The 51027-nt window shown below is 45.3% G+C and overlaps 2 protein-coding genes across 4 annotated transcripts; both read right to left on the reverse strand.

Annotated features, from left to right (window-relative positions):
• Window positions 1-2040: 2040 nt before the first annotated feature.
• Window positions 2041-11009, reverse strand: SPATA24 (spermatogenesis associated 24). 2 transcript variants are annotated; one of them, XM_039486720.1, is made up of 6 exons: window positions 10879-11009; window positions 10154-10219; window positions 7104-7234; window positions 5935-6005; window positions 4422-4524; window positions 2041-3040 (listed from the first exon to the last, which is right to left on the reverse strand). In XM_039486720.1, exons 1-6 carry the CDS (start codon window positions 10996-10998, stop codon window positions 2950-2952), a joined length of 582 nt encoding a protein of 193 aa, XP_039342654.1. In that variant the 5' UTR covers window positions 10999-11009; the 3' UTR covers window positions 2041-2949. The 2 variants fall into 2 exon arrangements, with proteins under 2 accessions (XP_039342654.1, XP_039342655.1); XM_039486721.1 differs by lacking the exon at window positions 10879-11009 and adding an exon at window positions 10624-10820.
• Window positions 11010-14868: 3859 nt separating this feature from the next.
• DNAJC18 (DnaJ heat shock protein family (Hsp40) member C18) lies at window positions 14869-48786 on the reverse strand. Of its 2 annotated transcripts, XM_039483453.1 has the most exons (8): window positions 48634-48786; window positions 47074-47257; window positions 44968-45113; window positions 41889-42074; window positions 33441-33553; window positions 31618-31727; window positions 27213-27385; window positions 14897-19928 (listed from the first exon to the last, which is right to left on the reverse strand). In XM_039483453.1, the coding sequence occupies exons 1-8, from the start codon at window positions 48668-48670 to the stop codon at window positions 19804-19806; spliced, it is 1074 nt and encodes a 357-aa protein (XP_039339387.1). In that variant the 5' UTR covers window positions 48671-48786; the 3' UTR covers window positions 14897-19803. The 2 variants fall into 2 exon arrangements, with proteins under 2 accessions (XP_039339388.1, XP_039339387.1); XM_039483454.1 differs by lacking the exon at window positions 41889-42074 and having other exon boundaries at window positions 14869-19928.
• Between the last annotated feature and the right edge of the window lie 2241 nt (window positions 48787-51027).

The raw sequence follows: 51027 nt of genomic DNA on the forward strand, positions 1-51027 counted from the left end.
CAGAACTACAGAGCTGTAGATGTGCCCCAGTAGCACCATAGCATAGACGCATTCTACATGGACAGATGGGGTTTTTCTGTCAATATAATCTACTTCTCGGAGCGATGGCAGCTCGGTTGCTGGAAGAATTCTCTCAACCTCCTACATCAACAGTGGGGGTTAGCTCGTCCTAACTATGTCACACAAGGTATAACATTTTTCACAGCCTGAGCAATGTAGCTAGGTTGATCTAATTTTCAGCTGTAGACCATTCCTTAAGGCTTATGCTATAGTCCTGTTTGAGATGGGATCAGCAAGGCAAGGCCATGGTATAATAACAAGCCTCCCTGTGTGGTTAGTCATGTGCTTATCCTAATCGGGCTAGAGTAGGAGGCAGGATGAGGGGGCATTGCCTTTCGAAAGTGCTTTGTCCCATGAGAACTCTGCCCTCCGATACGTGTGTAACCCTCATGGGGCTGGACCTTGCTCTCAGTGAGCCTAGCGCACAGCAAAGGAGTCATTCCGGATTTACACAGGGGATGTGCTCAGATGCTGCTTCCTCAGTGGGATATTCACACTTGCCACTGATGGTCAAACTGTGTCTCCGCCAGGGAAATGAGACTGCTTTGGACCTATCACCCATGGGGAAAACGGAAGTAAAATGTCTACTTCCCTCCACATTACTTCCCTCAACCATGATCAACCGATCATGTTGCCAACTACCTGCTGCACATGACACATCCCTCAGGGGCTCTTCAGCCATCACCTATGGAGCACCCTGGATTTCATCTTACTTGTGCTATCAGGACTCCAGCCCCATCTGGTATGTCAGCAGCAGTGCAGAGGTACTGTCCCTTCACCTCCAGAGTGTCCCACTATAGCTCAAGAGCAGGCTGGGGCGGGGCGGCGGGAAGGCAGAGGGGAGAGTTTACAAGCTCCCTGACCATGACTAAGGCAGTAGAGGGAAGAGGAAGGGAGGCATTTCTCCATGCGTGGAGCCTCTCAGTTTCCTGGGTGTTCACCATTCCCCTCCCCACCCCATCTGCACACTCCAGATGGGTGTCACTGCTCGGAGGCGGCGCCCCCTGGCTGTGCCTAGCAGGAGAGCAGGTACCTGCAGGGTGGATTTTGTCTTTTCCTTGTTCTGCTCTTCTCTCACTTCACCCATCTCATCACTCCCATGGCTGCTCCCTCTCTAGCTCACCCCTCCCAGCTCTTCTCAGTTCTTCTCCCCACCTTTCCACCCCCAGCCACCCCAAAAATTAAGCAATGCAGGGGCCCCTCTGGCTTGATCACACTGCTATCCCATGCAGCCTGCCACTCCCTCTCTCGGCTGCTCCTCATGTAGCCCCCCCCAATCCCACGGGCTTCCACAGGGACTGAGGGGCCTAGGGGAGCCAAAAACACAAGGCTCAGGAAAGGGATGAGGGGGAGGGGAGTTTGGTTTACAGGGGGGTGAGAAGGAAAAGGAGAGCGTTCCAGGCTGCAGTGCAGCACCATGGAAAGCATGAGGGTGGCAGGGGACAAAGGCACAGCCAGGGGAGCCAGGAGCTTAGGGAATGGAGGGTGCAGGGCCCTGAGTGTCATCAAGCTTGAGTGTGATGCAGAAGCAACTGGAAGGCTGGGGCGATGGGGGCAGGAGGCTGCTGGGAACTGTGCTTCAGGAGCAGTGCGGGGAAAGGCTCACCCAGAGTGTTACACACCCCTGGCCAAGCCTTTGGGGCTGAATGGATGCAGAATGCAGCCCAGCTTCTCCTGCCTTCCCACCACAGACTGTTTTAAAGCAACAGGCACCCCCCCCCCAGATCTGTCCATCTTAGAGGGGAACTTTGAGGTGTCCCCCTGCTTGGGGGCAGAGTCACATCCTGCCCTCCCTCCACTGCATCCTGGGTATCTGCATCTGCATGTCTGGGAACAGGAATGCAGTGCGGAGAGTCCTCATTGAGTCCAAGAAGGAAATTTACTGGCTGTTCTTGAACCATTGTCCCATCTTCCCCTTGAGAAGGGGCGTGGTGCAGAGATGCCAGGTTCAAGACTTCAGCCAGCAAGGGACACACAGGACTGAGCTCAAATGATGACAGAGCAGTAAAGGGGAAGCTGATCTTGAGGTATTTAGTTTAAAATCTTTTATTTGAAGTCACTTGGTCTGTACAGGCATCCCGTCACCCTTCTGGGGTCTAACGGTATTTACCAAGCTTCGTGAAATTGTCCCTGCCACTATCGTGGTGGGTACAGGGGGAGGGGCCAGACAGGGGAAGCTGCGAGACACAAACAGTACTGGTGAGGAAGGGGCAGAACATGGCTAGGCAATGGGAGCATTTCTCTATAAGCTCTCAGCCCACATCAGCAGTGACCAAGGAACAGCCGCTGTTGCAACCCGGGGTCTGCTCTGAGCAGAGCCCCAGCTGAGGTGGTGGCTTTGTGAAGCACACAAGTGCTTAGAGAACAAGGGGAAGCCCATTTAATTAATTTCACTTGCACCAGGCTCCAGCGGTGAAAGGGCACCGCACTAAACCAAACTGCAGTGGCCCGAGTCTGTATCTGCACTCAGGTTCGGCCTGGGCACTCACCTGTCATAACAGAGGCGTAGCTGGGCCAAATTTGAGTGAGTGGTGGCAACACAAACCCCCTGTCAGGTCGCACTGCCTGGAATGGGGAGTTGGGCCTAATCCCCCAGGACAGGAGCCACCAATGAAGGATGAGTGCACGGTGGGCTCGCTTTCCAACCCCCTTCCTGACCTCTCCCCTGCCCCAGGGGCCTCCCCACTGCACCAGGCCAGGAAAAGTATGTTTGTGTAGGCCAGGGCCCACTGCTGGGTTAATGTGGTGACCCATCTACAACCTTCCTGAGATAGTGATAGGGTATTGCTATTGGCCTTGCTGGCCACTGCAGTAACCATGAGCACTAGAATCTTTACAGCGGTTGTGTATCGAGGGGATACATGGATTGTAGAGTAATGTTTAATACAGTCACTTTAAACCCTTCTTCTGTTTCTTTCTCAGCACTTGTGCTATGTAACTTTCCTGTTGTTTCTGTATTTTTAAGTCTGACACTTGAGTCCTGCAAAAAACAAACAAACAAACAAACCAACCACCATCAGAAAGTGGTACTGGCAAACGTCACGCTGCTAATTTATTACCAATTCTCCTGGTCGCTTCCTGGGCAGGTTAATCAGGGATCTTCTAAGCAATTACTAAGGAAGTGGCCACATTAACAAGGATCCTCTATTAACCCAGAGCTAAAGGCTGCCCCGGTGGTAGCACTCAGGAGTTTTTTGCCACTCTATAGCCAGGTGTGTTAGCAAACCAGGGTTACACTGATTTCACTCTTTGGCATTAGCAACATAATTCTCCTGTTCCTGGCAATCAGTGTCAGGATGGTAAATCAGACTCCAGGCGTGAAAGGTGCAGGGAAGACCCACTGCTCAGTCAAGAGGCAGCTCAGGCCTGGTACACACTTAAAAGTTATGTCTGCATTGCTACATTGTCCAGGGGTGTGAAAACCCCACCCCCCGAGCAACACACCTATGCTGACAAAACCCCCAGTGTGGAAACAGCCGCACTGATAGAAAAGGGCTTCTGTTGATGTAGCCAACATCATTCGGGAAGGTGGTGTTCCTACACCAACAGAAACCGTGTGTGCAGATATAGGCTGTGTCTAGGCTAAGGGGGTGACACCAGCATGGGCCCCACGCTGTAGATACACCCGAAGAAGAATGCAGTGCTTTTTAATTAGAGAGAATTTCATGCAGATGAAAGGTGCAAGGCTGGCAGCCGCAGAGAGGGTTCATTCTCCATTTATCCACAGAACAGGTACAACACGAGCACAGAATGCAAACATCCCCTGATTAATATGCCTACCCCCTGATCTGGAGGTACAGTCCAGAGGGGAAGTCTCCATGGACAACTCAGTCCTTGGCTGCTCTACTGAGACGGCTAGCAATGGGGCTGATGAATGGGTTTCATAATACAAATGCCCATTCCCAGCCACTGGGATCCACCTGCGTGACAGATGCCTTGGCCCTGTGCCATGCTGCCCTGGTTGCAATCAGCGGAGGCATGTGAGCTAGATCTCTCTTGCTTTACATGTTGGGGGTTGGCAGGATGTTCTCTGAGGGGCCCTCAGCTTTGGAACCTACTCCCCTCCCACCTGCTCTGAAACAGCACCGGCCTGCTGACCTTCCACACATGCTGCAAGGGCTCAGAGCCGGAAGGGGACTGACAGGGGCAAAGGGTCAGTGTGGAGGCAGGTGGCTTCTAGTTGGAGTGAATTTAATGGGATTACTTTTGAAGTGACATCAAAGGCAGCTAGAGAGAGAGATGGGTAGATTGTTAAAACACTGAAACAGACAAAATAGACACCGTATTCCCACTGAGGTCAGCATCAAACTCCCACTGGCTTCAGCGCAAGGCCGATAACCATCTAAGGAGGTGGTACTCACTTGAGTGTTTGCTTCTGCTTGGTGATGAACTGCTGCAGCTCCTTAATTTCATTCTCTTTGTCATTCAGAAGATCCTCCTGTTTCATAATATGGCTCTCTATTTCTACCAAAAAACGTGGAGGGGGAGTTGAGGCTTAAAACTCACTTGAGATGCAGCTAATCTTTGGTGCATTTCTATTCCCTCTGGTATCAACGTGGCAGCTGGATTTTTTTGGGCCTCTGTTTGAAGGATTTCTTATAGTATCAGCTACAAACATTGATACCGAAAACATGGGGAAAATGTTCCAACAGCTCCCAAAATGGAGATTAGCTCTGCGCTGAAATGCGGACAGTGACACTGGGCTACAGTCAGTTCTGGATTGGTTTCACATTATTGTGCATCTGATCATAAACACAAACGGTCTGCAATGCCAGCATGAAACCTAACCGGGGCAGCTGAGGTGAGAGGACAGCTTGTTAAACAGAACTACACCAAAAATAAAGGTTCTTGAGTCTAGCTCCTTCCATCTGAAGGCTTCAGGACGCTGCATGGATGTCTGTAGGCTTCACAACACCCCTGCGAGGAAGGTATGTAACACTAGCAGTAAAGTACAGCTAGAGATATTGAGGTACAGAGAGGTTAAAGGCTAATCCTGTGAAATGCTGAGTACCCCCTGAATGCCCTCAGCTCCCATTGACTTCAGCTGAAGGCACCGGGCACCTCCCAGGAGACGTCTGGCACATCCCAGGATCAGGCCCCAAGTGACCTGCCTGATCACATGCTATATCTGTGGCAGGGATAGGCCCAGATCCCCCTATGCCTTCATCTCCAGGTCATGTTTCCTGAAGCCAACCATAAGGTGCTTTCATTACAGATGAGGGGAAAGAGACTGAGTGGAACAAAGCGTTGCCCTATTAAATGTTTTACTGCTCAAGCCCTGGATTGGGCCACACACGATTCTGATTGCCTGGCCTGGGATTTCAGCCTAATGCCTCGGGAGCACCTTAACCTGATTTGGGAGGAAAACCTGACAAAAAAGTGGGTAGATATTTAAAATGTGCTGTCTGCTTGTGGAGAAAGCCGGCTCTCCTTAGCAGTCAAGCACGGACACTCCGAGCCTTTGCTCAGTGACTCAGAGAAGCATGATTCCCTCCCCGCTGCTCCCTTTCTCCAGGAGGGGCCCGTATCTGCACCAGGCCTTTCCCAGCTGCAGATTCCTTCCCTCCTTCACCAGCTCAGTTGATATACTAATGGGCGAGTGGAACCACAGCCCCACCAACTCCCTGCACTGCTTCATGTCCACGTAGGTGCCCAGGAATAGTGACTGCATGGAATGTGCTCCCCAATCCCCTGCACCTGGATCTCTGGTCCAGAGAGACCCCCGTGGCGGGTGGCACATGTGTGTCTGTCTTGGCGGGAGTATGATATTAAGTCATATCACACTTCCAAATGAAAGTAAATCCTGGTTACTGGCTTTTTGTTTCTAAGCTGGTAGAGCAATGCGTAACAGACTTTAGCCTCTCGTAAACTTACCATTGCATTTGCTTATTAGCTTGTCTTTTTTGGTGGATTCTCTTAGCGCTTTGCTCTTAACGTTGGAAAGTCTATAACAGAAGCAACAAAAATGACGGCAAGTGACATGAGCGTCAGTGTAATTTTAAATGCTGAAGAACAGCCCTTGCAAATGGGAAGGTTCTTCCTTCTGCACCCCCATGGCCATGCAACCCCCTTAGGCAGCTCTGAACTTCTCAGCCACCGCGGCATTTGGTGACCTGCTGTCCACTCGCATGGTAGCTACTCTGCTTAGCCTCTGTTTGCCAGAAGCTGGGAATGGGCAATGGGATGGATCACTTGATGATTACCTGTTCTGTTCATTCCCTCTGGGGCACGTGGCATTGGCCACTGCTGGAAGACAGGATACTGAGCTAGATGGACCTTTGGTCTGACCCAGTATGGCCGTTCTTATGTACTCAGGCATCCAAATGTCACCGATTGGGACTACATATTTAAGCCCTGATCCTGCAAAAGTGATCCACTTGGGCAGGCCTGTAAGACCGGCAAAGGCCCAGAGGCTTCAAAATGACCACACAAATCACTTTACAGGGCTGGGGCCTTAGGCAGAAATGCCCTTTAAAAAACGCTGCTGAACCTCTCCCACCACAAAGCAATACATTTTAGAGGCAACCTAAAGAGCCTTATTGTCCAAACCCTAAATTCCAGGCCTCACACTGCTGAACTTGGGTCCAGATTCAGCAAAGCATTTAATCATGAGCTTAAAATTAAGCACATGCTTAAGTCCCATTTAAGTCAACTGAATTTAAATACATAGTTAAATATAGCCTGCAAGGGAGTTTGTTGTGATGAAGCTGATTTTATTACTTGTATTACTGTAATGGCCAGTCGCCCCAGTCACTGACCAGGGAGGGCCCCATTGTGCTAGGGGCTGTACAATCAGAACAAAAAATGATTGCTATGGTTGCTAATAGCTTTTGGCTCCAATTCAGCAAAGCACTTTAGTACGTGCTTAACTTTTTTCCGATCTCTAATTCTATTAAATTCGGGTAAACACACTTTGCTCCCACATGAGAACGGAGTCCCTAATTAAGTACGATGCTGTCATACCCAGCTTGGTTACTAACGAGACAAAATACTTGCTGCTTGTTTTCAAATATTAAAACACAAATTCCCTCTCCCCAACTTACGCTTTTTCAAAGACTTGTTTCTCTCTTTCAAGCTGCTTGGACAAAACCTCAATCTCCCCGAGCGCAAACTGCAGCTTCTCAGCTTCCTTGGCAAGCAGGGTTTTGGTCTTTGAGTGCTCTTCCTCTTCTTTCTGTAATGCACACAGCATCCCTATTTTCTCTGCCAGCCCCAGACCAATCCAGAGTGTAAATCACAGACTTATAGAAATGTGGGGCTTGAGAGGTCAAGTCAAGCCCCCTGCACTGAGGCAGGACTGAGTAAACCAGTGGTCCCTGACCTTTTTCGTCGAGCCATGGAGGACCGTGGCGGCGGACAAGCATCCACCGAAATTCTGCCGACAAGCGGCAACATCAATAGGCTTTGCCGCCAAATTGCCACCGACAAGCAGTGTCATCCAGAGGTGTCGCCGCCGAAATACCGCCGAAAATCAGTAGCATTTCGGCAGCGACGCCTCTGGATGATGCAGCTTGTTGGTGGCATTTTGGCGGATGCTTGTCCACCGGACAGTACGCGGGCGCACTTAGACGCCCCGGTGGGTGCCATGGCACCCATGGGCACCGCGTTGGGGACCCCTGGAATAAACCTATGCCAGCCCTGACAGGTGTCTATCCAACCTGTTCTTAAAAGCTTCCAATGAGGGGGATCCCTTGGAAGCCTGTTCCAGAGCTTAACTATCCTTGAGTTAACCCTTAACTACCCTTAAAGTTTTTCCTAATAACTAACCTAAATCTCCCTTGCGACAGAGTCAGCCCATTACTTCTTGTCCTAACTTCAGTGGACATGGAGAACCATTGATCACTGTCCTATTTCTAACATCCCTTAGCATATTTGAAGACTATTATCAGGTCCCCCCTCAAAAATCTAATCTGTGTTGATCATTTACAGTTCCAGAGGACATTTCACTTCAAAAGCTGCCAAAGCACCTTACAACCAGTCTTAACCATTGTGCCCACTAATGAAAGGCAGCCATGGCTAGGATGGAAGCAGGGCTGGTTCTAGGCACCAGCTTATCAAGCAGGTACTTGGGGCGGCAATTCCAGAGCGGGGTGGCACTTTCAGTTATTCAGCTGCGGAGGGTACCTTACTCCCGCTCGGAGCAAAGGACCTCCCGCTGAATTGCCGCAGATCACGATCACGGCTTTTTTTTTTTTGGGCTGCTTGGGGCGGCAAAACCCCGGGAGCCGGCCCTGGATGGAAGGTGGCAGCTGATTAACAGTGCACAGCAAAATTACAAAGCAAGTTAGGACAGGACGTGTTAAAAAAATGACTATAGACAGTTGAAACTGCAAGGGAGTTGAAGGAGGCAGAATGCAAATCCCTACAACGGCCAGACCACCGGCGCTAACACGCAAACTCTAAGGAAATGTGTCAATGGATCTTTAATGATCACAAGTGGACAAGTCCACCATTTTGTCTTCTCCAAAAGACAAAACCTTTGGTAGGACAGTGCCCCTAGCATCAGTAAGGAATATTAATTCAATATCTACTCAGAGAGATGAGTGCCACTTACTGAATTATCCAGCCACACAATTCTTTAAAAGTTAATATTGAAAAATCTTGACTGACCAATTTCATCCTTTTGCTTACAAGCTCTTAAGTAATCAGGGCGTTTATTAGTTACATCTTTCCTGGTGAACGTCAATCAAAGGATGGAAAATCCATTAATTACACAATATATGTGGGCTACCTCACCAGCTAGGGACCCAGGTGTCCCACTCCATTTGCTCCTACCATACACAACTAACCATTCAGGCTAAGAGGCTCTCAAACAAACACCTTTTTTCTATTGTTAGCTCAGTGATGGAGGGGATCTATCTGGCTCCCACTCATCCATGACATCTGAGCACGCACTCTGATCTCCCAGTTACCATCGAGTGGCATGGAAGAGGCCAACATGTCGCAGATTTTTTGGTATATTTGATACTTTGGAAAAGTGCATTTAAAATTGACTATTATTTTATACCTATTGGAACCAAAATTATTTTTTAAAATGAAGTAAATGGAGGTCATTTTAATCACCTTTAAGCAACATCCTAAGCTTCATCTTCAATCAGGCATCACATAACAGATCAACTGCTCACAGCTCCAAAGTAAACAGAGCTATTTTCTGTTCTGTTTTTCACAGGTTTTTATATGGCACTCCTCGTGGTAGCATCTGAGCACCATCCAGTAGTAGTAGTAATGTACAGCTCACATGTGTTGTTTGCTCTCTCATCCTTGCCCACTAGGAGAGTTTTTTCTTTTTTTAAACTATACCTATTGCTATGTATTTATATTAAAGAAGGCAAGATCAAAGAAATGAGCCTTGCACTTGGAATGGAAGGTGGCGAAGTTTGTGATAGTTCTTAGTTCCTGAGGGGAAGAAGGGGGGGTCACTGACCAGCTCCCAAGCACTTCCACTGGCTGAACAGGTGTGTCCCCCTCCCTCCGATCCATGCTCCACGGGTCTCCTCGTACTTTTACCCTGTATAACTTCAGGAGCCCCAACAAGTTAAAATGTCAAACATCTAAGCAAGCTCCAGGGCACTGACCTGGTTCTTTAGACAGCTCACCACATACAGCTCAAGCATGAGCCGCTAGTACAGCACCACTGAAAACAAAATAGCTGGACACAAAGATTCAAAAAGAGAGGAAAAGGGGTGGAGGTGGTAGAGAGAATACACACCCAGAGAAGACTCGTTAGTGGTACTAAAACAGTCTTTTTATTCTGTTTGTGCCACATGTAGCCCCATGGAATCTTAGTCCACTGACAATTAATACTCCCTTTCCATGAGTTTCACTCTCTTTGGTGTCTAATTAATGCAGTACTCAGTGATTTTTTTTTAGAACTGCTAAGCTGCATCAAGACTACCCTTGAGTCCAAATGCAGCTCTCCTACCTTTGAATAAACACTGCAAGACTAATTTCAATCTGTTTGGCCTAGTTTCCAATAGAAATGGAAATCATTACATTATTCATTGAGGCCTCCACCAGGATCAGAGCCCCATGGTACCAGATGCTGTTCAAAATGTATGAAGATGTAAGTCCCTACTCCCAAGAGGTTACTTACCTCCAATTTCTTCACAACAGTCTCATAATCCTCCTTACTTACAAAATTCTCCTCTTGTATTGTGATCTGCAAAAGGAATTTGAAGTTCAATAAATCAGTTACATGCAGAGATGGAGCTTCAACACATGTAGGGCAGACCTCCAAGACGGACTAGTGATTTTGAGTGCCCAACTTCACACCCTTCAAAAGCAGCTGACTTTCCAAGGACAAATGCTCAGCATTTTCTGATCATCAGCCCTTTCTTAGGTGTCTCAACTTGGACACCCAAGGACAAACACACCCAAATCGCTCATGTTTTTTTAAAGGCCTGGCCATAAAATCCAAGTATGGTACAATGACCCTGCCGCCAGCAGCAAGCCAGTCACTGGGGCAGAGGTGTCTCAAGAGGAATTTACTATATTGAACACAAACAAAGCTAGGGGAAAGAGGGCACCGTGAAAACAGCACTGGCACATGCAACACAAACTCACGTGCAAATGCCAGAGAGGGGGGACCAGTGAGCACATGCACCCAATCCCCTCCATCCGGGGCAGCCCACAGCATAGCCCAGGGGGCGCCCTAGGTCACGGTGAGGGGCCTCAGGAACCCTGGGGCACAAAGAGCAACAGGCACTAGCTGAGGTGGCGGGGCCTCCAAATGGCCCCACCCACCAGCGCTCCAAGCCCCGCCCACCGCGTCGCCGCTCCGCCCATAGCCCCCGCCGGAGCGCTGCGCTGAGGCCGCACCCGGAGCCGCAGCTGCTCTATTAGCGCCTCCTGGGTCGCGACGAGGTCGCGCAGCTGCCGGAAGGCCAGAGCCTCGGTGCCCGGCCGCCCCCACTCCGGCTCCCCCGGCCCCGCTGCCATCTCCGCGCTCCCCCCGCCGTTGGAAATGGCCGCCGCTTCCCCCCCGGCCAATCACAACCCAGCTCCCTCACCGCCCCCAGCAACGGGGACAGCGAGGCACCGCCCGCTGGCAACCGGGCGGGGGACACGCCCACGCCTTAAAGGCCACTCAGGGGCGCGTCTACACAGGCAAGAAAAACCCGTGGCTGGCTCTGGCCGCTGATTCCGCTTCAGAGGCTGTTTAATTGCACTGTAGCCATTCAGCCTGGGACTCTGTGAGGGGACAGGTCCCAGAGCTGGGACTGCAGGCTGAGCCAGAACATCTACCCTGCAATTAAACAGCCCCTTGGCCAGAGTCAAGCCAAGTCTTAGGGATAGCTCAGTGGTTTGAGCATTGGCCTGCTAAACCCAGGTCTGTGGCATTTTGGGATTAGTCCTGCTTTGAGCAGGGGGTTGGATTTAGATGATCTCCTGAGGTTCCTTCCAACCCTAATAATCTATGATTCTAGGTGGCATGGGCCAGCCCTGGGTGTCTAACTGCAGTGTAGACATACAGAGTGAAACACAAAGGGGGTGGGGAGAGGCCAAAGAGAGGGAGAAGAGGAGTTGGAAAGGAGGAGAGTGAGAAGCCGAGTGGCCTGACCCATAAGCCCAGATGCTGGGTGACCCCAGCCTTGGTGTAGGACCTGGGCACTGGTGACTAATACAGATGGGGAAGGGAAGAGTCTCTCTCCAGCAGAACAGCATCACTGGGCCTTTGGGAACTGCCTGCTGGGGGAGAGGGCAGGGGCACAGCATGGGCAAGGTGGCAAAAGGTCTGCAGGACAGGCTGCGTGAGAAGTGCCCAGGGCCGTAGGGAAGGGAGGCCATGATGAGCCAGAGAGGCCAGCACAGTGTCAACTGCAGGGGCCTGCAAGCCAGAGGAGCAAGCATTCCTGCTAGGCAGCCAGCTCCTGGGATCACTGACACTGTAAGTAGGGGAAGCCTGGGCAGGAAGAGAGCTAGTCAACCCTAGACATGTTGGGCCTAAAACCCATTTACACCTGTCAGTAAATTCAGGGTGGATACACCTTCCTTACACCTGTGTAAAGCAACAGGCACATCAGACTCATGGAGCTGACACTGGAGACATCAGACAAGTTCAGATGTGGAATTAAGTGGAAGATAAAAGGTTATCTACCTAGATTATAAACTCTTTGCGGCAGGGATCATCATTGCTGGGTCTGGGTTTGTACAGCACCTAGCACAATAGGGTTCTGGTCTGTGACTAGGGCTCAGAGGTGCTACAGCAACACAAATAATAATTAATGCCAATACCTAAAGGTAGTGGGAAAGATGCTTCTCTCCTGGCTGTCACACAAAATTACATCTAACAAAAGCACAGTGATAGCTCTGGCTTTGTTAATGGAAGTGTTGGGTTTGGTTTCTGGTGATGGTTGAAGGCACTGTTGCCATAGGAAAGCACCTTCAAAAAGGTAGATCTTACCTTTCACCTAAACAGTCAGTTTTGGGCTTAGTAAACCGTGGGAAAATTGCTAAAATGTCATAGACAAGGCCCCTTCCTGTGGTTTCTTCTTACAATAGGCAGGGCTCTGCTGCTAATAATAATCTGCTCTGACACCTGGTCAAATAGTAGCCATTGCTGTATAGATGAGAGCTGAAACCATAGCAAGAGATGAGATCACATGCAGGGGCTTTATCTACACAAGACTTCAGCAATTCTCCCACTGCTGGTGCAGGATCAGCACTAGTACTGATTGGTGTCAGGTGTTCTAACTACTGGTTTGAGCAGGAAATATAGAGCAGGAGCTAGGGAACACTGGTGTAACTCTGGAAAGATATGTTAAAGGAGCAGTTAGAAATCAATGAGAATCTTATAGCAATAAGGTGACGCTAAAGAATATAGGTCTCATCTTCTAAATAATTGTCACTCTGCTTAAAGCATGTTTCCCTCCCAGGTTTCTTCAACACTCCAGCCCCTCCCACCCAGCTGCATTAATAGCACTGATTCTGTAAAAGAAATGAAGTTGTATGGTGTCTGTTTATACTGAGAATCATTCTCCTTGTTTTTTCAGTAGTGACCCATTGGGAATGAGTCCAAGTTCTATGCAAAATGGAGTTGCACTGGCATTAATTTACTGATGTTAAATATATTTTTGATCTGTAGCTGGGCTGTACACAATGGATAACGTGTGTCAGCTGCTGATTAACAGGACTATTAAAAGCAAATGGTTTATATTTATGACCTTTGATGCCAAAGCATTATACTACGAAATATTGGGGGTACAGATCAGAAGCCAGCCAGGGCACTTCTCATGACAGGGAGTAGGCAGTTTTGCTAAGGAGCCTGGTAAAGTCAGCTACTTTGATCATGTGTGATTAGGAGAGAGAGCAAGTAGGAATTCAGTTAGGTACCTTCTGAAAGCTTCCCCCACATAGTAAACTAAGGTACTCACTTTATCAATATTGGAAGGCTTAAGGGACAAGTCAGTCCTTTGGGATTTAAGCATCTGGCTGTATTGGGGTTTAGGAACTTCCTCATGTGAGGCTTGTTTCCAGTTGATGTGCTTGAGTCTGCTAATGTTAACAGTTACTGTGTGAGTGTGACAGTTAACTGTGAAATATTTCTCGAAGAGAGAACAGATCAAATATCTTTATAGAAAGGCTAGATTATTACTTGGGAATATTTTTCTAGCTGCAATGGGCTAACTCATCATTAGAGCTGGTCAGAAAATTTCCAACAAACCAAAGGCTAATTTGTTGCAGTGAAATGTTTTGCTGAATCTATTAAATAGTCACAAAAACTTTTGCCTCTATGCAGGCAGGTTTTTACTGGACACCTGCCAGCATTGTAGGGTTCACAGCTCTGGCAGGGAGCCCACCAGTCCCCAGAATCCTGGCAGGCATCCTATGCCCCACAAGGGAATGTGCCAGCGCCTAGGATCCCGGGCTGGAGGCAGGGCTCTGGGAGATAGCACCCTGGGAGCCCTGGCTGGAGATGTGTCTCTGGGATGCTAGGATCCATGTCAGGGAGCTTGCTAATCCTTTCAGAGCCCCAGCCAAAACTGGGAGCCTAACAGCCTCAAGAGGCCGAGCTCCAGCTAGGGTTCCCAGCAGTGCTGCAGAGCTGTCAAGTGACAGTGACAAGAATGTTACTTTTACATTTCATTTATGAAATAACCTTTTCAGGGATGTGATTCATCATGAAATTTAAGTACATTTGCTTTAATTCTAAGTTAGAACTAAAGCAAATTCATAAATACTGGAATCTGTGTTTTGCCCCTCTCCACTCATTAAATAAAATTACCTCATCATGATCACCAAGATTTCCATGGCTTCAGAGGAGTAACTGTTAACTTGGCCTCTTGTGTGCTCTGCTAGTTGGTGGTTCTAAAGCAGCACACAGACAGTTACAAGTCACTCTGATTTGCCACGGCATGCTGGATTTGTTTTTTAGTTTGACTACAGAAGTTGGGAGGGCATTTTCCACCCTAGTATCATATTAAGGTGACTTTGGCTTTTAACTTCATGTTGGTGAACTTTTCTCAGAAAACATACACTAATGCATTTAGATATGAAACCAGCTTCTCTGATTCCACTGGATCAACTTACTAAGGGTCATGGTGGATTTGCCATCGCTGGCACTTTTTAAATCAACAAGCGTGGACTGGATATTTTTCTAAAGATTTGCTCTAGGAATTATTTTGGGGAAGTTCTATGGTTTGTGTTACTTAGGAGGTCAGATTAGATGATCACAATGGTCCTTCTGGCCTTGGAATATATGAATCTATCAAAGTACAGATAGCCGTGGCTGCAGCTAAGCAGTACAATGGGTTTGGCCGTTGCTGCACTTCACAAACTCCTGTGAGGGATAGGGGACAGAGACACATTAAGCACTTATTTAGTTGTTTGCTACCCAGATCTGGTTTTAGGCTTGGCCTTAGCACCTCTTTTTCAGGCATGACTCTGGCACAGACATAACCACAAAACCGATGGCATGGTAGCGTCACCTGCTACTTCCTATTGATAACTTTTGATGGCACTAGCTTTAGATGTAGCCTTGTTAAATCTTATATCCCAAAAGAGTGCTTCAGGGAGCACAGTAATAGCTCAGATCAACATTCCAAGATGAACAGCGTGGCTCCATTACATTTAATACAAAAACTTTATCTTCTGCTTAAGAGTACACAAGTCAAAACAAACTAAGGTCTCAAGAACTGAGCTGATTATTTAGACCCACCAATCAAGACAGAACTGATTTTTTCCAGAATTCTTACTGTAGTAAGGACAGAACAGTGTATTTTCTAATCATCTAGTGTAACAATACAGAGAGGAAATATACACAAATATACAATTTATGTAAATTAGAACTGTACAGTCAAGGTTCAATGGACTGATACACTATTACAGTACGGCCAATATGGATTTACTTAAGGTAAATGGAATATACATTCAGAAAATAAATATTTTAACATCTCCTACTGAAATAAGTTAAATAAATACGAATACTAAGGTTGCATTTTCCATTAAACAAAAGTTTGAAACCAACAAAATAAATGCTGCACCTTTTGATGTGTCATGCATGCTTAGATAAGAAATAATTTATAATATCATCAGGAAATGCAAATCTTTAGTTTACACTACCAGCTATATTTACCCACAAAGTGAGCATCTCTTTAGTTGGACAAATATTGAAGAAAATACATAGTTAACCCTGACTATAAATCTAACATTACTGTACTTTGCAACAAAGTGCAGAACTGTTTCTAGTATCAATTAACTGGTTACCGTGGGCTGCTCCTATCAAAATCCAGTGCATCAGAGAAGATCATACAATAGATCCATGTTTCCAAAGCATAGGGCCAAATTCTTCCTTTGGATACAGGTATACATCTGTCATTGGGTTAAACGATATTTGTGTGAGTACATCTAAGGATAGAGTTTGTACCTTATGTTGTCTCGGGGGTTGGCAAGAGGAAGAGAGATTGGGAATTTCAAGTGAACCACAGATAGGAAGACAGCGTTAATGGCTTGGCTTGGTCTGAAAAGGTAATCTAGTATCTCCAAGGATAGCCTTCAAAAACTGCTTTGTAACTGATGAACCACTGCTTCAGGGTTATGGCCACCAGTGGGACAGTAATTCATTTTACATTAGAAGTCTTCGTGGAAACTGCTGTACATTGTCAATTTCACATGATAAAGCCCAAAACTCCACAACCATGTCTTTTTTCATATTCGGTATCTTTTTACCCACAGTATGTACATAAATTAGAATGTGAAATCCTTCATTTCTAAAAATATAATCATATTCACAAACCTTTTGGAATTCTCATAGAAACAGCCCGGAGGGCTTACAAAGCTTCTTAGAAATAATAAAATATCCTTACACAGCTCATATTTATATCATGGCAGGAAATATTAGAAGCCTAAATCAAAATGAATACGCCCTACTTGCTGCTCAGAAAAACACTCTAATATAGAGACCAGGAAATAGAAGTTGATCACAATTTGGTAAATGCCTTCTGGTTAAAGAAAGTAGTTCATTTAATGAGTTACTGTTACCTTGAGAAATATTTGACTAGATTTGATCGATTTGATCTATTTTCTAGCAAAAACAGAAGTAGTGACAAACATTAGCACAAGACATTTTATGTTGCTAATTGTTTTTACTCACATACCCTAGAATACTGGCATTGCAGTAGTCTCTGCGAAGGATTTTAATATCCGATATAACACCATGATTCTGAATACAGAACATCTTACTGTTTTTTAAAACATCTCTTTACTTTTCAGTCTTGTTTTCCACTTAATCATGGTCTCTTTTTTAGTCCCACAGAAATCTCCTAAAATGATGGTGCTTCTTGTAGATCATGTCCTGCCTCTATAAAACACTAAGATTGTTGGATGAAAGGTGCAATATACTGTAAATACAAAATATCATGTAGGTATTCAAATTATATACAGTACATGTTGTGTCTAACCAGATCATAGCATTCAGTTTTCCTATCACATTTTTGATAGCACTGGGAGCATAAATTAGAAGTAACTGGAGGATACTAAACTCGATGTAAACACTGACCTGCTATTCACATAAAATCTATTGTAGTGTATATCAAATTACATATACAATGCTATATTAAAAAAACTTTATAAACAAAGTCAAGTACAGCACTCAGATTAGGAAACAGCAGAATTAAGGTCATCCCAGAAATGTTAATTTGGGACCCTTGTGAGCGTGCATGATGATACAATCTTTAATTATATGATGAGATGCTATTTTTCCCCCTGCAGGATCCCTGCCTCATTCAGAGCACAGGATGCATGTTGCTCGCTGAATAAGCAGCTACTCAATATTTTGTTTTATCCTCACTGAGCAGTCTGTGATGTCCATCCTTATTTATAGTGCACGCCATCCAAGCCCTGCACCAAATACAGATTTAATTTCTTTGTGGGTTTTCTATCACTACAGTATTTGAGTGCTTCACAACCATTTATCTATCGATCTTCACAACACCCTTAGAGAAAAGGGGGTATATTCCCATTTCACATATTGGGGGCTGAGGCAGAGAGATTCCTGTCAAAAGTATCCAAGGTGCCTGTGGTCTGATTTTTCAGAAACCTTCGTAATTTATATCACTTTATATGTTCAAAACACAGACTTCACCTACAGTTGTGAGTGCTGAGCACTTCTGCAAATCAGTCCCCAGGTGTCTCAAATCAGGCACTCACAAGATGACAAACTAATGGCCACCTGTGAAAAAAGTTTGGCTTAAGTGACTTGCCCAGCACCACACAGAAACTCTATGGCAGAGGTAGGAACAGAATCCAACTTTTCAAGTGCGGAATTCAGTTGCCTTAACCATCAAACTATCCTTTCTCTTACTGCAATCCCATTTCATTCCCTACACACCTTTCAATTCCTACAGTAAACGGTCCTACAGACAACTGGTCTCTATGCAACCCTGATTCATTTTTCCTCAGCACTGTGCATCCTGTACATTGAATGAGGCAGGGGTTCTGTGAAAAAAAATAGTTGTGATCATGTAATTATAGACTGCATCATAATGCATATACACAGGGGCTGCATTGAAGCTGCATGGACAACCTTAATTCTGCCATTTCTTAACTTTGGAGCCCATGTCTTTGCAACCTTAACATTATTCTAAGGTAGCATTTTGTATGTGATCTCCTAGATTTAAAAAAAAAAAAAAAGAAGCAAACGGTGGCTACCTGCACTACCTATAGTGAGGTTTAAAAGTGGGTGGAGTATTGGATTAGTTCTAGTGGAGACGTGTCAACACATTACAAGAGTCACTATTGTCACTAGATCTAGGCTGAACATGGAGAAGCCTGCACTACCACATGTAATGTGCGTGGTCTGTGGAAAAGGACAATTTCATCCTCTAGAAGAGTCCATTCAACAAATTTGTAGACAGAAAAAGAAAAGGGAAGTATGATGAGTGCCTACCTCTTCTGCTGCTAAATCAAGTCAAAGATTAAATACAACAGTCCAGAACCTGGGGTGCAGCTAAGCTGCAGATTCCCGTTAAGAGGGTAGGCATAAGTGGTTTAAAACCCACCTTTGGACAGTCTTGATCCTTCTGCAGCTGCATGCAGGCTGGTCTCTTTGTACTGTTCGAGCAGCTCAAAGGATGCTCTAATTTACACCAGGCTGAAATAGTTACAAGGGGCCAAAATGCAACTGAAGATTGACATGTTGCAGAAGCCATGCCCTCTTTTCCATGCTACACTGGCAGCAGGGTGATCGTGTGGCATAAGAGCCTCTACATCAGATCTAGTCCACTGGAGGATCAGCCTTACAGTTCCTAGGCCAGTTAAACTAGATTATAATACTAATAGCTGTGGGAAAGCTTCTCCCACTCATTGCAAAAGAGATGGGATACACCTTTGCTTAATTAGATCCACTGACATCCTTCAAATTTAGCTAAATAGCAGCTGTAATTTTCACAATGAATGTTATCATCGCAAGTTTTCAATGAGAGAGAAAAGGATAAATGGGTGAGTTCAAATGAGATACTGTGGCAAGAGCAGGGACTCCACGAATGCATCCCACATGCACAGCAACGAATGTTAGCAACTGAGATGCTATTGCAGGAACAAACAATTTCCAAGTTCCTACTTGCAATCTGGGTTAATTACATCACTAATTATAAAAAAAATAGTACAGGTTTGGATCTAAATTCAGCAAAGCACTTAACACATGCTTAATTTTAAGCACATGCTTAAATCTCATTGACTTCAATGAGACCTAAGTACATGCTTAGGTACTTAGCTGAATCAAGGCTTTGATGAATACCTGAGCTAAGCACTGGAAAGTAGAACGGAGCAGGGAGTATGCCCTCTCTCAATTTTTTTTCACAAGCCATTTTGGATGCAAGGACATCAGCTTCAGATGAATATGGGAATGCTAGCATATAACTGAAAACTATGTCGCCTGAATGACTGAGTGTGGTCTATGTCCAAATAAAATACAGAGTGTATGGGATATTATGTATACTTTTCTGGCAAGCAAAGTTGCTTGGGTGGCAGAAAAACTGTATCAAATGAAGACTGGTGCCACACTAAGCTACATTTTAGGGAGTTAATTTACATTGAATACCATTGGTCCTTGGAACCAAACAGAATATACAGTATATTAGAGCAAATACCGTGTCTATGGCTCAGGGTTGCCCAATTCGGTGAACATTACAAAGTTACCAATTATTAAGACTCTACATTAGGCTCTTTTTCTTTTTTTAATAAATACAAAGGAAAATAGAAACAAGTTAAAATAGCAATAAATAACCCAGCATTTGTCTGGCCTACTCAGCCCCCCTTGTGTAGTCCAATAAGATTGGAGAGCTTTTCACAGTGCTCAAGTTTCAGTGACTCCGCTTTCTGTTTTAATCGCTCATCTCTGTATAATCTGGCCAAATTTGACAAGTCGGATTCTGAAAGATGAAAAAGATAACATTAGAACAAAGCTACTGAGCCTGATGGGTAGAATCATGTTTAATGCTTCATTCTCCTCAATACATTTTTATAAGATTATTAAAATCCTAAAACTTTTTAGCAGTTATCTTTAAGGAGACACTGTCAGCCCAAATTGGGCTAGGCTTTTAGGAAAGTAAAAACAATTATTTCCATCATTATTTCAAATTTTAACCATGTGAAATAAACCGTCTCCAAACACTGCAGCCTTGTGCTAGTGCATGAAAACCAGAAAACGAAACTGATTATTTATTTTCACTGTCCACAAAGAAAAATACAAAATGTAAACAAAGAGCAGAGTGCAGTGGTGCCCAAACTGTGGTGCATGCACTTCGGGGAGGGGGGCATAGAGGAACCTTTGGGGGGGGGCAGGGAAATGATCAAGGGAGCAACTAAACTGCTAAATCCTTTGAGTTTACTGAAAAAATATTTTTAGTCTTTCTGATTTGCTCACTGATATGATTTTCTCCTTAAGGAAATTACCAATTGAAAACAGTTAAATGTACCTATGGTGAATGGCTGGCATGGATTTCTGAACAGGTCAGAAAAGTTTCCTTACGCACAAGCTACCTGATGACATTCAATTTGTTTGAAGAACTTTACACAGCTGTCAGATCACATAGCGAATAGACTGATTCAGTATGGAAAGAACCTCCCAATGGGACAAATCTTGTAGTCATTACTCTGTCCCACTGCAATCTATGGGAGTTTTGATTGAGTAGTGACTATAGGACTTTGTTCTTTGTATTTACTGAATGACTCTATAGACTGAGAAGCATTAAGGGTTTTTATTTTGAAGCAGGAACCCATTCCTCCATTCCCTAACCCTAAAATATCATCCACTGAGTACAGCATGCACCCGACAGACACACATGAATTTGAAACAAGCACCGGTATAAGAACATGTTTTCAGATGTCAGCCAAGATTAAGCTGGTCTCAGCGCAGCGGGACTCTCAGCCAACTAGCTTTAAAATGAAAGCTTATTGAAATGAAGTCTCTGTTACAGGTTCTCTCGTGGGGTCAAACTTCTTACTGTGGCATGTTTACACCCTTGCTGGTATGAATTTCATCATGTAAATCTCCTATAGTTAAGCTGATTTGTCCTTATATCTTTTAATATCCAGTTAATCTTTATAAAGGAAAATAATGTAATATGGTATTCATAGAATATGTTGTTTCAATGTCCTATTCCAGCCCTCTATTTTCAGTTGCCTGTATGTGGTGTTCTTTGATCCTGAATTTTGTTAACTTCAGTCTTGCACAGAAATTGCCCTACCACAACAGACCAACGGTCCATCCAAATCTGGTATCGTTTCTTCCGCCTTGGCCTATATCAGATATTTTAAAGGAAGACAAAAAGCCACAGCACACCCAGCCTATTGTGCAATACTAAGCCACAAGAGGAGAAACACTGCCTGCAGCTGGCAATCAAATCTTTTAAAATAAATAAGAGACACCAAAAAAGTGATTGGCCGACCATGTAATTTAGTGGACTAATAAGCTGTTGAATGACTACTTTGTAGTCTCCAATAATGAGGTAGACATACAGCAGATAAAACTTTTCAATGGTCAGATCAAAGACAATACAATATCTATTATTCCTATTCTTTGCAAAACTGTTTTTATCTATATCCATCAGCAACAAAGTAAACTCCAGTAAATAACACAAACTACCTACTACCAATAAGTACTCATTTAACAAAATGCATGGCCCAAATGAGGCTAAACATCTGAACAGAAAGGAATTAATGGACCAAAGTTACAAAACAGCTGATTAAAGGTCTCCAGAGAACTTTTCTCCATGACTGTGTTTTGCATTCAACACCATTTATTTTTACAATCTTGGCTGTACTAAAGTTAGCACAGTCTCAGTTGTACCATTACTGGCTCACCAGACCAGATGATAATCATTCTTAAACAGTTTTTAATTACTGTGGTATCCTCAGGCAACTGCTAATCTCAGATACTGTAAATATAGTTGCAGATGTGTTTCTAACGTATACCATGGCTAATGATAGGAGCATATGTTTTTGCTCGTTAGTTAACAGAATGGCAAAATGGTAATGTTTTTTCCTTTGCTGGGCATAATAGTCCTAGGAAACATCTCTCTCAAATTTGTGGATTTTAGAGAGGATATAAAATTCAGCTTTAAAGGTGCCAGATCCTCAACTGCTATAAATTTGCATTGAAGTCAATGGATCTCAACCATTTATCTTTGAAAATTTGTGGCGATTGAGGGAGGTCCTGGACAATTGGAAAAAGACAAATATAGTGCCCATATTTAAAACGGGGAAGAAAGAGAACCCAGAGAACTACAGCCTCGCTCCCGGCAAAATCATGGAGCAGGTATTCAAGGAATCCATTTTGAAGCACTGGGAGGAGAGGAAGGTGATCAGAAACAGTCAACATGGATTCACCAAGGGAAAGTCATGACTGACCAACCTGATTGCCTTCTATGATCAGATAACTGGCTCTGTGGATATGGGGAAAGCAGTGGATATATCTTGACTTTAGCAAAGCTTTTGATATGGTCTCCCACAGTGTTCTTGCCAGCAAGTTAAAAAAGTAAGGATTGGATAAGTGGACTACAGGGCCGCCCAGAGGATTCAGGGGGCCTGGGGCAAAGCAATTTCGGGGGCCCCTTCCATAAAAAAAAAGTTGCAATACTATAGAATACTATTTTCTCATGGGGGCTCCTGCCCCACTTGCCCTCTCCCCTTCCCCTTCCCCCTCCCCCCGGGGCAGCCCTGGGAAAAATAAACATTTAAAAACCTTCCACATCTCAGCACAAACCCAGTTTTGAGAAAACTTCTTTTCATGTCACCTTTACAAGGTATCACTGGTTCTCAGCATCAGCTAGTGCTAAAAGGCACTAAAACTCATTAAAAGGGTTGGACAAATATTTTCCATTTTGGATCGAAAACTAGGGGTTTTTAAAAAGCAGAAAAAAATCACAGACAATGTCTGTTTTCCTTCAAAATTTGTTGTGTTTTTTTTTAATTGAAAAGCTGAAATTAGTCTGCCAAAACCTGAACATGGTTTGGGGTTTCAGAAGTGTGTTGCAAATATTTGCTGCTTGATGTGTTTGATTGTTTAAAGAAACAATAAAAAATCTGCTTAAAAAAAAATCCAAAACTTTTGAACCACCTCAGCTTGTGACCAAACGCCTGAGCCCATCCAGTCAGAGATTTTTTCAGGTTTTTGATACTCTGCTGGCTTCCTTGACTCATATCTGTCTCCATAACTTTGGGTTCATTTAGGTTAGAACATAAGAATGGCCATAGTGGGTCAAACCAAAGGTCCATCCAGCCCAGTATCCTGTCTACCGACAGTGGCCAATGCCAAGTGCCCCAGAGGGAGTGAACCTAACATGTAATGATCAAGTGATCTCTCTCCTGCCATCCATCTCCACCCTCTGACAAACAGAGGCTAGGGACACCATTCCTTACCCATCCTGGCTAATAGCCATTAATGGACTTAACCTCCATGCATTTATCTGTTTCCTAGAGACTGGCTCCACGGGGTCCCTCACAAACTGGAGACGATTACTGTGGGTTTGTCTTTAGTATAGCTTATGTACATACTCCACGAACTGAGCGTTTGAGCTTGTTCCAGAATCTGGGATGAGCCTATGTTGTGAAAACTGAAATGCTCAGAATAGCACATGCATGTGAATGGACACAGGGTGCTATAATTAAATTAACCCAGGGGTTTTCAAACTGGGGGTCAGGACCCCTAACGGGGTCATGAGGTTATTACTGGGGGTTGCGAGCTGTCAGCCTCCACCTCAAACCCTGCTTTGCCTCCAGCATTTATAATAGCGTTAAATATATAAAAAAGTGTTTTTAATTTATAGGGGGGAGGGGTTGCACTCAGAGGTTTGCTATGTGAAAGGGGTCACCAGTACAAAAATTTGAGAACCACTGAATTAACCCCTCTGGAGCCTTGGGGAATGCAGGGGAGGGGAGTCTCCATTGGTGGGGTTGGGAAGGAGGTAGGTGGTATAGGATATTGCTATTCTCATGTGATCCTTCCCCCATGGCTCTCTTGGCTCGATCACTGTTAATCTAAAGTGGCTAATTTTAATGAAGCTACCCTCCCCTGAAATTCCCTATGGCACTGAAATTAAATGTAGACTATAATTTGGTATTTGAGAAGTGAAAGGGATGGTAGCCCTAAGGAAAAAGATAACAGCTTGGCTCTTTGTGTTAAATAACTGCAAGCCTCAAACTGCTGAATGAGCTTCAGGATAGGGAAGGCTGTGCCTCCCCAAACAGCCTGGCCCTGCCCCCATCCGACCCTCACCCACTTCCTGCCCCCCGGCTACCCCCCTCAGAATCCCCGACCCATCTTGCTCCTTGTCCCCTCACTGCCCCCCAACCACCACCCCTGGACCCTGCCCCGCACCAACCCCCCCTGCTCCCTGTCCCCTGACTTCCCCAACCCCTATCCACCCCCCTGCCGAATCCTGACAGACCCCCGGAACACCCATGATCCAACCCCCCGTTACCCATCCCCTGACCGACCCCTCAGAACCTTTGCCCCTTTCCTGTCCCCGGGACTCCCTGCCCCTCATTCAACCCCAGCGGCCGCCTTATCATGCCGCTTACCCCCGCCTCCCCCCCTCTCCTGGAGCCTCAGCGCACCGCATCCAGGAGCGGCCCTGGACAGTGCTGCAGCGGCACGGCTCCGGCGGGACTGAGCTCCCGCCGCTTGGCCGCAGCTCGCAGACCTGCCCCCTTACCACACGGCTCTGAGCGGGAGGAGTTCAGGCCCCACTGGAGCCACACCACTTTAGCTCTGTCCAGGGCAGCTCCTGGACGCGGCACGCTGAGGCGCCAGCGGATGGGCGGGGGCAGGGAGCCTCAGACATTCTCGTGGGGGCGGGCCCAGGGCAAATTGCCCCTCTACTGGGCGGTCCTGGTGGACTATAAGGTGGATAGAAAGCTGGCTAGATTGTCAGGCTCAATGGGTAGTGATCAACGGCTCGATGTCTAGTTGGCAGCCGGTATCAAGTGGAGTGCCCCAGAGATTGGTCCTGGGGCCAGTTTTGTTCATCATCTTCATTAATGATCTGGATTATGGGATTAACTGCATCCGTATCAAGTTAGCAGGTTATACTAAACTAGGGGGAGAGGTAGATACGCTGGAGGGTAGGGATGGGTCCAGAGTGATCCAGACAAATTGGAGATTGGGCCAAAAGAAACCTGATGAGGTTCAACAAGGAAAAGTGCAGAGTCCTGTGCTTAGGAAGCAAGAATCCCATGCATCGCTACAGACTATGGACCGACTGGCTAAGCAGCAGTTCTGCAGAAAAGGACTTGGGGATTACAGTGGACGAGAAGCAGTCCGGCGGCCACGGGCATATTGGGCTGAATTAGTAGGAGCATTGCCAGCAGATCAAGGGAAATGATTATTCCCCTCTATTTAATACTAGTGAGGCCACACCTGGAGTACTGTGTCCAGTTTTGGTCCCCCCACTATGGAAGGGATGTGGACAAATTGGAGAGAGTCCAGCGAAGGGCAACGAAAGGGCTGGGGCACATGACTTACGAGGAGAGGCTGAGGGAACTGGGGTTATTTAGTTGGCAGAAGAGAAGAGTGAAGGGGGATTTGATAATAGCCTTCAACTACCTGAAGGGGGGTTCCAAAGAGGATGGAGCTCGGCTGTTCTCCATGGTGGCAGATGACAGAACAAGAAGCAATGGTCTCAAGTTGCAGTGGGGATTGGATATTAGGAAACACTATTTTATTAACTAGGAGGATGGTGAAGCACTGGAATGGGTTACCTAGGGAGGTGGTGAAATCTCCATCCTTAGAGGTTTTTAAGACCTGGCTTGACAAAGCCCTGGCTGGGATGATTTAGTTGGTGGTGGTCCTGCTTTGAGCACGGGGTTGGACTAGATGACCTCCTGAGGTCTCTTTCAACTCTAATATTCTATGATTTACACTAGCTGAGGATCTGGCTCCTATTACAACCATAGGTTATCAAAGAGAAGGTTATAGAGTGACTTGATGATAGTCTATGAATAGCTATATGGGGAATAGAAACGTTACAATCAATGGCTCTTCAATCTAACAGGCAAAGGTACAACATGATCCAATGGCTGGAACTTGAGGAGGGGCACATTCAGACACGAAAGAAGGCACACATTTTTAACAATGAGGGTACTTAACCACTGGAACAATTTAACAAGGGCTGTGGTGGATTCTCCATCACTGGAAATGTTAAAATTAAAGTGAGAGGTTTTTGTAAAAGATAGCTGTAGTTGAACTAGAGCATACTCGACTTGAAGCAGGAATTAGTTCAGGGAAGTCCTATGGCCTACATCATGCAGGAGGTTGGACTAGATCAAGGGTCTCAAACACACGGCCCACTGAGTTATTTCCTGCAGCCACCAAACTCCCCTCCCCTGCTGCTCCCAGCATGCTGCATCCCTGCTCCTCTGCCTACCTCCAGGCACTTCCTGCTGCCAAGTTAAGGTTGATGTGAGAATAATAATTTTGAATTTCCTAACTTTTGTGCATTTTAAAGTCTCAACATTTTATTGTCACTTTTTGCATTGCATTTTCTTAAAATAAAATGAATTATTGACGGTGGTAAAAAACATGACCCCGGACTCAAATAAAAGTGGCACATTCAAATAAGCACATGCTTTCTGCCTCTGTCTCTTTAAAATGTGATACAAAGTAACATGGTACGTGAATGCCATTTTCAATTTTTTTCTGGATCTGTCAAAGATCAGATGAATAAATGTGGTGCATTTCATTTTTAATACATTGCTACCCTGAGTTATTCAAGTGTAAAAGAAAGCACCTAAAAAAAAAGTCCACTGGTGAAAAACACTTCAAATTCATCTCTTAAAATCAGCCAAAATGAACTGTGTCAAGCTTTCAACAACAAATTAACCAGGTGACAAAAGGGAGCAGGTGTGAAAAGTCAGGGCAAAGGTAATTTAGGCTGAGAACCACTGTTCTAAACATTTACCACTGTGGGCCGCATATGTAGCTCTCTATGTGTTATGCATTCACACCATATACATACATACATATACACACACACACACACTTCCTGTATGGCCCTGAGGATGCCCCATGGGCTGCAGCTCTGTTCTTCATGGTTTAGAAAGTTATATATCTCTGTAACCTAGGGCTTACAATGGAAATACCTTCTCAAGCAAAGCCACGCTCTGACTTCCTGTGATGTGTACCTACACACTTATAAATAACAAAGATTACTTACTTTGTTGTTTCTCCTTCCAGCAGCTGGTCTGTATATAGTCTATATAATCCTTTTCAACCGTTTTCTCTAGCTCTTGAAGTTCTGCTCCTTTATAACTATTTTCAAAGTTTTTATCAACATAATAAGGCACCTGAAGGTTTTGTGTTTCTCTAGGAACGGTATGGCCTATGGACCTGTGAAAACAGCATAGAGACAAATGTGTTTTTAAGGCAGTTCAGAAATATCAAGGAATGTTAAAAAAGGCAAGGAGAGAGAAGTGCTCATTCATTCGAATATTCCCAGCAGGAAATACCTGTAACAACTTCACAGCAGCTATTGCAGAACTACAGCGCCCTCAACCATTCACTAAAGAAATTACACATCTCCCTGCTCCATAATCAACCTTATACCTTCCTAACACAGATGATGAAATAAACATGACTGGCTAGAAAAACACAATGAAGACACAATATCTAAAGAGATTTAAAATGAAAAAATGGAATCTAAAAGGAGCAGCCTCAGAACTGATACTGCCCAAACTCAAGTACAGTATGCATTAATGAGACTGCATTTTTCTGGGGAGTTCTTGGTAACTTGGTCAAGTCCCTTCCAAGACATAAAAAGGCCCAAACACTGCGTTGTTTGTTTGTTTGCCTGCACTTTCCAGCAGCTTCCTGTCAACATCCGTGGGAAATGACTGGACAAACTTGAAAGGACAGCAGTCTTCAGGGTGCATTTAGGGCACAGGGCCAAATATCTGAGGGTGCAATGTGACTGTAGTCATATAGCCCATTCCACGTCGATTTCCACTGCCTCACATAATATTTTTTAGGCACCTGAGGGCAAATTATAGAATCCTGTGGAATTCTGAATAAGAGATGATCCTGGTTCCATTTCCTTCTAATGTTTTGAAACTGCCCTGCAGTCAGGGGAGCTGTGTGGAGCTAGCCTTTCTGCCTTCTCCACTGGTTTAAACCACACTCTTCTTTCTAATCTTCTTGGATCCTCTCTTTGCATCTTTCGAATTGTTGCCCTGGATGAGTGGAAAGCAGCCAAAAAGGGAGGGTCACACACTATCTGACATGCCTCTCCCTCCTTCCACAGTTCGGTTTGTCCCTTCCTTCTTGGTTTATTAAAAACCCTCTTTTCTTCCTCTCTCACAAGGTCTGGGGGTTTTACTCTCTGCATTAAGAACAATGGAGTTTGTAGAAGTTTAATTCCTAAAGATAAGGTTTAGCGGCAGAGCATGTGTCTCTATGCGCAGGGCTGAAGTGTGACTCTCTTGGATCAAAGGGCATGGAGGCAGCAGGAGGGACTGCCCATTCTGGGAGCGGCGGGGAGCGTTTCACTTGGGATTGGCAGGCACAACTCAAAAGACTCACTGGGGGAGTATCTTGCTATCTGCCAGACATGCAGGCTGACATCTTGTGGTAACAGTGATAAGAATTTTGGAGCAGCCTGAAAAACAACACCCCATGAAAAAGGACAGAATGCGAGCCCAACCTCAGCGAGTTCCAATTATGCTACCCCCAATAGGGGTGCCATTTAGGAGGGGCAATTGCCTCCTTCCCCCATGAAGCACCTCAGCCCCAGCTGCAGATAAAGGAAGCATGTAGCTGAGGGCAGGCAGAGGCAGAAAGCAAAGCCCTCCCACAGCGGCTCCCCCTTGGCATCTGTGTCCTTCTGCAGCACTTTGGGGAGGAAAGCTCATCCCTCTGGGCTCCTGATCACCAGGCTTGCCAGTAGCTTGGAGCAGGAGCCATCTGCTGCTGGCATAGCCTGTGGGGTGGACGCTTTCCTGCATGCTGAGCAGCCTGGCTGCCAGGCATCTGTCCTGCTGAAGGGGTACAGGGGAACAAGTGCTGGGAAAGGCAGGCAGCAAAACCCCTAGAAGTTCATTGAAAAGTCAGAAAACTCCATCCCAGAGGCAGCAGGATAGGGAGCAAGCCTCCCACAACGGGAGCTGTGGTGAAACCTGATCCTGCCCGTTACCTCTGAGCTGACCGGGAGAGCGCTCTCTGCTAAGGAGGTGGGAGCAGATACAACCCAGGACAAGCCTGACAGTCACCTTGTGGCACAAGATTCATGTGATGTTCTTGTGATCTCTCTCTGAAGGAGCCCCTCTATCTCAGCGCTGCCTCTGTTCCAGCACTGCAGTGACTGGATTCATACTCCTACCTCACTAACACCAAGCTAATACTGCTTTAATCAATGTGTTCCCTTCTGTGACAAACGCCAGACTTCCGACTCCTTTCTCGGAGCTTGCCAAGAAATGGATCACAATGCAAATGCACAGCCTCGAGTTCTTTAATTCCCTCCACCTCCAGTTATTTTATCATTAGACCTTCACTTCTGTTATCTTGTCAAACAGCAATTGAAGTTCATGTTTTTCTGTCACATTTTTCAAATGAAAGCAAAATATGTTTTATGTCAATAGCTTAAGATGGATGGTTTGTTTTTTGTTGTTGTTGGAGCCTTGCACTAAGCCAGGAAGGTATTGGTATGAAAAGAAGGTTTCAAAAAGTATGGTGTTAGCACTGAATTTCATGTTTTTATATTTTAAAAATCAAAGACAGGTGATCCTGCATAGTCAGAGATATCTGGCAAGCAGCTGTAGGCGTTTACTGCTGTGACTGCACAGCTATCTGGAATCAATAATATTTTACTGTATTTGTCTCCTGTATGGTCTGAACTTTGCTGCTTTATAAGCTTGAAAGTTAGGTTTTATTTGGTATTGGGTTCTAGGCGCAGATTGCTTAGCTTTAAAAATTTCCGGTTTGTCCTCTGTTGGTAATTCTGTTGTAGAAAGCCTATATAAAATATTATTAACAATATAGGAAATAACCACAACAAATGAAACAGACTGATTTTTACCTTTCATCCTTCCAAAAATCCAAGAGCTGCCAGTGGCCAAAGCAGCCCCTGGACTCCTGCAAGAAGTTGCCCTCCACTGAAATCTGTAATGGCCCCCCTGTTCTTTAAAGGGGGCAAACCCAGACCTTTCAAACACTGGATTTCATCAGAAGTGAACTCTTGTGGCTATGCCCCTCCTCTCACACATGGTCCTGATTGTCACCTGACCAACAACTCTCAGCATTGGGAAGGGCTATGTGAAGGAGAGGGATAGCTCAGTGGTTTGAGCATTGGCCTGCTAAACCCAGAGTTGTGAGTTCAATCCTTGAGGGGGCCACTTAGGGATCTGGGGCAAAATTAGTACTTGGTCCTGCTAGTGAAGGCAGGGGGCTGGACTCAACCTTTTGGAGTCTCTTCCAGTTCTATGAGATAGGTATAAGGAGGAGACAACACGTGACAATGCCCCAAAAGGAGGGGGGAATTTTGTTGCAAACAGCGAATTGCTTTTTAAATGACAAAACTGCAAAGAGGCAAATGCCTAAGCCCTCAAACTCATTTTATTCCGGATTAACAAAGCAGAACCCCCTTGGGCTGAGCGTTTAATACAGCAGGTTTCTTTCCCACCTACTTGTTCCAACTCTCCTTAAATATTCCTCCACAGTCATGATAAGCCTTTCGATCCAGCACGGATTGAACACCAAGCTAATACTGTTCCAAGCTAAAACTGCTTTGGATTGAAAGGAGGATCTGAAATGTTTCCCTGACACCCATTCATCCAACTGAAAACACCTGCAGGCCATGAACAGCACCAGTCCACAACCCCAAGCCCATGGATATCGCATTTACACTGGTGTATAAATCAACCATGCACATCCTTCCTACCATTCAAATCAACAATACCTTCGCAACCCCAGGATCTTTGCAGAGTCCTTTGCTGCTGCCATCCTGCGCACATAGGAGGTCTCATGCTTTACAGCTCCTCAGCTCCACCTAGCTACCGCTCCTTTCCCCCCAAAAAAGAACTAGTGGTCCTTGGGTGGCTCTACTCTCCCTCCAAGGGAAAATCCCCCACCAGCTCTACAGCCCAAATTGGCCTATTCTCTTGGGCAGCATTTCTACTTGCGCTGGATAAACAGGCACGTGGGTTTTCCCCAAGCCCTGATTAGAACAATGCTAGGCATTCCCCACTCCTTCCAGGGCTAACCAGGTTGCTCTGTAATGCTCCAGATCCCACTGGTTTAGAAGGTGCTAAATGCTACTAGACCACCGTATGAAAGTGTTTTAAACCAGATGGTGAGCTCTCTGGGGCAGGGACCGTCTTCTGTTACTTGTCTGTATATAGCCTGTTACAATGGGGCCCTGCTCCTTGATGGTTTTGTATTATGGTAGTGCCTAGGAAAAGCAACCAATAAAAATGGAAATAGCCCATGTCCCTTAATTACAAAGTGATAATGCTTTCTGCAGAGACCAGATGGGAAAAGTTTGTGAATTCTCTATTAAGTCCAACATCCTTCTACCTCCCCACTCCAAGCAACCTAGACCAGATAAACAGTTTTTGAAAAGTTGGACTTACGATTTGTAGAACAGGCTGTACGGTGGATTAGTGGCCATCAGCTGAGTTATAACTGACACAACTATGATCACCAAAACTGGTAGCAACTGAATAAATGCAGAGTATGTATTCTGAAATGGACAACCATAGTTAGTGGATGATAAAAGTTAGGGATGGGAATAAGAACTACTAGCTCATAAAAGGCAGGATGCAGTCTCTAGGCAGACAATGTATCAGATGTTAATCAGACAAGAACAGAGACTATCCTTGAGTTAACAGAAGAAGCATGACATTTAAATTTCAAACTAGTTAAATTTCAAAATTACCTTTATTAGAAAAACACTTTAATAACCTAAATTTCAAATAAATAAATAAATAAGTTTTTTCCTAATCAAATTTTCATAAAGTTTCTTTAATGCACAATTCCATTTATAAGTCAAATAACTATCCCTCAAAAAGTATGTGCACACTGTGCTGCCAGGAGGCTGCAAGGAACACCCTGCTTGGATACAGTTTATATCTACAGGTTCCTTGTAGTTTCTAATATTACAATTTTTTTTCTCAAATCCCACAAAATACTTAAGATCCCAATGACAAACTCTTAAGAATGTTAAAGGTTAACAAATAATACATAGTGCAATTTGGAATTAGAGATGTGTATTTTCTTTTATTTGTTTGAATATGTTTCTCAAAGTAAGTGAATTTAGTGCAAGTGAAACAGTGATGGCTCTAGGGACAAAAGTCTTCTGTTACTCCATAAAACGAACAGCCCGGACAATAACAGCGTTTCTTTTTACACTGTCCTGCCCACCTGCCTCAACCTTGGCCCTTAAGGGGAAGCGCAGAAAGCAGTCTGTAGCTATTCAGTCCTTGGTGTCTGTATCAAGATTACCAACAAGAATGCTCACTGCAACCGTATGTGATATGAACACTCAGGAGCGCCACCAGCGTTTTTGGCGCCCTAGGCGGCGGAAGGTCCCGCCCCCGAAATGCCACCCCTGACAGAGACGGCGGAAGGTCCGCCCCCAAAATGCTGCCACCGACTGGGGCAGCCGAAGATCTGGCTGCCGTGATCACCGCCCCCCAAATGTTAGCACCCCTAATGGGTTGCGCCGGCCCTGTGAACACTTGTCAATCCACACCACAAACGTATTTCCCATTAGGCTACACAACTGACATTGGATGGTAATGATTTTCAGCCACTACTGATCCATTTCAACTGATGAAAGACTGTAGCTCTTTTCTGAGTCCCTCCCCACAATAAGATACATTTTGGAAGTAGCAAATAAAGAGACAAGTACAGTGGTCCCACATAAAAAGTCCATTCTGATTGTAAAAATATTACTGGTTCTAGAGGCATTCCCCATTTTAAGAACTGTAGAACCTGAGTTACGAACACCTCAGGAACACCTCTGAACTAAACATTATGGTTGTTCTTTCAAAAGTTTATAACTGAACATTGACTTAATACAGCTTTGAAACTTCACTATGCAGAAGAAATATGCTGCTTTTAACCATCTTAATTTAAATGAAACAAGCACGGAGTTTCCTCACCTTGTGAAATCTTTTTTTTTTTTAAACTTTCCCTTAATTTTTTTCAGTAGTTTACATTTAACACAGTAGTGTACTGTATTGTTTTTTTTTTGTTTTGTTTCTGCTGCTGCCTGATTGCATGTTTCTGGTTCCAAATGAGGTGTGTGGTTGACTGGCCAGTTTGTAACTCTGGTGTTCATAACTCTGAGGTTCTACTGCATAGGGAACACTACTGAAACCCATATGAACTTGAAATGCGCCCACTGAAGCCATGATCAATATTTAAAGCTAACAGCTTCCTCTCACAGTACCTGAGGCCTGTTCTCTTCCTCCTCTTTTTCCTGCGTCCAGGCTCTCTCATTTCGGTGTCGCCGCCGATAATAGTGAGCGTCTGGTGTTACATTTGAAAACATATGAATATTTCCTGTTTTAAAAAACCCCAAAGAGGTGAACTAGCCATTTTCATTCAATTGCAGGCATCTATTATTCCTCAGAAATTCTAGCTGGCTATCCCACCTTACAGTAAATGGCCTGAGTTACCAGGCACAGTCATGAAAGGCCAGATTATAAACTTCAAATAATACATCTCAGAATTGAAATTCCAAAAGAGCACATGGGAGCTAGCCATCATGCAGCATGTTGGGGTATTGGTGTGCCAAGAGAAAGGGAATGTTTAAGGAAAAAAACAACAACTAAAGGCAAAGCAAAACTTTGTGCAAAACCATCTCAATTAATTTTCTACACAAAAAAACAAAACAGAGACCCATTGGGGTTTTTATACTGCAACTCTTGCTGTCACATGAGTTTTAATATGTCCTCGAGAGACTACTTTGCGTGGGAACCTGAGCCTCTAAATATAAGTAATAGGCTTTATCACTCAGTCCATAAATTAGGCTGCTCTTAATTACTAAATTTGCCCTGCTGTACTCATTTCTGTTCTCTTTCTTTGAGCTCTTTATTGCCTCATTAAGGATTTTGTAATGAGAGAAGAGATTAAGGAGAAGTACCTACTAGATAAAGAATACAATTCAGGATTTCCTTTTCTTGTAGGCGAAAGAGAGACACAGTATACAGCTGATTTATTTTAGAACTTCTGAGATGGAGGAAGAAAGAAGCACAAGCTATTTTGATCAGAATGATGCTGTTAAAAAGCTCTACCAATTTTGAAAGCTATGGATTTTACATTACATACCGGAATAGCTATGCTCTTTCCTTTTTAATTCAGAACTCTTTTGTAGTAGAGGCTCCAAATTAAAAATGTTTGTCCTAATCAGAATCACAGAAATACGACTCCATCTTTAAACCTGCATGAAATTAATATAACTTTACACTTCTATAACATCCTTCATTCAAGGTTCTCAAAGCACTTTACAAACATGGGCAAAATAACATTGTTACAAGAAACTGAACTTAAAATAAATTCTTTGACTTTCATTTATTAAAGCCTAAATAACAAAATGCCCATACACAAAGCTTGAGGCACCCTGCCAATTACTTGCAACAGCATAATGACCATCCAGCAGCATTAAAAAACATCCCATTGGTACCATAAACTCAGCTTACTTGCAGCATTAAACAAAGAGTAACAAATTAACTCAGGGCATGTCTACACTCTGAGCACTACAGTGGCACAGTTGCAGTCCTACAGCTATGCCACTGTAGCACCGTAGCGTAGACACTTCCTATATCAGCGGAAGTGGTCTTTCTGTCAATGCTGGTAATCTGCCTCCCAGAGGCAGCAGCAGTTAGGTTGACAGAAAAATTCATTCATCAACCTTGCCGCGTCACGCTGGAAGTATGGTCAGCTTAACTACGGCACTAGCAGTTGATCTAAATTTAAGTATAGACCAGGGCTCAGTTGGCCAGCAAATGGAAAGGAACAGAAATGGACCCCCTAATGCCGCGGGGTCCATATCTTCCATCTCTCCAAAACCCGATTAAATAAGTGGCTTTTGTAGCATGCACAGGTCATCAATTTCATAATATTTCAGACAAAGTGGAGGGAGCAAGTTCCAGGATCCCAGGACCCTCACGCAGAATACCCTACCAGCATAAGAAAAAGTTTGGTGTGGAACTATAGTTTTGCTCATCTCCAAAGGTTTTCAACTCCAATTCCTCAAAAGCCTATGCTTCAGCTTACAACTGTTTCGGTGCATATGGGATTTGTTCACGTGCACCAAAACAGTTGAACGGATTTTCCTCAATTAAAGAGAAAAATAACCTTTGAGCTAGGAAAATGTATAGAATGTTCATCTCAAAAGTTTTTTTTTTTGGAGGAAGTTATGATTTGGTTTTAATATCAAAACAGTTTTAAGCTTTGTTTAAGCTTGGAAGTAGGCAAAGCATACACAATTTCTGCTTTGCAAAAGAATTGCAAGGAAGACGTTTAGTTGTATAGCAAATACGAAGAAAAACGTGTTCTAAAGTCATAGCTATTTAGTTTTAATAAGGAGTTGTAATGAAAATCCCTGTGCTCCCTTATTTTTCTTTGCCACAAAAATCTGTAACGCCCTCACTTAGGCCTTGTCTACACTACAGAGGTTTTTTTTGATGCAAGTTATGCCAATGATAAAAAACTGATATAATGACATTGCTTGTGCATGTTCACACAATGCTCTTTTTGTTGGTGGAGCACATGCATAGTTGGTGCTTTAGCAGTGCTCTATGGGTAACTATCCTACTACGCTACTCGCTATTTCTGCGGCTAGGAGTTGTGGAATGGCGGAGTGGATCGCTGTGCACCCTGGCTGTGGTCTCAATGTCCCGACTCATTTTTTCCCATCCCACCATTCCATGGGCTTCCAACTGTGTTTCGTGGTGTTTTTCAATGGCCCCTGTTTACTGCGTGCCCAGAGCCTGCACTGCTTTCCACTACTGTGGTCACTGTTATGAACACATCACAGCTGGTCATGCAGTATATCACAGCAACTGTCATAGCACATCTGCATATACTCAGGGTATTGCTACCCTGGCAGAGTTACAGTTCCGGCAGTTACATCGCCGCTCAGAGAGTGCTGAAGGGAAACCGCTGTTGTGTATTCACACTGTTAGCTGCCTGCGCAATAGCATGTTTACACTTGTGGCACTTGCATCGGTATTCGGAGCGGTGCACTCTGAGCAGCTGTCCCACAGAGCATCTCTTCCTTTTCTGCCGCTAGGAGTTGTGGGAAGGCGGAGGGGTCACGGGGCATCCTGGGCCCTGTCCCAATGCCCCGTGATGCATTGCTTCGCATACCAGCAATCTCTGTGCTACCGTCTGCATTTGGTGCCATCTTTCAATGGTTTGTGTACTGCACGCAGGAATGGATCCCATACTGTTGACCAAGATGGTGCTTGCTCTCACTAACACGTCACAAGTGTTGTGGAGTTATTCCTTAAACTACAAAGGCAAGAGGAGTTCAACATTGATCTCTCCACGCGTACTAGCTATGACATGAGATTGCTTGTGGCATTCAGAGGTGCTGACCACAGCAGAACGCTGGTTTCGGGCTCAGGAAACAAGCACTGAGTGGACGGATCACATCATCAATGCACGTCTGGGATGATGAGCAGTGGCTACAGAACTTTTGGATGAGAAAAGCCACATTCCTGGGTCTGTGTGATGAGCTCGCCCCAGCTCTGCGGCGCAAGGACATGATAATGAGAGCTGCCCTGCTGCTGGAGAAGTGCATGGCGATTGCACTGTGGAAGCTGGCTACTCCAGACTGTTACCGATCGGTCGCCAACCAGTTCGGAGTGGGAAAGTTGGCCATTGGACTTGCGTTGACAGAAGCGTGCAGGGCCATTAATCGCATCCTGCTCCGAAAGACCGTGACTCCGGGCAACGTGCGTGACACTGTGAATGGCTTTGCACAAATGGGCTTCCCTAACTGCGGAGGGGTGATAGATGGCACACATATTCCAATGGCACCAGACCACCTAGACGCTCCATAACCTTTAAGAGCCGCTTCGTTCTGGTGCGCCATATTCTCCTTTCGGTCCCCTTTCTCGCTGTCCCACCACTCCTTCAATTCTTGTTTTTCAGCCGTGGAGTGCATCATGATGTCACATAGAAAATCCTCTTTAGTTCTTTGTGGCCGCTTCCTAATTCTGTGCAGCCGTTCAGCTGGCGATAACAAAGAGGGAGGCTGGGCTCCCAAGGTCTTATCTGTGAAGCCAAAATGCAACATTTCACAGAAAGCAGTATTGTTTGCAACACACAGAGCACTGATTCAGTGATTTAAAACACAACCACTATTCACATACCTGTCACTAACTGGCTGACAGGCAAGCACACAAGACCCCCAAAATGGTGAGTAACCACAGGGGCAGGGGAAATCAGTGTTCCAGGACAATACTGCACACTGGGCACGTGGCTCTTGGGGAGAGCCAGCACTGTATGGGGGACCTTACAATCATTACTGTCCCCACATTTTCCACAGGTTGTGTTCATTATAGAAGATATCTTGGCTGCTGAGGGTGAGAAGGGAATCAAGGGAAGGTCTTCTCCATATTTTTTTCAAATATTTCAAAAGAAATATGATGAGGTTCAACAAGGACAAGTGCAGAGTCCTGCACTTAGGACGGAAGAATCCCATGCACTGCTATAGACTAGGGACCGAATGGCTGGGCAGCAGTTCTGCAGAAAAGGACCTACGGGTTACGGTGGACGAAAAGCTGAATATGAGTCAACAGTGTGCCCTTGTTGCCAAGAAGGCTAATGGCATTTTGGGTTGTATAAGTAGGGGCATTTCCAGCAGATCGAGGGATGTGATCATTCCCCTCTACTCAGCACTGGTGAGGCCTCATTTGGAGTACTGTGTCCAGTTTTGGGCCCCACACTACAAGAAGGATGTGGATAAATTAGAGAGAGTCCAGCGGAGGGCAACAAAAATGATTAGGGGGCTGGAGCACATGACTTATGAGGAGAGGCTGAGGGAACTGGGATTGTTTAGTCTGCAGAAGAGAAGAATGAGGGGGGATTTGATAGCTGCTTTCAACTACCTGAAAGGGGGTTCCAAAGAGGATGGATCTAGACTGTTCTCAGTGGTAGAAGATGACAGAACAAGGAGTAATGGTCTCAAGTTGCAGAGGGGGAGGTTTAGGTTGGACATTAGGAAAAACTTTTTCACTAGTAGGGTGGTGAAGCACTGGAATGGGTTACCTAGGGAGGTGGTGGAATCTCCTTCCTTAGAGGTTTTTAAGGTCAGGCTTGACAAAGCCCTGGCTGGGATGATTTAGTTGGGTTTGGTCCTGCTTTGAGCAGGGGGTTGGACTAGATGACCTCCTGAGGTCCCTTCCAACCCTGATATTCTGTGATTCTCCAAGACTGTGGCTTCCGCCTTGGCCCTTAAGCAGCTTGCCTTTGTGCAGCAATGGTCCCCCCCAGTGACGGCAGAGTGGCATGGGAAAGTTATCCTTAATGGGGCAAGAAACAAAGCAGCTCTGCCAAAGAACCCGCGGCAGCGGATTGCCCAGTATCTCCATGAGCGTTTCTTGGAGATCTGAGGAGGATTCCCGTGAAGTGAGGGAGTCAATCAACACCCTGTTCAATCACTTAGACTAGGCACGTGGCGGTATGCACATCATACAGACAAGCCTGCTTTCTGCAACCCTCCTGCCCACAACAACTCACTTCAGCGATTACCAAAATCAAAGCCACTTACCAGGGGCTGCTTCTCCTGTTTGTGCTTTGCCAATCTCCAACAGCTGTGACTGGTTAGCCTCCTCTGGGGTAGAGAAGAGCTCCTGGCTGCATGCATCTCTGGCCTCCAAGTCATCCTCTGCCTCTGGGTCTCCCCGCACCACATCCTTGTCCAAGATTTCCTCCTCTTGGCTCGGTGCACTCTTGACTGGCACACAAGCCACCGAAGTATCCACAGTGGCCTTCACTGTGGAGGTGGAGTCGCCACCGAGTATTGTGTCCAGCTGTTTGTAGAACTGGCAGCTCATGGGCGCAGCACCGGAGCAGTGGTTTGCCTCCCACGCCTTGTGGTAGGTGCTCTGCAGCTCCTTCACTTTGACCTGCCCTGCAGTGTGTCCCAGTTACGGCCCCTTTCTGTCATGAAATCTGACTGTAGGTACCGTAATTCCTACAGCTGCAGCGCAGCTGGGACTGGACAGCCTCCTCTCCCCAAATGCTCATGAGATCCAGCAGCTCAGCACTGCTCCAAGCAGGGGATTGCCTGGTGCGTGGAACAGGCATGGTTACCTGAAAAGATGAGCTGAGACCACTGTACGCATCACTGAGCAAACAGGAAGGGGAATTTCAAAATTCCCAAGGAATTTAAGGGGTGCGGATCATGGCTGGTCACCTGAGGGCAGGGCAATACAGTTCAAACCGATGACCAGAGAGGCGAGAACAGGCATTGTGGGACACCTCCTGGAAGCCAGTTGCAGCACTGTAATCGACCAGAGTGTCTACACTGGCACCACGGCACTGTAGGCCCAATGCAGAAAGCTGTACGCCTCTTGTCAGGGTGGTTTTTTTTTTTTCACAGCGCTGCAACTGCGCAGTTTCTGCCCACTAAGTGACTTGGCAGTGTGTACACCTCAGGAGTTACACTGCAGAAAGCTGCTTTACTGCACAGATACTTGCCAGTGTAGACAATGCCTCGGTGAGCTGTCTATGACAGCAGCACTACAGGTGATGTGGTTGACAAGCACACTCCTGATCCCTGGAGATAAACACCGTCTCCCTACCTCCAAACCATTTCTGGCTTCAGGCAATGGGGAGAGAGAAGAGGCAGTTTTGCCAACTAAAGCTGGAGTTAAAAACGTGGCCCACAAGGAATTCAACCTGCCTCAGCCCTTGCTGCGTTAGTGGTTCTCACCCCTGGAGCACAGCGCTGATTAGAAACTCTCAGGAGAGGCAAGAAGCCACAGGCAGGGGTTGGGAGTGTGCTGGCTGGCCACACCAGAGCAGGAACAGCATGAATGGTTCACTGAACCACGTGGGAATGCTGTTGTAGTAGCACATGTGAAGAAAGCAAGGCTAGGATAGGTGTTCACATTCTGAAAATCTGAAGTCAACAAACTCAATTTAAAATTGTGCATCTCAGGAGTTTTGCTAGACATATAAAGGAAGAAATGAGAAAAGAGTAACAGCAACTGGCACTTTAATTATCGGGTTTTACTGTTCTAAAAAGAACAGTTAGGCTATGTCTACACTACAAAGTTAAGTCGACTTAAGTTATGTTGACAATCATCCACCGCTGTAATTAAACTGCTTTTGAACGTCCACATAATGCTCCTTGTGATGTCCAGTTAGTGCTCTTGCATTGACAGAGAGAGCAGTGCACTGTGGGTAGTTATCCCAGTGTGCAGCTCACCACCATCTGCCGCCAGGTGTCTGGGAAGGGATCGCAGTGCATCATGGGGCTGGGCTCAGAGGCCCATGGTGCAGTTTTCTCCGTCCCATCATTCTATGGGCTTCCTACGACGTTTTGCACCACTTTTCAACAGCCTCTGTAAACTTCCTGCCCATCATCTCTGTCTGAAAGCATGGATCCTGGACTGCTCTCCAGTATCGTGATGAGCATTATGAACACAACGTGGCTGATCCTGCAGTATTTCATGAGCTGCGAATTTGATGACACTGTGGTGTCTGCCCTGCTGTGTGCCATGGAAAGAAACAATTCAAGATTGATGTTGGCATTCACAGAGCAGCTGCACACAGTGGACCGTCAGTTCTGGGCATAGGAAATAAGCACTGAGTGGTGGGATTGCATCGTTATGCAGGTATGGGATGATGAGCAGTGGCTGCAGAACTTTCGGATGTGCAAAGCTACTTTCCTGGAACTGTGTGCGGAGCTCGCCTCTGCCCTCTGGCACAAGACCACCAAAATGAGAGCTGCCCTAACAGTGGAGAAGCGAGTAGTGATTGCTGTGTGGAAGCTGGTAACTCCAGACTGCTACCAATCAGTTGCAAAACAGAAGTCCACCATGGGGGTTGTAGCGATACAAGTGTGCAGGGCCATTAATTGCCTCCTGCTACAACTGTCTGTGACTCTTGGCAACATGTGGGAAATAGCAGATGGCTTTGCAGCAATGGATTCCCTAACTGTGGTGGGGTGATAGATGGTATGCATATCCACATTTTGGCCCCAGACCATCTTGCAATGGAGTACAACAACAGAAAGGGCTACTTTTCTATGGTATTGCATACTGTGGAGGACCATTTCACCAACATCAACGCATGGTGGTCAGGGAAGGTGCATGACACATGTATCTTCAGGAACACTGGCCTGTACAGAAAGATGCAAGCATGAAGTTCCTTTCCAGACCAAAAGATTCTAATTGGGGATGTGGAAATGCCAATAGTGATCCTTGGAGACCCAGCCAACCCCTTGCTCCCATGACTTATGAAGCCATACACCAGAAACCTTAACTGCAGCCAGAAGCACTTCAACAACAGGTTCAGCAGGTGCAGAATGACTGTTGAATGTGCATTTGGCCAATTAAAGGGTCATTGGCGCTGCTTTTTTGTCAGATTAGACCCGAATGAAGAAAATATTGCCATGATCATAGCAGCCTGCTGTGCTCTGCATAACATTTGCAAAGCTAATGTCGAGATGGTTTTATTATGTCAGCGTAGCAAGAGAGTTAAATCGGTGGGAGGAACATTGCAGTGCATAAACCTCCACAGTAAGGTTGATGTAAGCTGTCTATGTCGAGTTAGCTGTGTAGTGTAGACATGGCCTCAGGTTCTTGAGCAGTATCAAATAAAGCTAACTTTCCAGCTCTTTACACTTCAAAGACAATATAGACAGAACACTGACCTGTAGGGAAGTGCCCACCAAAAAACATGTTGAATATTTCTTCTGGTGTGATGTCTGCTTCAAATTCCCTGTAATAATCATAATTCCTAGCCCGGGGAGTGCTGAAAGTCTCTTGCTCATCCCCAAATTGATCATATCGTAATCGTTTTTCAGGGTTGCTCAGAACGGCAAAAGCATTGCCTATTGCTGCAGAATAAGAGAGCAATATTACACATTTACTTCATGCAATCTTTTCAAGTCAATATGCCTTTCATAAGCTAAATTTTATAAGATGAGTAGCAACAAGTTGATAGAGGCACATTTTCTGGACACCATCTGGACAGAGACTCGATGTCCACTGGAGGTGTTATTCGTAAAGCAAAGTGAGTGCCCCTTTCAGTTATTCTTATGAATACTGGGATTAGCACTGATGAAAGCTGCGCACTCATCTTGGATAGAAGCAGGAAGTTAAAACATCTCCTGTAGCATACTGAAGGGTTGAAAATACTCAGAAAACTGGAGAAGAGACCATTCTGGAAATCTGTTAAAGGGCTGAGTGACAATACAGCTTTTTACTAAGTCTGAAACCAGTTAGTGACATGGTAGGCTTTAGACAGTGTGTGCCCACACACCATATGGTTAATTACATGACATTGCATCCTTCCTGTAGGTTGTGTACTTTTAACTTTGTGTTAAGTTAACTTGTGTTACATTCCTACGAGCTGGACAAAATAAACACTATGCTCCTCCTAGGATTTACTTCAATCAGCTGAAAGGTTACAACTGCCTTGTCTTCACTAGACTTGTAACACAGGGTAGCTTAGCATAGGTTAAAAATATATCTTTTTTCCTAGTGAAGACAAGGCCTTAGTTAAACAAGTGCAATTGTGTGTACAGCATATCACAGAGGGCTAAGTGAGAACGGCAAGAGGGTTAGAGTGATCTCATGCACCAGAGGAAAGAAAGGAACAGAGAGTGAGGTGAGGGATGGCCATTATCTTACAAATGCCCACTTGCTGGCAACCCCATTCAAAGGCACAGTTTTGAGCTAGGGGAGTTCCACCAGTCACCTGAGAGACTATCAAGAATAGAGCTCGATCACAACATTTAGGGAACAAATTCTCAAATAAGGATCAAGGAATTTACAATAAGTGCCTTTATATTAATAAGTGGTAGCTTTCAAAATTGTCCAATTTGCTTTCTAATGCCAAAGGCAATCCACTAGACATATTATGTTTAGCACTGAGATAGCCTTGGAGAATTAAAACCTCTCTTCATAGAATAAGTACATCACTGGCAGTTTCCCCTCTCCTCTACACATGTCTCAACTCTGACCTGACAGAGCCACCAATAGACCAGTTTGATGTCCATGGCCATTTCTATTCAATCTGTAGCCACTTCACTGAGACTGAAAATAAAGGTACAAACTGATACACTTAGGTGTCTACCAGGACCTGAAATATAAAAATTGTTTCACATTGGCCACCATACAGCTAGTCAGCTGTCAATGACCTCATCACTAGCCACCTGAGCTGGCTCTAAACTAGTGCCCCAAAGATGAAAGACCCCATATTTTATTACCAAACCCTTCAGCCACCATGTCTCCCAGAACACACCAACATCATTAGATATTAATTTCTGAAGGTCAAATAGCTGCAGCAACAAACTCAAGTATGCAATAACTTTCTCTTGGAACGTTGTGTTCGTATAGTTTTTTCTAATGTTCAAGGTATCTAAATATTAATGTAAATAAAGAACACTGAAGTTTGATTTTAAAATTTAGAACTTTTGTACCCCCTTAATGCTATTTGAAATACATTTTTCATAGGCAAATTTACACTGAAAGCCAACCCCCACCCCCCCAAAACCCAACAACTTTGCAACTTCATGTCTTCTTTACCTTAACACTGGCTAACTGAAAGCAAGGCTTTGCCAAGCTCTGTGTTAAGATAGTCCTGGCCATAGTTGGAAGATAAAAAGAGAAGGTATAACAGATTTAATTTAAGTCTTTAGATACTAAGATTGTTGATATAGATAATATAATCTTAGTATAAAATTCAGAGAATCAGAATAACACACAAAAACTTTCAATGTTTTCATGATTTTTAACTCATAATTAGGGCCCTACCAATTTCACGGCCACGAAAAACATGCAATAGACAGTGAAATAAGCCCTTCCCCGTGAAATCTGATCTCCCCATGCTGCTCTGGGAGCACTCCTGCTGGGGAGCTCCTCGCTGCAAGCCTCTGCCAGGCTGGGGAGGAACAGGACTTGTCCATCCCCTCCATGGCTGCGCTGAGGGGGGAAACGGGGGGAAAATCAGACCCACCTCCTAGTGCCTCCCCCTGATTCAGAAAGCTCTGGGACTGGGCAGCAGCCCTGAGGTTGCTGCAGCTGGAGGAGGCTTGTGGAGGTGGGTCCGATCTCTCCCTGCTGCTGGTACCACCCCAGCCATAGGGCTCCTAGCTGCGAGAACCCATCAGGCTGGGGAGGGACAGGATTTGTCCATTCCCCGCAAGGTTGTTTGGGGTGAAGAGGGAGGAGGAGAGATCAGACCTACCTCCGGGTACCTTTGGGTTGGGACCCCACCCCAGTTACAATACCATGAAATTTCAGATGTAAACATCTGAAAATGTGAAATTGACCAATTTAAAACTCTCTGGCCATGAAATTGATCAAAATGTACCCTGAATATGGTAGGGATCTGCTCACAATCTAGTAAATAGAACATACAGAACAATAGGTGATTAGACAACCAGGGAAATTATTGATCAAATGGATGAGGGCTATTCGTTACAAACAATACTGCTTAAGCACCACTGTGAAACTTCAAAGGGATTTAGGATGCCTTTTCATTTTACTACTATCCTGCTTCTCACAGAGGTCTGTACTTTGAAAACTCCTCCTAACAAAGACAACTCTTTGTCAGGCAGCTGTGGGATTTTATGAAGAAAACTGTATGCATCCTACCATCACCTATGAAAAATTATAAGCTGTCTGTGTTTCTATGAAGTCTTCAGCCAGGGTGCATTACCATAGTCTGAAGCAAGCCTTGCTGGAAGATTCTTTTTAAAATAAACCGTACTTCATCTCACATACCTTTAAAAGCTTCTGTTGCTCCAGGAGCACAGTTTTTGTCAGGGTGAAATTTAAGGGCCAGTTTTCGATAAGCTTTCTTCAAATCCTCCTCATTGGCATCTCTCTCAACTCCCAAAATTTCATAATAATTGCTACACTTCTTTATTCTGAAAAGACAAAATTGGGGGTTTTTTTGTTTGTTTTTTTTATTATCTGCATGCCTCCTCCTACAATACAGTTGAGAGAAAATTTTACAAGAAACCAAATAGACAGCACTTAACATAGGTGAGGAAAAAGTAGCAGCAGAGAGAGACTGTATGTTGCTAAGATACATGAGGAATCAGAGCACTGTCTCAGGGATGGGGTCATGTGTATAACTTAAAATTCACTTAGTAAAAACATAAGTGCTGAAGAAGGTGCCAGGTTGTGCATCCTAGAAACTGAAGTCCTCTGTTTAGCCACAAAGCAGTTGCAACACAGGCAGAGGTAACACAAGCTTCCCCACCAATCCAGCTCAACCCTCAACCGAAAGGAGGAGATCTAAAGAGCTGGTGTGTAGTTTGGTCTCCATGTTCACCCATCTCTTGCCTGCCCTGGTAAGAAAGCCATTAGTGTGCCCATTTGTACCATGCACATAACTTCGGAACCTGAACACCTGGCCAGCAGGAAAACTGGACATCACCAGGTTCATTTCATATAGGATAGCAAACCAGGCATATGTATCGCCTGCAGTAGAAGAGCTTATTTAAATTACTTTCACCTGAGAAGACTACATTTAAAATCCTGACATTGATCAACAAGTAAAAAGAAGCTTGGTGGGTCCCCCATTGTTATCTCTATTTGTGAAAGCCACAATGGTTGTCTGCATAGCTCAGATACTTATATAGCCCCCATGCATGTTGTACCTGAGCACCTCATAATCTTTAATGCACTTATGCTCACACCACCTCTGTGAGGTAGGGAAGTACTATTATTTCCATTTTACAGATTGAGAACTGAGGCACAGAGAGACTATGTGACTTGGCCCTGGGTTACATGGGACATTTGTGGCAGAGCAGGACCTGAACCCAGGTCTCCCACAACCCAGACTAGTGCTGTAACTACTGAACTATCCTTCCTCAGTTTCTACTCAAACAGCTCAGGGCTAGAAAGGCTAAAACTGAGATTCACTGACAATGCAGGAGGGTGAACAATATTTGACTATACTATCCTTTGCCTCAGCCATGCCTCATTTTCACGAGCATGCTGCTGTGTCCTCTGTGTGAAGCATTGCACACAGAGGACACACATATCCACACAGAGCCCCACTGAAGTCAACAGAAACAGGGGTCTTGCCCATGCAGAGGTCCCTGTAGGAACAAGGCCTAAATTTAAACATACAGTTATGCTTATTTTCATCAAATCCTTCTTTTCAGGGAGTCTGTTTCAGATGGAAAAGTAAGCTTGGGCTGAAACTTAGAATTTCAAGTCTTAGCTAGAGCTAGGTCTCCTTGCCACAAAAAAATAATTAAAAATGGTTCTACTTTTTAATGTTTAAAACCTAGTAATCTAAAAAGAAAATGTTTGTGATCCTGTGACTTTAAAAAAAAAACAGCTGTTTTAAAATGATCTTTTGCTAACTCTTTAGATTACAATATGGGTAAATTAGCTGCAGTATTTGTAGTAAATATTCACAGTTAAATTTAGGAAGGCAAAGTGACTAACATTCTGTTTATATACAGCAACTTTTGTTAATCACCTATTATTATGCATATTCCTCCTATGATTATGATGGCTCCATAGTTTAAACTGACTAGAAACTAAATACAGATATTCATAATAGACATAACTGTTCATTATTTGTGACAAACCCATAACACCTCAAGGAATTTTAACTTAAAGTTCAGAATATAGTTGATACTGCAGATTTCACCACTCAGAGATACTTATAAGGGCCCAATTTTCAAAAGGTGCAGAGCACCCACAACACCCATAAACGCCATTCAATCAGACCACAAGTGCACATTAGCTGCTCAGGACTACAGCAGCTTTGCAGTTGATATTTGGTTACTAAAAGATCACGTATGTAAGACTTTTCCCTTTGCCAATACAATTTAATGTAGGGTCTACTGAAAATATTTTGTTTACCTTTGTACCCCATACAACTGCTCCTCCGTGTAAGTCATATTAGCTTCTTCAGAGCCTGCTTGACCCCTCTCATTGTCGCACTTCTCGTTCTTCCCTCTCATACAGTTGCTGCAAGCACAGAAGTCAGAACTCTCACTGTTTTCCTCTGCTGGGCGTGCATTCCTTCTGAGCGCGTCAATTAAGGCTGCAAAGCAACATGTCCCCGTTATGACTGTATTACCAAAAATGCAGTGACATATCATTACATGTTTCACTGTACAATAAACAAACATTTAATTAGAGAATTAAAGTATAAATAAATCTGGTTAAAGAAATGCGTTGTAAAGAAAGTTCCAAACTAGCAAGTAAAAAAAAAAAAGGTCTTCAAAGTAACAAGCTATAAGGCCAGAAGGAATGAAGGGGGGAGGATGCTTTGCTCAAAGAATGAAATAAGGGAAGTTCCTAAAAAGGCCTCTGACCAACAGCGGTGACTGCAAATGGTTTTAAATAAGACAAAGAAACTGTCTTAAAAATAACCAACATGGACCTTCCCACCCCATTTATCAGTGTTCTAAAAAATTGGGGCCTATGAACTCAGATGCAAAGGAAAAACTGTTAGTCAGCAAGGAGGTGGGAGAGAGACATGGAGGAAAGGCCTTCGGAAGAAAGGAGGTTGGAAACTTTATCTGGATTAAGACTGCAAATAAGGGAGAACTGCCTCAAATCAATTTTTCACTGAAGTCAGCAACTGGCAAGGACATCACTTGTTTGTTGAAGGGTATTAAAAAAAATTAGCTCTTAAAGGGTTCATTGCTAATACCTGCCTGACCACATTGGAGTGGCCCAGTATGGGTCTAAGCATCCCTGGTTTTAGCCCATTTGTAACTATCTTGATCAAATGCTTATAAATGTTTTGTTACTGTTTGGAGTAGTACATTGCTTATTATTTCGGCATGTTTAGAGCAACTGTATAACTATCAATTAGCCTTTGTATCTAATAAAGGAATTTATGGTTAAATTAGTGCTGTGATAATATCCTGCATAAATAATCCCAATATTCATTCTAATGGAAACATCTTTTCACATACAAAAATCCATGAAAGAAAAATTCATCTTTCATCACAGCATTATCCATGGATTATCTTTAATGGGGGTCTTTTTTCTGTGTGTGTTGTAGCTGAGAAACATATTACACAAAGCAAGTAATAGAGAAAACAAAGGAGCAATATCAACAAAGCAAGAACCAAATACAAATTGCAAATTAATAATAGTGCAGAATAATATAAATGCTGCATGGACTGGAAACTATAGCTTCAGGGCCAGGTTGCACAAAACGGTTTGCAGAGAAAAATGTACTGCAACTTCAAGCCCTTCCTCAACCCTCACAGTAACCTCATCCCCCTCCCTGCCCAGCCCCAGTGCCCCCTCCCCTCCCCACTCCTTTCCCTGCACAGCACCCCCAGTACCCCTCCCCTCTGCACTCCCTACCCACCCCGCTCCTTGCCCAGCCCCCCAGTGCCCACTCCGTGCCCGGCCCCCCGAGCTCCCTCGGCCGCTGCCAAGTGCCGCGGCGCTCGGTACCTTCTGCCCAGCGCTCCCCGCTGCCCAGCCCCGCCATGTTGTTCGGGGGGAGGAGGGGGACGGGAGCAGGACCCGGTGTTACTGCGGCGCCGGCAGAGAGGGTGTGGCGCGGAGCCCCCTGGGTATTGTAGTCCTGCCGCTGGACTACATTACCCAGGGGCCCCGCGTGGGTGGGGGCAGGGAGGGCGTTAGGCGCCTGGGGTCCGGGTGAATGGCGACGTCATCGTAGTAGGCGATGACGTCACGGAAACGCTCAGTGACGTCGTTGATATGCTGTAAACTTAACCCCCCAGCCAGCTATCAGGTCTGTGGCACTGGGGCGACAACCAGCCTGGTGCCGCACAGTGCCTGCCCCTCCCCAGCCCCTTGGCTCGCCCCACACCGCTGGGAGCACTGAGATGGGCCTGCGACCTCTGGGGCAGCTCCTCGGGGCTGGCTGCAGCTGGCTATTCGGAGCATCCCCTCCTCGTGCTGGTGCTAGGCGCTGCGGTTTACTCTCGTACGGCTTGGCTCAGAGGAGGCACTGCAGGGCAGCTCTCAGGAGCCGAAGTGAGCTCTGGTGTGGTAGCAGTGCTGTTATTGTCATTGTGTCTGCTTGCACAGCGCCTGCAAAGCGCACAAGGCCTAGAGGGTCACGCAGTCCGTTGTCTGAATAGCTCACATCCTGAAAGACAAGTACAACAGAAGGGCAGGGGATGGAGTTACAGGTGACAAGGGCAGGGCAGTGGCTGGCACATATTGGTAGATCCATTTGCTTTTTGGGTGGGGAGGTGCATAAACTCTCTTTCTCTTGCAGTCTTCATGGTAAAAGTGGATCTTGAAGGATCTAAATGATGATAGGGTACGGTGGCCACTTGTGCCTCCCCAGAATACAGGACATCCCCTTGGCTGTCTCTGCTGCCACCTGCATGACCCCCCCCCCTACACCCCCCAGTGTGACCTGTCATGCACGGTGCGTGTGAGGTCATGCTGCACAGAGGACACCATTTTGCAGAATGCCCTGCCCCCACCTGTGTGACTTAGCATGCGGCATGCTGACAGGCACAGAGCAGTGTGCTCTGCAAAATGGCGTTCCCTGTGCATGATACTGGACAAAACCACGTCCAGTTTTATATCAGTGCTGGAAAGGGGCAAAAACAGGAATGGCTGGCTTAAACCCAGACATGTGGGTGCTTGTGAGAGGATAGTGTCATAGTGTATCAGCTTGGAAAGGGCTTTCAGTGTGTAGGGACAGCATGGAAGAAAATGCAGAGAAGGTTGTGGGAGAGTCAATTAAATGGGGAGACAAAACTTGCATTACTGAGGCCTGGTCTACACTAGGAGTTTATGTTGAATTTAGCAGCGTTAATTCGACTTAACCGTGCACCCGTCCACGCCAGGAAGCTAATTAGTTCGACCTAGAGGGCTCTTTAGTTCGAATTCTGTACTCCTCCCCAACGAGGGGAGTAGCGCTAAATTCGACATGGCTATGTCGAATTAGGCTGTGTATGGACGGAAATCGACCTTAGTAGCTCCGGGAGCTATCCCACAGTGCACCACTCTGTTGACGCTCTGGACAGCAGTCCGAGCTTGGATGTTCTGACCAGCCACACAGGAAATGCCCAGGGAAAATTTGACACGCTCCGGCGCCTTGTGGATGTTCTGCAGGACCGCAGGCAGGAGGACAGAGCCCCCCTGCACTGTATCTGCAACCGCCCTCCCCTGCCACAAAGTCCCAACCCCCCCTCACCCAAAGTAACAAGAAGGAGGGGCGACAGGGGCCGTGAAAACTGTCACTGCACCCCTGCAGAGTGCACAAATACAAGAAGGCTCTCATTCCCTAAATGTTGAGAAGTCCTTCCCTTCCTGGCTCACCGAAGCCCCAATCCCAGTTTCATCCCCTAACTGTGTAGTTGATTATTAAAAGTAGTTTGCTGTTAATTACTATTTCCGCCAAGTTTTTCTACAGAAGACTGTCTGTGAAGGGGGGGGGGGGGAAGGGGGTTGTTAATTGCATAGGACAGTCACCTTTACCAGGGTACAGACACGGGGGCAGGATCAACAGCAGATCACACACACAGTGCAGTCAGTGGGCACCCTGGTCGGTCTGGGAGGTGTTTTCCATGTTCTGTGTTGGTGGAGGATACGTGACTTTGTGGCATGGGAGGGCGGTTACAGAACTTATGCAGCAGTCCTTGTCCCGGACCACAGAGCCACGCAGCAGGGGAATGTGTAACCGTCCTCCCCCGCCACAAGGTCACATAGCCCCTGCACACAGAGTCCCGAAAAGGAGGGATGGCAGGCTCCGTTGAAACAACCAGTCCAGCACTGCAGACCGCTCTAGGAGCAGGAGCCTATCATTCCTCGAGTGTAGAAGCGGTGTTAACATCACTGCACACCCTACCCACCACAGTC

The sequence above is a fragment of the Mauremys reevesii genome, linkage group 8 (assembly GCF_016161935.1).
Source record: "Mauremys reevesii isolate NIE-2019 linkage group 8, ASM1616193v1, whole genome shotgun sequence".
NCBI classification, from domain to species: domain Eukaryota; kingdom Metazoa; phylum Chordata; order Testudines; family Geoemydidae; genus Mauremys; species Mauremys reevesii.

Bases quoted from the DNA above. Each gene is read 5' to 3' on its own strand.
- SPATA24 (XM_039486720.1), bottom strand. From the start codon at position 10,998: ATGGCAGCGGGGCCGGGGGAGCCGGAGTGGGGGCGGCCGGGCACCGAG. The intron at 10,220-10,878 runs GTGCGGCCTCAG...TTCCTTTTGCAG, and splicing joins TAGAGCAGCTGCGGCTCCGG to ATCACAATACAAGAGGAGAA. The intron at 7,235-10,153 runs GTAAGTAACCTC...TGTGCATTACAG, and splicing joins CTGTTGTGAAGAAATTGGAG to AAAGAAGAGGAAGAGCACTC.
- DNAJC18 (XM_039483453.1), bottom strand. From the start codon at position 48,670: ATGGCGGGGCTGGGCAGCGGGGAGCGCTGGGCAGAAG. The intron at 47,258-48,633 runs GTACCGAGCGCC...GTTGCTTTGCAG, and splicing joins CGGGGAGCGCTGGGCAGAAG to CCTTAATTGACGCGCTCAGA. The intron at 19,929-27,212 runs GTAAGTAATCTT...TTCATCTTTCAG, and splicing joins CTGGAAGGAGAAACAACAAA to AATCCGACTTGTCAAATTTG.